We start from the raw sequence: 72089 nt of genomic DNA on the forward strand, positions 1-72089 counted from the left end.
GGAAGGGGAGGGGCCTTGCCTTGGGGCTCAAGGAGCCCCAAGGGGTTCGGCCGAAGGGGGGGAGGAGGAGTCCTCCTCCAATCCTAGTCCAACTAGGATTGGAAGGTGGAGTCCTTCTCTCTTTTCCCACTTCCCTTTTTTTCTCTTTGATTTTCTCTTATCCTGCGCAGGAGCCTTCTTGGGCTTGCCCACGAGCCCACTAAGGGCTCGTGCGGCACCCCTAAGGCCTACGGGCTTCACCGGGGTGGGCTCCCCCCGGTGAACATCCGGAACCCATTCGTCACTCCCGGTACATTTCCGGTAATGCCGAAAACTTTTCGGTAATCAAATGAGGTCATCCTATATATCAATCTTCGTCTTCGGACCATTCCGGAAACCCTCGTGACGTCCGTGATCTCATCCGGGACTCCGAACAACATTCGGCAACCAACCATATAACTCAAATATGCATAAAACAACGCCGAACCTTAAGTGTGCAGACCCTGCGGGTTCGAGAACTATGTAGACATGACCCGAGGGACTCCTCGGTCAATATCCAATAGCGGGACCTGGATGCCCATATTGGAACCTACATATTCTACGAAGATCTTATCGTTTGAACCTCAGTGCCAAGGATTCATATAATCTCGTATGTCATTCCCTTTGTCCTTCGGTATGTTACTTGCCCGAGATTCGATCGTCAGTATCCGCATACCTATTTCAATCTCATTTACCGGCAAGTCTCTTTTCTCGTTCCGTAATACAAGATCCCATGACTTACAATAAGTCACATTGCTTGCAAGGCTTGTGTGTGATGTTGTATTACCGAGTGGGCCCCGAGATACCTCTCCGTCACACGGAGTGACAAATCCCAGTCTTGATCCATACTAACTCAATGGACACCTTCGAAGATACCTGTAGAGCATCTTTATAGTCATCCAGTTACGCTGCGACGTTTGATACACAAAAAGCATTCCTCCGGTGTCAGTGAGTTATATGATCTCATGGTCATAGGAATAAATACTTGACACGCAGAAAACAGTAGCAAAAAAATGACACGATCAACATGCTACGTCTATTAGTTTGGGTCTAGTCCATCACATGATTCACCTAATGATGTGATCCAGTTATCAAGCAACAACACCTTGTACATAGTCAGAAGACCCTGACTATCCTTGATCAACTGGCTAGCCAACTAGAGGCTTGCTAGGGATAGTGTTTTGTCTATGTATCCACACATGTATCTAAGTCTTCATTCAATACAATTATAGCATGGATAATAAACGATTATCTTGATACAGGAATTATAATAATAACTTATTTATCGTTGCCTCTAGGGCATAATTCCAACATTATCAACATGGAAAACGCCAAGTCCACTTCCACTCCACTTGCTACGTCCGACAGTCTCTCATGTGATAGTGGTGCACTACTGGGTACTAATGACTCTTTCAGGTATCGCAGTGTGGTTGGAGCACTTCAGTATTTGACACTCACTCATCCTGATATCTCCTTTGCGGTGAACAAAGTGTGTCAGTTCCTGTCACAGCCTACGGGGGTACATTGGGAGGCAGTTAAACGTATTTTGAGGTATGTCAAAGGTACGCTAGACACGGGGCTACGAATTCGTAAGTCCAGATTTAGTGGTGTTAGTATATTCACCTACGCAGGCTGGGCAGGCTCTGTTGATGATAGACGTTCTACTGGTGGCTTTGCTGTATTTGTTTGACCTAATCTTATATCCTGGAGTTTAAAGAAGCAACCCACACTCTCGAGATCTAGCACCGAGACAGAGTATAAGGCATTGGCCAATGGCGTGGCTGAAGCCATATGGATAGACTCAGTTCTCATAGAACTTGGAGTTACACAGCAGCGCACGCCTATATTATGGTGTGATAATTTAGGGGCAACTTACCTGACGGCGAATCCAGTGTTTCATGCTCGGACCAAACACATTGAGATAGATTTCCATTTTGTGAGGGAACGAGTATCATCAACAGGTGCATTGGAAGTCAGGTTCATTTCAACAGATGATCAGTTGGCGGATGTATTTACTAAACCCGCCACTCGACAGATGCTAGACCGCTTTCGAACCAATCTGAATCTTGTATGTAGTTCAGACTGAGGGGGCATGTAAAGTAGGGTCTAGTCTATATTGTAATTGTACACGTATACGAATAAGTACGTACCTGTAATCTGTTCATTTATATATAAAGAAGTGATGTGGATGTTAACCCCACGCAAAACCCTAAACCCTAATTCCCAACTAATATAACATACTCGATCCCATTGAATGCCTCGAACTCCATCTCAGAGCAATATAGTATTGAACACGTATGAAGGCAAGAGACCGGAAGTTAACTTTACCAAGTTCTTTGTTCTGAACACAAAGGTGCTCAAGATAATGAAATTTGGTGCCCATGGTACCTGCAACGATAAATGGGTGGCTAATCAACGCAGGCGGCTACAACTGGATAACAGGGCTTCTAGAGATGCAAGATTTGTTTTCAAAAGCGATTTTGATATTCCCAGCTTTTGCAATAACTATCACTTAAATGGTATGCGGACAGTTGATCCCTTTGGTATCCCATAGTGCAAATGTTGTTGCCTACTATGTGGAGTCTCTTGCAAAAAACAGTAGCCCGAAGTACTTAGAGGGTGTTTGAATTCAAGAGACTAAAACTAGTCTGACTAAAATTAGTCTCTTTAAGAGGCTAAAGTTCCAAGCACCCCTGACTAAAGAGAGGCTAAAAATAGTCTTGAGGCTAAAATCTTTTAGTCAGGGGTACCCCTACTAAAATGTGCATTAGTCCTCTCTCTCCTCATTTAACTCCTCATGCAAGTTCTGGATTGGAGGGTTTGGAAGATAATAAATGCTCATCAACTTGATTTTAGTCTTTTTAGTATTTGGATCCAAGCATGGGTGAGGCTAGCAAGTTTTAGTCTCATTACTTTTAGTCATGGGACTAAAACGTATCCAAGCTCCCTCTTGGATTTAGAAGTTTGCAGAGCCAGGGGATATATGTGCCTATGCTCTTTCCATACTGAAATAATATGTTTCTTTCTCTGAAGTATACTGGAATTCAGAAGTCTGCAGAACCAGAATTCAGAAGTCGGCAGTGGATTAAGTAAGCCCAAGCTCCTGCCTCAACCGGTGGAAGGGAAGGGCAGGGGGCAGTACTCTGGTCTCTGAAAGTGTATGCAAAAGAGTTTGTAACTTTGTATTGTATGCAGAACTGTCTTGCAAAATCTGGGTCAATTTAAGTGTTGTGCAAACTATGATATTCTTCGATTATATGATGAATTAGTGCAGTCTGTTGCAAAAGCAGGACAGGCTGAAAATGGACAAGTATGTTTTCCGATAAAGAATGGACTAGTAATTATTTAGTACTGTATACAAAAAGAATGGCGTGTCTACTTACAAACTTTGTATGAACACTTTACAAATGGAATCTACAGGAATTCTCCGTGCCCCCCTACAAAATTGAACTGTAAAGTTCATGGTTGCCTGCTTCAGGAGAGGATGGACATGAAGACGGTGGACCATGTGGTGAGCGCGACCGCGGCGACGAGGTACGTCCACAGGAAGATCACCGAGCACTCCTCCTGCCCGACGTCGAACAGCTGCGCCATGGTCCCGATGTTCATGGCGGGCGGCAGCGCAAACTGCAACATCAGCACGTACCGGTAGAGAGGATCATGGGGAAGGAACCCGACCCCGTGTGCCGCGCGCACGACGGCGATGCCGATCACCGGCATAGCCACGTAGCGGATGCACACGATCGCCACGATCACCGAACGCTTCAGCACCGACTTCCGCAGCCCTGCAGAAGAAAATTTTCAGAGCGACTTCAGAGAATTGTTTTCGGGGACGACACTATGCGGTTTAACTGCCACCGAATGATCTTGATGATCGGGGCACTGATGTTTCAGATCCCTACCTTGTGTCAGGTTTCCTCCCAGGATGAGGGTGATGCAGGGTATAGTGCCATTACTGCAGAGGCAAGTACTTAGTCATTGGAGTGAGACTGAATGAACGCTGAATTAAGTTCAGAGCTTCCAAATGAAAGCAGGGATTTTTTATTATTATTATCATCTGCAGGTAGACAGGCAGGGATGTAGACTCGTACCCCATCAACTCCAAAGAATCCTGGATAACCCTGAGAGGGGCGCCGTCGCCGATGATCAGCGACTTCAGCCATGGAACTAGCCCAACAACGAATCCAATTATCTGTCAGGATTCAATTAACACCAATTTCAGTCAAAACCCCTTTTCCCCTTGAAATGATAAATGTTCCAGCTTGTTAGGCAGAGACGTACCGCGGATATGGTCGGCGGCGCCATGAGCTCCTCGACGAGCTGGTGCACGGCCTCCTTCAGGTTCGTCCAGAACCCTTTGTTGTTGGCGACATCGCTCTCGCACGACAGGAGTGGAGCCTCCTGCATTTCTGTCCGAGTCAGTTTGTCTGAACTCTGGAGATGCCACCAAGAACCAACCAACCAACATGGACGTTTCTGAACTTACAATCCGGCTCCCCTCATCGTGTTCTTCAGGGCTAGCGGACGGCGGGAGAGCCGCTTCCTCGTCGCCGGCTTTGAACCCCTGGAGATGCTCCTCGTCACTGTCGGCCGGGCACTGGACGCTCTTGGACTGCATCTTGTGGTACAGCTTGCCGGACTTCTGCATCAGGCTGTATGTGTACGTCCATATGAACAGGCCACCGAGCTGCAGACATCCTCAGAGTGAGTTAACAGCCTGATCTCTCGGCGGCGTAAGAGGGACGAGCAACGTGTATTGGTGGCGAATTCTGCTTACAGCCATGGACAGCGACGAGTAGGAGAGGCCGCGCGATCGGCACTGGCTCCGATCGTTCCCAAACGGGTTGCCATCTTCGTCGCAGACGGCCGGGACGACGATCAGCAGCAGGTTGCCGAGGTTTCCTGCATTTTTGGTCGATGTCGGACACTGTTAGCATCATGAATTCATGATACGGAAACCAACATCATCATGACAACTCAAAGTCTGAAATTGTGTGTGTGTACCTGCTGAGCAGAAGGCCATGATAAGGCCACGAAAATGCTGCGGCGGTTTCAGGATCTTGCACGCTAGCCAGCCTAGAGCACTGCCAACCAGGAATGTGATTGCTATGTTCACCGGCATGAACCACCTGTATGATGTAAAGCTTGCTCGTGTCAGTCCATTTGAGTTGGATGTTTATGCAGGCATGTTTACTGAATGTTCTGTCCCTTGGGAAAACAAATGCATGCCTCTTCTTTGACATTCAGAGAACTTGTTAAATGGAAGCACGGAATTGCAGCAGCTATTCAAGGACTGGCTTCTTGGAAGCTATGAGACCTGATGAAAGCAGTGACTCACCAGGAGATGACGTCGGACAGCGTGACCGTCTTGGCGAGGTTGGCGAAGATGAGCGATGGGGTGAAGACTGTAAAAACAACCTGCCCAAAATAATGGGTTCAGGCAATTACAAAGGCAGTATTAGGCCAAGGATGAAACAGAATTTAATTTAATGTGCCAATGGAAGCTGGATCACCTTGTTCATGTCCCTGCGGGCGCTGGCGGTGAAAACCTTGCTGTAACCAGAGGCGAGGAAGGCTCCGATGACGCCGATGAGCAGGACCTGGACGATGGGCATGGATGCCACCACGAGCAGCGACAAGAAGCCCATCTTCCCGGCCCTGATGCAGGATCACGTCTCTTCCTCAGACCCCTGCTGATCTTCTTAGCTTCTGTCCTATGATGTCAATGATGGTTTTCACACACGCCTTCTGAGGCCCGATCGCCTGACAGATTCAGATAAGAGAGACACAAGAAAATCAGAATGGCTGAATGATCGGACTAGACTAGACTGGAGCTGGGCGTCAAGATCAGACTAGTATGTAGGCCGGGTGTGCAAGATGTGCAGCAGGAACAGATCGAGCAGCAGATGTACGGGTGAAGGCCGACGATGCCAACGTTGGAGCAGGGTAGCGACGTTGGCTAAGCTCCCTGCATGATGTCGGCAAGGGCGACGGCAGCGGCGTCTAGCAAGAGCCAAGAGGCGACGGCGGCGGCGAAGAAACCTAGCAGACGTGCGAAGCAATGATGCGTCGAGATAGATGGGCGCCTCGGGTTATGTGACTTATGTCTTTCGCGGGTGGCATTTATTTTGTAATAACTACCAACGTCAAGGGCACAGATATATACCCGTTCGATTTTTAATGGGCTGCGCTCGGGAAGTTGCTCCCGAGTAGCTTCTCCCAAACGTGAAGGGCCTGGCCCCGGGGAACCATTGGTGGCCACAGCATGTCTGGATGGCATTGTTCCATCTCCACGGAGCTAAGACTGGTTGTAACGGGAAGTATATATACAGGACCATGCATATGATAATAATGTATGATACTATATCCGTAATGCATAGTATCATGTACTAGTATCATAAAACAGTTCATTTATTGCCATGCATGACACATACTAACACAACATTTAATATGATACAGTATCATAATATGATACTCAATCATCTCTTTTTTCATTTAATTCTATGTCACCTCATCAAATATGCCTATGTGGCATGCATGATACTACTTATGATACTTCAATTACAACCAGCCTAAGGGCAACTCCAACGGGTTGACCCAAACGAACGACGGTTTTGTTCGTCGTTTGCCCGTTTTGATCGGCCGAGCAGACATGAATGTCCGTTTCGACGTTTGGGTCGACGCATGCGCACAACGCTGACTCGATTCATTTTTACCGACATGTAAAAAAAATATAAAGTATTTGAGAATATAATAAGCACGCATAATTGAACATTAAAAGCCGGTCACGAAGGCCGACGAGAGTCCACGCGTTACATTATAAATTGAAAAAAACAGGCGTCCTTGGCGGCGGCGGCGAGGTCGGGCTATGCCAGAGCAGGGGGCGGGTTGTGCCGGCGCGGGTAGTGCTGGTGTCGACGATGGCGCAGCATGGGCGTGCTTGTTCGCCAGGTGCAGCGTCATCTTATCATGAAGGTAGGCGGCCTCCTCGAGGAGCAGCACGGGGGTAGACGACGAGGATGTTCTGGGCGAAGCCGGGCGTAGCACGGGCGCGCTCGTGCACCTGGTGCATTGCCCTCTTGGCCTGCAAGTAGGCGACCTCCTCTGAAAGCATCGCACGGGCATAAACGACGAGGTTGTCGCCGTTGTCCATGACTGTTGGGTCGTCGACGAGGAAACAAAGGGGTGGCGAGATGGGGACGTGGGAGGGTTTTGGAAGCAAATGGCCGAACCCTACCACACGCTCGGATTAAAAAGGCGGACCACGGCCGTGACGCGTGGGCCCGAGGAGGGCGGCTGTCATAAATTATGTTGACCGCGGTGGTTGGGGTGGACACTGAGAGGGCGCGCGCGCGTCCGCTTTGCGTCCGCGCCGACGCATTTCAGTTCCAAATTTATACCAAAAATGGATCGGCGCGGACGTGGAGCGGACATGTTTTAAAAATGAGTCGACGCGTTGGGCCACCTTTTGTGTCCGCACCGATCCAAATCGATAACAACAAATAAAATGGATCGCACCGTTAAAGTTGCTCTAAGCTTTCATTAATTTACGTAATCCATTTAGCTGCTGCTACCTTCTAGCATATGCTAGTTGTACTGTGATCCGAAAGAGAATGGTCCTCATGGCAGCACGTTGCGAGAGGTAAGCTATCACCAAAAGGAAAAAAAAATTCATGTGGTTTCGATGAAATGAAATCGTGGAGCCGCTCTGTTTTTCAAAAGAGAATTCTCCAAAAAAATCCAAAACAGAAAGGAGAGGTGTGCCTTGTCAGCGACGGTGGTAGGTGAAGGCGTAAATCACTTGTGCGTTTAGACAGGCAGCGCATGCTTTGAGGAAAGGAGAACGAGCTCGCCGGCGTCCGGAGACGACACAAACGAACGGGCTGGGACACGGAAATTCTCCAAGACTCACTGAACTTGCTATACTATTCACCAAGATTGAAGAAGAAAAGACATGGAACGCGGCAGCAGGTAGGAGATGGAGCTCGAGAAGAAGAGGAAGCAAATAAAGACGGCGGGGTCGATCGCGGACGCAGAGGCGAGGTAATTTAAGCGTAGTTACCTGAAGAATGCGCGGCGGGGCAGAGGAGCAAGGAGGATGGAGGTGTCCACCACCGGAGACGGGAGAGAAGGAGGAGCTGCACGTACGGTAGCCGGCACTGGATGGACGCAGCCGGGAAAGGCATACGTTTAAATAGGACAGCCATCGAGGCACGTACGCTGGCAGACGCCGGGCCGGAGAAGAGATGGCGCCTACACCGCATCCACCTATAATCCTCCTTCCCGGCCCCTTGCCCGCCAGCCGCCGCCAACACAGACGTCCGTCTGTCGCTAGCTAGCTAATACGCACATGGTTGTGTGGCTATCCGTCTGCCGGAGCCCATCGCGTCTCCATCTCTTTGACCGCGCGCGCGCATCCCCTTGTTTACGCAAAGAGCGAGAGCAAGTTGGACTCCCCTTGTTCAGTGATTAAAACAGCTCAGCTCAGCCTCGTGCTCTCTTTTGGTACTCCCTCTGTTCACTTTTATAAGAGCATCTTCTACGGCCGAGCCAAAAGACATGCGTGCGCGGTAAACCCACCTTTTAGCGCGTGCAAAACGTTTTACCGCGCTCCAGCGGTGGCGGAAAACTCGCGCGCGGGAACAGTTTTCGCGCGCGTGCGAAAAGACGGCAGCTCGCGCGTCATTTTTGCCGCACCGTTTCCGACGCGTCTATAAAATACGGCGCTCGCCACGCGCCTTTTCCACGACTCCTCTTCCTCTGCCACGCGCACCTCCACCGCTCCAGCGCCCCTCCACCGACGCGCCACCATGCCGCCGCGCCGCCGAGGAGCGTCGGGCTACCGCGGGTACTAGTCCGAGATACGCTCCAGCGATCTCCAGCTCAGCCTCGGCACCTACGAGACGGCGCACAAGGCCGCCCGTGCGTTCGACGCGGCGGTGTGGCGCCTAGGCAGACCGCGCGGGCAGATGAATTTCCAGGACGTCTACACGCTCCAGTAGGCGCTCGACGTCGCCCCGCCGCCTCGTCTTAACACAGCACAAGACCGTGCGAAGCATGCTGCGCGGCAGCGCCGCCTCCTCGTCGTCCAGGAGGACGAGCGGGTCATGGCGGAGTGGCGCCGGCGCCACCCGGAGGACGTCGCCTACGAGCAAGTCTACTGGACAAGGCGCCACGAGGAGGACACACGAAGGCGCCGCGAGGAGCGGTTGGACACGCGTCGGCCGAAGGCATTGGCGAATGCGCAGGCGGATATCGTTGCAGCAGGCGGGAGGTCGTTCTTCACGGAAAACGATGATCGTTGGTTGGACATATGGCTCTCAACCTCGGACAACACCGACGAGGATGATGATGGTGATGATGGTAGCGACTAGGAGTAGTTTCTATCTAGTTGCACCGTAGTTTTATCTATGCTTTCGAACTATCTATCTAGTTACACCGATGTAAAATACCTTTGTATCTTTTTAATTTATGCAATCTATCTAGTTTTTATTTATCTATACTTCTGATTTATTTAAAATAAAAAAGTGTTGTGAGCGCGCGCTGCTGGAGCGGCGCGCGCTGCATTTTAGCGCTGCGCGCCGCGCCAATTCAGGCGATGGGCGCGCGACAAACCAGTTGTTTGCGCGCTGCGCGTTCGGCGCCTGTTGGAGATGCTCTAAGGTGTAAATACGTGCAAATTAGCTTAATTTATTGACAAAGGAAATATTCGACAATAGATGCTACGGTGAAAACAACACATTCACGCACAAAAAATGACAGAAAAAGTACAAAAGAGATAAATGTCGACAATGACGCACTCCAGGAAGGTCCAGCGGCACCCACGGATGCCACCGTGTCGGTGTCAACCATGCCGACACGGGTTTCCCCTATCCCAACCAGCACCTCGGACGCTGCGGATTCTGCCACCAAACCAACCATCACTCTGTGCCAACATGGTCTTGAAGCCCCCACGTCGTCTCACGACGGCACCGTGAAATAAGGACTGCACAACCACGATTAGGGGCCGAGACTTGGGCCAGCAACACCGTTCGCACACGGGAGGGCCCAACCTCCACGGTGAATGACGGTAGCCGAGCGAATGCAATAGCAGGAGCACACCAGGCCATGGGCCCACATGCCCGTTCGGGCCCTTATAGACCCATAAATCTCCCGCCATCACGCTGCTACACGCACGTCGTCGGAGTTTCCACACCCCGTCCGAGCTGCTCCTCCTCCTCACCACGTAGCAGACATCGAAGCCGCGCTGGGGGATCGGCCCGCTAGGACCCAGGTGGGCCCCGCAGTGCCCAGATATGGGTCGGGGGCGCGTCGCTGACCACCCCGCGTCACCACGCTGCCCCGCCGCCAAGGAGCAATGCCGCCACCTCGCCCGCCGTGCGGGTCGTTGGGCCGCCGCCGATCCGAGCACCACCGCCGCCGCCCTGCCCCGCGAAGGGGAGACGCACATGCGGGAACGGGATGGCCCGCCGCCGCCGACACCGCCCGGGCCAGGGCCGAGGGCGTTCACCCACGACGACGGGGAGAGGGGGAGGAGGGGGCGACGAGGACTAGGGGCGGGCCGCCCCAACCACCACTAGGGGAGGTGACGCACGTTCGAAAAAAAAAGAGGGAGGGGGTGCCGGGTGAGCGCGGTGTTGGGGAACGTTGCAGAGGAAACAATTTTTTTCCTACGTGCAAACAAACCTATCCATGGTGATGACCATCTACAAATGGAGAGATTGCATCTACATACCTTTGTAGATTGCTAAGCGGAAGCGTTCAAGGACGCAGTTGATGTAGTGGTACGTCTTCGCGATCCAATCATGAATCGTCCCGCGATTTTTGGATCAAGTGCCGAACGGACGACACCTCCGCGTTCAACATACGTACAGCTTGGTAACGCCTTCACCTCCTTGATCCAGCGAGCGATGGTGAAGTAGCAGCCTTGGTCCTCCGGCAACACGACAGCGTAATGAGGTGTTGGTGGTGACAACCCGGCAAGGCTTCGCCGAGGGGTTATGGAGGAGAGAAACTGCGAGGGAGAGGAGGGGCAGCGCCGCGACAAGATTGTCGTGTGGCTGCCCCCTCTCTACCTCTATCTATATAGGAGGAAGGGAGAGGGGAGGCGACGACTAGAGTTAGGGTGGCCCCCCACTAGGGTGCCTTGCCACCCAAGTTTGGCTGGATGCGCCCCAAGGAGCCCCCCCTTCGGCCTAAATAGGATGGGGAGAAGGGCTGCGCCAGCCCCCTGGTGGGCTGCGATGCCCCCTTTCCTTGGCCCATGAGGCCTCCAACAATTGTCGGGGCCTCCAGAAACTCCTTTAGGCACTCCGTGATTCCCTCGGTACACCTTGGAACAATTCTGGATTCCGATGACCTTCATCCAATATATCAAGCTTCACCTCCGGACTATTCCGGAGTTCCTCTTCACATCCGAGATCTCATCCGGGACTCCGAATAACCTTCGGTCACCAACACTATGACTCAATTATGCTTATATCGTCACCGAACCTTAAGTGTGTAGACTGTGCGGGCTCGAGAACTATGTAGACATGACCGAGACACTCTCCGATCAATAACAAATAGCGGGACCTCGATGTCCATATTAGTTCGTACATATTCTATGAAGATCTTACATCAGTTGAACCTCAATGTAAAGGATTCAAACAATCCCGTATGTTGCTCCCTTTGTCCTTCGGTATGTTACTTGCCCGAGATCCGATCGTCGGTATCTCCATATCTAGCTCAATCTCGTTATCGGCAAGTCTTTTTACTCGTTCCGTAATACAAGATCTCGTGACCAACTCCTTAGTCGCATTGCTTACAAGCTCATTGTGATGTTGTATTACCGAGTGGGCCGAGAGATACCTTTTTGTCACAATAAGTGACAAATCTCAGTCTTGATCCACGCCAACCCAACATACACCCTCGGAGATACGTGTACAACACCTTTATAGTTACCCAGTTATGTTGTGACGTTTGATACACACAAAGCATTTCTCCGGTGTCCGGGAGTTGCATGATCTCATGGTGATAGGAACAAATATTTTGACATGCAGAATATATCAGCAGTAAACTGACACGATCATATGCTATGTTTATAGTTTGGGTCTTGTCTATCACATCATTCTACTAGTGATGTAATCACGTCATCAAATGACAACTCGCGTCTATGGCCGGGAAACCTTGACCATCTTTGATCAACGAGCTAGTCCATTAGAGGCTTACAAGGAACCGTGTGTTGTCTATGTATCCACACATGTATTTTGGTTTATGGTCAATACAATTCTAACGGTTATCTTGAACAAGCAAATATAAAAATAACTATTTTATTATTGCCTCTAGGGCATATTTCTAACACACGGTCGACGACTGTGGGAGGGCGACTAGCGGCGGTAGCTGGGGAGAGGGGGAGGAACCCTAGCATGAGGGGTCGAGGTCGGGACGAGGGGAAGAAGATTTTTCTCTGTTGTGTTTTGAATCGCCTTCCCTTAGCTTAATTGTAGTTGTTCAAAACGGCTTACAGAAGTGAACGGAGGGAGTGGCTGTTTGTGCTTGCCTGTGATGTAACCATCGAGAGATGCTAGCTTTGATACTCATCCAGATGACTCTAATTCTTAAACCAGGTACGTATTTATTCTAAATGATGGACCAGTCAGCTGGTGTAACTCCAAGCAAAGCATGGTACCAGCATCTACATGTGTGGTGGAATATATAGCTGCTTTGAAAGCATCACATGAAGGGGTCTCGATGAAGCAGTTAATGACGGATCTAGGTGTTGGATAACGCAGCATAAATTCAAATTTTTCCTACGCATATTCAGATCTTCCTATGGAGAGACCAGCAACGAGAGAGGGGTAAGAGCATCTTCATACCTTTGAAGATCGCTAAGCGGAAGCGTTGCTAGAACGCAGTTGATGGAGTCGTACTTGCAGCGATTCCGATCTAGTGCCGAACTACGGCACCTCCGCGTTCAACACACGTGCAGCCCGGTGACGTCTCCCGCACCTTGATCCAGCAAGGAGGAGGGAGAGGTTGGGGAAGAACTCCAGCAGCACGACGGCGTGGTGTCGATGGAGAGACGAGGTCTTCCGGCAGGGCTTCGCCAAGCACCGGCAGAGAGGAGGAGGAAGAGGGGCAGGGCTGCGCCGAGAGAGAGAGAAAACCGTGTATCTCAATGGCCAAAACCCCTCTCTATTTATAGGAGGAGGGGAGGGGGTGCACCACCCCTAGGGTTTCCCCCTAGGTGGTGAGGCAGCCACCAGATGGGAGGGGGGCGGCGGCCAGGGCAAGGAAAGGGGGGGCGCACCCTAGGTGGGCCTTGGGCCTCACCTGCGCCTAGGGTTTCCCCCCTCCCCCCTTCTCTGGTGCGCATGGGCTGGGTGGGGGGCGCACCAGCCACCTAGGGGCTGGTTCCCTTCCCCACTTAGCCCATCTAGCCTCCCAGGGTCGTTGCCCCCCTTCGGTTGTCCCCCGGGGCCACCTCCGGTGGTCCCGTTGGTCCCGGTACGTTACCGGTGATGCCCGAAACACTTCCGGTATCCGAAACCATCCGTCCTATATATCAATCTTTACCTCCGGACCATTCCGGAGCTCCTCATGACGTCCGGGATCTCATCCGGGACTTCGAACAACTTTCGGTAACCTCGTATAACAATTCCCTATAACCCTAGCGTCACCGAACCTTAAGTGTGTAGACCCTACGGGTTCGGGAGACAGGCAGACATGACCGAGACACCTCTCTGGCCAATAACCATCAGCGGGGTCTGGATACCCATGGTGGCTCCCACTTGCTCCACGATGATATCATCGGATGAACCACGATGTCAATGATTCAATCAATCCCGTATACGATTCCCTTTGTCTGTCGGTATAGAACTTGCCCGAGATTCGATCGTCGGTATACCTATACCTTGTTCAATCTCGTTACCGGTAAGTCTCTTTACTCGTTCCGTAGCACGTCATCGTGTGACTAACTCCTTAGTCACATTGAGCTCATGATGATGTTCTACCGAGTGGGCCCATAGATACCTCTCCGTCACACGGAGTGACAAATCCCGATCTCGATTCGTACCAACCCAACAGACACTTTCGGAGGTACCCGTAGTGCACCTTTATAGTCACCCAGTTACGTTGTGACGTTTGATACACCCAAAACACTCATACGGTATCCGGGAGTTGCACAATCTCACGGTCGAAGGAAAAGATACTTGACATTAGAAAAGCTTTAGCATACGAACAATACAATCTAGTGATATGCTTAGGATTGGGTCTTGTCCATCACATCATTTTCCTAATGATGTGATCCCGTTATCAATGACATCTAAGGCCCATGATCAGGAAACCATGATCATCTATTGACTAACGAGCTAGCCAACTAGAGGCTTGCTAGGGACACATTGTGATCTATTTATTCACACATGTATTACTGTTTCCTGTTAATACAATTATAGCATGAACAATAGACGATTATCATGAACAAGGAAATATGATAATAACCATTTTATTATTGCCTCTAGGGCATATTTCCAACACTAGGAGTTGTGCCCAGTGCACTGGTTCTGATGACTCTCCTTTGTGACAACTGTGATGCCATTGCCATTGCAAAGGAGCCCAGGTTTCATCAGAAGACCAATCATATAAAACGACGCTTCAATTCCATCCGTGGTTACATCAATGAGGAGGACATAAACATTTGCAAAGTAAATACATATATGAACGTTACAGGCCCGTTGACTAAACCTCTCTCACGAGCAAAACATGATCAACACAGAACTCTATGGGTGTTAGATACATTACAATGTAAGTTGTATTACAAAGTACATACAGTTACGAAGTGACGTTTAATAGAAAACAATGCATTCCTCCGGTGTGAGGGAGTTGCATGATCTCATAGTCTTAGTAACAAATATTTGACATGAAGAAAGCAGTAGCAACAAACTAAGTAACACGATAAAATGATATGCTTACGGTTAGGTCTCGTCCATCATATCATTCCTCTAATGATGTGATCCTGTTACCAAATGATAACTCATGTTTATTATAGGAAATCTTAACCATCTTTGATCGACGAGCTATAGTCTAATAGAGGCTCACTCGGGACACAGTGTTGTTTATATATTCACACATTTATATAAGTTTTCAGTCAATATAAATCTTGCATGGATAATAAATGATTATCATGAACAAAAAAAATATAAAAATAACTATTTGATTATTGCATCTAGGATATATTTTTAACACTATAATATGTAAGTGCCTTGTAGCACATTCTCTATAGTTAAAACGTGATAGTGGGAGCTCGTCCTCATCTGTGGGGTGGCATCAACATAATGTGACCAGCATGTACCTCACGTGCATACGAGGTGATGATCGAGGGTGCATCTAGGCAGCGGCGATGAGAAAGGAAATCTGACAAGTCCCTGTATGATGCAAACGCAATTAGGACACGGTTGATAAGATAAGTTTATCTTAAGACTTGCATGTAAATTAAAGATAATATCTATAATAAATTATTTTTTAGAATTATCTATAATAACCAATAGTTTTTAAAAATTTGATGAGACATATTATGTTAAGAGCATTTTCAAGAGACACGTAAAAACATTAAGCGCTAAAATAATTTTACAACGCCATTATAGCATTTTTAGCGCGCCGCAACAAACATTGGTTTTCCATATGACCACAAACGTGCGTCCAAAAAACATGCAATGCAAATTAGGAAGCACGGTCCGGAGCCCAAAATTTGCAGCGTGCGACGTATGTAATAAAAAAAACTACACACACATTTTACAGTATCTGCTGGAGCCTCTCACGCGTTCAAAAAGGATATTTTTTAATGCATGGAGCAGTCTTTAGGTGCTTATTGAACATGCCTTAAAAGATTATCTCTTAATAAATAAATAAAAGACAAGACTTCTTTTATGAATTCTTTTCCCTTTGCTCAACATTTATCCTGCAAGTCATCTTCAAGATAATACCATTATACATGCCTTTTAAAAAATCGCGAAAGCAGGGCAAGACAGGGCAGGAAATATACGCGCACGTACCGCAACGGTCATGAGTTATCCAGTCGAAAGAATATGATATACCGTCTCAGTCTTTTGGATGTGTTCGTAGGAATAAATTGTGCATATATGCTGCGGACCTGCGGTGCGGAGAGAGATTGACCGACGTACGGAAGCGCGGGGAGGCGTAGTGGTACGACGAAGCAGACACGGCGTGGTTTTCGTACCGGCGCAACACGTCTCAGACGCGGGCGTGCCACAAAAGGAAAATCAAACCGGATGAGTCTCTACTTACTTGTCTGATTACGGGTGCTTAAGCCACGAGGTGCACGCACGAGCAAGTAAATTAGAACATCTACAGCTACGCTTTTGCAATTCCGAACCTTCAAATGTCCACAAACATGTTCGGACGTGTTTGCCGGTGCTAACTGACTAGTCCTTAAATTTGTTCATATACATCCAACTCTCTTATACCTCATCCCATATGTTCATATAAAGTCATCTTGCAAATGAAAATCCTATATCTATATCTATACCTATAATAAATCGGCTATTGCTTCCGTCGGAAAACCCACCGCGGTATTTTTATAAAAAAGACCCTGTAATTTTGTTATTCAACCCGCGCTCCATCATTTATCTGCAACGCATAAGGAAAAAACGATTCGCTGCAAAAATTATATCCGTACGCATCGCCTCCTGCCGTCGACCCTGGGCCACCCTGGCCTGTGCCCAGGCCGCCGCCACACCACTCGCCGCCACGGCCGACCTCAACCGCCATCGGTGTTGATCTCAACCCACGTCGGAGCGAAGTACTTGTAGGTGGAGGCGGGCCTCCATGCCTAACACGGGGAACTCCGAGGTTATGGCGCGACAACGACAACTCCTTATGACCAGATAGAGGCGTCTAACCCTTGCTCCCCTCGTCGTATCCCCTCCTCCGGCAGTAACTCATCATCTGGTGAGATCCCTTTCCCATGCCTCCAACCGTGTGCCAAGCACCGGCAAGAATTTTTGTTTTGTGGGGATTTGTTTGCTGATGAATGAATGTATTGAATGTAAGATTGTATTGTTGTAGAGACAGAGAATGGAACATCACCTTCAGTTTGTCATCTGATCCCACATTCTCTACCCCATGAGTGAAAATAGGGTAACAGTCCATTGATCAATTCACGTAGCCTCTTTGTTTTGCTTTGCTTGTCCCGCTCAATTTCTCATCATGGTGAAATTAACAATGGATGGGTTGACTTCTCAACAAAGATTAAAAGTGTGTGGTATTTTTTTTCTCCCGTTGCAACGCACGGGCCCTTTTGCTACTAATAATAAAGAGGCTATTGCTTCCGTCGGAAAACCCACCACGTCATTTTTATGAAAAAGCCCCTGTAATTTTTGTTATTCAACCCGCGCTTCATAATTTATCTGCAAAGCAAAAGAAAAAAACGATTCGTTGTAAAAATTATACCTGTACGCATCGCCTCCTCCCGTCGACCCTGGGCCACCCTGGCCTGTGCCCAGGCCGCCGCCACACCACTCGCCGCCGCGACCAACCTCAACCGCCACCGCTGTCGATCTCAACCCACCCGCCTCCACGGTCGTACCTCTCCCCGCTCACTACCCCCGTTGCGGCGCTCGAGCGCATCGCGTCGACCCTGGTCCACCCTGGCCTGTGCCCAGGCCGCTGCCACATCACTCGCCGCCGCGACCGACCTCAACCACAACTGTTGTCGATCTCAACCCACCCGCCTCCGTGCCGTACCTCTGCCCGCTTACTGCCTCCGTTTCAGCGCTCGAGCACGGCTTCTGGATCAAATCAACGCGACAACTACAGTGACTGGGGATGATGCGTCTGTTCGATGCACAACGGCGGCGGAGGGAAGTACTTGCAGGTGGAGGCGGGCCTCCATGGCTCACACTTAGAAATCCGAGGTTATGGCGCGGCAACGGCGACTTTTTATGGCCAGATAGAGGCGCCTAACCCTTGCTTCCCTCATCGTATCCCCTCCTCCGGCAGGAACTCATCATCTGGTGAGATCCCCTTCCCATGCCTCTAACCGTGTGTCAAGCACCGACAAGAAATTTTGTATTGTGGGAATTTGTTTGCTGATGAATGAATGTATTGACTGTAAGATTGTATTGTTGTAGAGAGAGAGAATGGAACACCACCTTCAGTTTGTCATCTGATCCCACTTTCTCTACCCCATGAGTGAAATAAGATAATAGTATATTGATCAATTCACGTAGCCTCTTTGTTTTGCTTTGCTTGTCCCGCTCAATTTCTCATCATGGTGGAATTAACAATGGACGGGTTGATTTCTCAACAAAATAGGATATGACTGACTACATTAGTTAGTTAGCTTATTATTTTAATAAATCAAAATGATTATAATAAGATTAAAAGCGTGTGGTATTTTTTTCCGTTGCAACGCACGGACCCTTTTTGCTAGTACTACATACTTTCATATTCTACGTCGTTATCGAAGATGGCCCCTGGTTCATCCTTGTCCGCCGTAGCTTGAGCCGCCTCCGCCTCCGCCCGCGTCGCCTTCATCTGCTGCCGATAAAGATGCCTACCCTCCGCAGTCGACTCCGAGCAGATGGAGTTGAGGATGGCCTGTTTTGCTCCGCTTGCAGATCCACGTCCTTCTCCATCGGGGGCGCCTCCCCCCCCCCCCAATATCCAACGACGACGCCTCTATCAACAACTCCTACTCCTACTCCGTCGCCTCATGCTCCTCGTCATCATCCTTCTCCACCTCCACCTCGTCCTTGAAATCCTCCTCCGGATCCAGAGGTAGTGGCGCGGCCCTCCGGATCCGGACTTGCTCAAGCAGTCAGAGCCGGTGCTGGATCGTGTAGTGGGGACAGTGCGGGGGCATGGCTGGCCGATGCGGTGGACGGGAGGAGGAAATTATGGAGGGTAGGGTTTTGTTGCCGTCGATCAGCTTAAATAGTTGGGCCAGGATTACACGGCCCGTCGGTGTAGCGCTACCGGCGTTCACAATGCGGTGACGGAGAATGCGCGTCGGACCGCCGGGTTTTATGGACGATTCCGCTTGGGTCCACGTCAACGGTGTGGCGGGAGTGCCCGGACACGTCCGGGCTCCCCCATATTCAACCCATATTTAGATTGAATATAGGGCGTGTCGATCGATAAGGACGTTTGAGATCAATTTAAAAGGTTAGGTTGGGACGAAATTTTATGACTGATCGATGACCGGACGATATGCCCGGATGTTTGAAAGGATACAAGAGGTCCGTCTGTAGATGGGGTTAAAAATTGCTTCTTAGAGCAGTCAGGCAGCTGTCTCATGTACATCGCCGGTACACGTACGTGTCAGGCAGATCAAAATCCCCATCGGGGGCGGCGCACCCATCCGTCGGCATGGGCATGGGCATGCGCTAGTAGACAGCAACTTGGCTGTGGCTGCTCCGGCCGTGCTGGACAGGAGCCGTGTGCCCGTGCCTGTCTGTTTCAGCTGGCCGGCCGGTGTGGTACGTGTGAGTCAGCCATGACGTATCCTACGTACGCCTTTCTCTCTCGGCCTGGCCTTGCGTTGCGTTGCTGGCTCCTGGACTGTGGGATACAATCAGCATGCCCGCCACCTTGGCTTGACTTGACTCGACTTGCCGCCAGGAAAACGGACGGAAGGTCGCCGAGATCTCATCATCACAATTAACGCGTGATTGGCTGTGCTAGCTCCATCTCCCGCAGCCTCAAGGTCTCAGGCGCTCGACTGTCAAATCAGGCTGATATGCACCCATGCCCTAGCCACTCCATCCTGTGTGGCGGCCGGCTTTCGTCGTCACTGCAATAACAATGCACATGCCAGTGATGCCATGCGTCTTCTGCACATGCATAACAATATACTCTCCGTTTTTAAATATAATTTTTTTTTAAAGATTTTACAAAAAAATATATACAAAACAAAATAAATGAATCTATATTTAAAGTATGGTTATATACATCCGTATGTAGTCTTCTACCGAAAGAAAGTAAATTTTTGGAATCTGGGTATATATACACCCTATCAAAAAATAGCAATTCAACAAAAGGCAAAAAAAAATCTGAAAATATTTTTGAAATAAACTTGACCTTTTACTGTACTTGTAAGAAAAATTCCATATAGAGAAAATTATACTTTGACTTCTTTTTTAAAAAAGACAAATTTTTGGTTAAAATAATATGAATAGTGACCTATAATAGCAAAAACATTGTCTCTTTTGACCAGAAGTCAATGTTAACTCTTTTTTTGAAAATTTATATACTAGTGCAAAACAAAGTCGAGTTTAATCTAAAAATACTTGGAAACTATTTTAACCTTTTTAATTAGGGGACTGCTACGCATCTACCAGTGGATATTTATTAAATATCCACCACCTGAACAGCCATTCGATCTCGCGCGTGTAGCCGTCCGATCCTCTGCGTCTGATCCGCTCTGGACGCAATTCCTGAAACGATGCTCGAGTTGCAGAAACTTTCGCTTTGTTGCAAAAAATAAACTTTGGATCCGTTAATTCCTGAAACAACGGTCGAGTTTCAGAAACAATTTGCTTGTTGCAGAAGCACTACCCCAGCCGGGATCCGGTCTGGCGCGGGGAGGCAGGGCCGACGCGAGTCGGCCGGCGGCAGGAACGCGACGGCGATGGCTGGGGGCTCCGGTGCCGGTGGTTGGGGCTTCGGTGGCGGCAGGATCGGCCGGCGGCGACGCACCACGGCGGGGCGTGCGGGACCGGTGGCGGAGGGGGTGGCAGGGCCGCAGCAGGCCGGCAGCAGAGGGGGCGGCGGGGCTGCAGCAGCCGACGACGGAGGGGCGGCGAGCCACAGCAGGCCGGCAACGCGAGGTCGTCGGGGCGGAGCACGGACTAGACAGTTTCTTTGAAACAACTGCCCAGTTTCATAAACTGTGTCCCGGTTTCAGAAATCGATTGATGCGCGGGACGAGGAAGCGGTGGACAGTTTATTTGAATCCATCGGTGGAAGGTAAGAGTTTCCCTTTTAATTAACTACTAAAAAATTCCTCATATACGATGCATATATAACCAGAAACCAAAGTGTATTTTCCTCTAGTGGACCTTTAAAAAAAACTTATATTGAAAAACGAAAAGAGTAATAATAAGTGATTATCTTTCTTAAGTAAAGTAGCTAACAAAGGGGAAAAGGCCAATAGACTAGACTATTTGGTGCATGTGCATCGACCTGTCGTCGGTAAATTACAACATTTGCTTTTGAGAACTGTTGGTAAACTCCAACCAAGCGACTTTGTTCGTAGCGCCTGCTAATCTGGGCCGTGCCTCCCGGAACAAACAAACAACCCACCACTTTGTTCCCTACCGGCCAGTCGGCCCGTGTGTCTCGGGTCATCCAAAGGAGGAGACAATTTGGTCCACCTAGCCTGCAGCCACAACGTGATCCATGTACAATAGGCCACAGTCCTTGGGCCTACCGGTCTTAGGATATTCCCATCTAGTCCGAATTCGCAGATATTTGCCGTGACCCACATGGAAATACATGGACGAACCAAGAAACATATGAAGCCACCTCTCAAAATACATTTTTAGATGCAAGAAAAATCTGAAAAAAGTACCAACCCTATATTTTCATGTTTAATGCGTGCATAGAAAGTTTCATCGAATAAAAACCTTTTTTGGCCTGTGCAAAAATGACAAAAAAATGTGTCAAGAAATGTTATTTATAAGCACGGAACTTGTCTTATTTTCGCGGTGGCCAAATGAAAAGACATTATTTCACCAAAAACTGTGCCATGCACATATTTTACAAGCATGTACGTGTGGATTTTTTTTCTGCATTTTTTACATTTAAAACACGTTTAAAATGCATTTTTCCAAAATCGAATCCATATGTATCTAGGCTTTGGTAGTGCCTACTCGTGTTGATCTCTACTACACTTGTAAAAGAACAGAAATTATCTTCTCTAAATGCACAATACTAAACTAAATCTAGCTGCTCACGTAAAAAGAACTCAAACTAACAACTAGCACTAAACTAATCTATTTTCTATGTGAACTTAGTAATTTATATTGACTCCCCATACTACAACACAAAGGAAAATAAAACCATGCCCCACCGCATCCCGCCGCACCCACATACCAGATGCATACAGGGATGTTGTCACTCCCTCCACCTTCAACTAAATTTTACTCACCTCATCAAGATCGTATGTTTTCTTCTCGATTTCTATTAAGAAGATTCTTTCTCGTTGCTGACACGTTAGCTCAACTCGCTGCTATTGGGATAGTAGAATGAATCCTCTCGAGACTCATGTCTTTAAGCCCAGTGCTTGTTTTTGTAGTTTTGTTTATTCTCTTTCCATTTTTGAGTCAATGTTGGAAGGTTGAGTACGTGGGAAAATGTATCTAGTCAATAGAAAATGTTCTTTCACTACAAGAAACATGTTATCTTGTAATCCTTCATATTGGTCCCTTAATGGTAGTTGTTTTTTTATTTCTGATGTTTTTGTGACCAAAAACATTTGGTCAAAATCTGAGCATCGTTAATGAAACTTAACGACTTTTTTATGAAATGGTCGTAGACGGTTATGACCAAACTAAAAGGTGTTGATTCTACGGCTAACTGTTTTTCTCACTAACGGTCTGCCCAGAACATGTCAGATCGAACGTGGCAGTGCTCGCGTGGCAAAATTGTGACCAAATAAATTAGTCTTAGATAAGAATCAACTCGATCTAGTTTGAGGACTTTACATGGGCCAAGGCCAAGAATTCAGCCCATTTCTAATATATTTTCCTTGGCAATTTTGGTTAACTACATGGCCCGAGCCCCAATGTCTTTTCAATCATTGGGCCCTCAACTTTTTACAATATTTTAAACCATTTTTTTAGTTTTGGATCTCGTCCCAGTAGTCAGATGGGTCCCACTTGTCACAATCTCATGCATTGGTCCCACATGTTATAAATTTCAAAATTGCTCAAATTAATTTTGTAAGTGGGTACCACTAGAGAGGTTTCCAATTCACACATTTCCAAATCACATATATAATCAATGTTTCAAAAAGAACAAAAAAATGTAGTTCATTAAATAACATGAATTTGGTCTATTACAACCCGATTATGACTATATTTACAATATTACAATATATACAGTCATGCAGAACAAACAATTCTTTGTTGAATAGGGATACACAGCTTCAAACTTAAAAAAAGGCACGAAGCTCCTATAAAAGAGTGAACACAAAGGCTACTAGCATCACAGTAGCTATTATTTCTGGAGTACATTTGCAAAACCTCCAAGTTTAGTGTATAGACTATTGGAATATTGTATATTTAAAAAATCACAGACATGCATATTTATGGACCAAATATATGATAAGATTGCAAATGTGACATGCAACAAGTTTAGACATTTGCACCCACTCCTTGTCAAACCATGGCCGTTCATCTAATATACCATATTTAATGTATAATTAACAAATTGGTTGGGTGTCAAAAGTTTTTAATCCACCTCTCGTCAAAAAGACAAAAATTCCCGGATTCAACACAAAGTGTGTCAAATTTAAACTATAACCACCTCATAGTTTGCTATTTATTCTTTTGTAAAAATCATTTGTAGGTATACAAGTAGTAATTTCATCACATATCCAAGACTTTCATGAGATTCAACCCCTAACTACGAACGATCATGACCGATGTTTTTACCGCGTTTCGAAAGCGACACAAGAAGTTTAAAAAATATCAAATAAATTAAAAACCTTCGCACTGTGTCATTATATGTCACATAGTTTCCAGAAAAAACAACACACTTCAACTACGACAAATATCTTTAAAATAAGTCCTCAGAAATGAGCTATCATGTATAAAGATTATTGGATTTGAAGACAAATGATTAATGTTATGGCCAAATTGATGGCATAGTTTTTTCATATCACATTATATTTCGCACAAGTATGCATCTTTGAATGGCAAACAATGTTGCCAAAGAGAGTTTTCATTTTTTTAAAAATCATTTTTCATTTTTCTAGTGTGCAAAATGATTTTTCTATGAAAAACCTAGCAAATATTTGTTGAAGCGGACTATATCAATTTTAGAAAATATTACATCATATTTATGTACAACTGACAAATTTGTTGGGTGTCAAAAATCTTTTGTTCCATATCTCATCAAAAAGACAAAAAAATGCCAATTCAACACGAAAGTTGGTCAAATTTGAACTATAACTGCCTCATAGTTTTCTCTTTATTTTTTCTAAAAATAATTTTTAGGTATGCAAGTAGTCATTTCATCAGAGATCCACCAAGACTTTGAGATTCAACCCTAGCTACGAACGGTCATAATCGTCGTTTTGAGCTCATCTTCAAAGCGACATAAAAATTGAAACAAATTCAAATAGTTTCATGTTATATGATCTAGTTTCCAGGAAAATGACAAACTTGGACTACATCACATATCTTTAAACTGTGTTCTGAGAAATGATCTATCATGTACGAAAATTATTTGATTTCAAGACAAATGACCAATGTTATGTCCAAATTCACGGCATAGTTTGTTCAAATTACCTTAGATCTTGCACAATCCTGCATCTTGGAATGAAAATCAATGTTACCAAAGAGAGTATTTGTTTTCTTTGCAAGAAAAAATAATTTATCATTTTTCGAGTGTGTAAAATGAGTTTATTTGTGATGTAGGTAGAATTAATTGTTGCAAAATTAGACTGTATCAAATTTAAAAAATATTAGATTATATTTAATGTGCAATTGACCAATTGGTTGGGAGTCAAAATCTTTTGATCCACCTCTTGTGCAAAATACAAATTTTCACCGATTCAGGAGGAAAGCGGGTCAAATTTGAATTATAGCTACCTCATAGTTTACTTTTTATTTTTTTCCAAAAATTATTTTGAGGTACACAAGTAGTCATGTCATCGGAGCTCTACCATGACTTTCACGAGATTCAACCCTAACCGTGAACTGTCATGCCTGCCGTTTCAAGCGCATTTTGAAACCGGCATCGTTTTTCAAAAATATTAAACCATATTTAATCTACAAATAACCAAATGGTTGGTTTGTGAAAAGCTTTCCATCCATCTCCCTGTCAATCTGCACCGTCGAGTGGTCGGCACATTGCATGAGCGCGCGGACACGCAGATCACAGGAGACAGGAGGCATCGCGACCGAACGGTGACGCGCCTCCAGACCCAATGCCGGCAGGACAGCACCAAAGCCGCCGTGCGCCCGTGCCGTCACCGTCGACCCCACGTCCACGCACGAATAATGGCCATTTGAGTACCATTTGACCGCCCAGCCATGCAAGCGCAACGCCAAACGGGGCGCCAACTTTCCCCAGGAATCGGTTCGAGCCAGCGGTTCCTTGACCTCTCGCGCCCCGTACCCCGAAGTACTATTTCTACTCCGGCCCCCGGCAACCGGCGGCAGCACCGATCACGATCAGTCCACGTCGGCCGGTGAGCTAAAGAGCAAGCTTTCCCGGCTAACCAGTAACCAGTCAGCAGGAACGAATTACGCTGATCATGCGGGCGTTTGACCGTGGAAGGGCCAGAGAGATATACAATCTTATCCTGCGCCCTGGGTGTGGGTGGTGTGGTGCTCGATCGACTAGGCAATTCCTCTTTTTACGCTTTGCTTTGCCAATTGGCATGCATGACTTTCGACCCCGTTGGTCAGTTCTAACCACACATGATTGCCGATTGACATCTGCAGATAACCAATGGGGGGAAAGGAGGTTAAAAGAAAACGTGATCGGCGATCCAGTTAATTAAAAGCCAAAGGGCAAAGGTGGCAGCTGGGGGAAGGGTGTCCCAGCTCGCGCGTAGTGGCCATCCCCAACTCCAGCGGCCGGCGGCCGTCCGCCCGTCCATGCATGGCGTTGGGATGGGGCCGCCACTAGCTAGGGCAAGACCACTTGTCTCATCGCATCGAGCCTGTGAGTGACGGTTTTAGGCCAGCGCCTGATCGCATCGGAGCGGAGCACGTGTTGCCGGCCAATTTGCGCCGTGCCGTGTGCGACGTACGCCGGCCGGCCAATCCTCCCCGTCAAGCGCTCTTTGTTTAGTTTCCAGTGGCCATGGCTCTGTGTTCACCAATGAACTACTCCTAGCAAAGAAGCATGCATGCACGCATGCATTGAACCAAGACGGTTTCTCTATGTGAACACCGTGGACTATAGAAGGAGCTAAGTATAACTTGGTGACCAACCGTACCTTGGTCCTTGGGATTGATCCCAAGCTACTCCTGGCAGGCAGGGAGGCAGGCAGGCATGTGCATGAGTACGGCGCCTATGTTTATCCGGATCTCTGGGTTTTGGTTTGACACAGGTACCTGACGTGGCGGACCACCCTACACATGGGTCTGGTGACTCTGGTCGGTCTCACTCTCACTCTCACCCTCACCTCATCACGTTGCTCCTACTCTATGCTACGTGGGCGCCACGCGCAAGGCAACTTTACTTCCTCTCAACTTGTTCCCCTTTGATCATATTCATGAGCGTTTTGTTTGTTTTCTGCTCCTGCTTTTGGCCGTGGAATCTCTCTCGTGCCCCCCTCTTTCACACGACAGCATATGATCATTTCCACGTACGATAGATCGGTTCACTACGCTTAAGATGCATGGCTGCATCATGGACTGTGACTACGAGCAATAGTAAAACTAAAAATTGTACTGTCTGCATGCATCTCCACTGGAAGTTGCAGCATTATTGAGTCTACCAATGATAATAAGAAAAGAAAGACCAGAAGTGGCACAGGTTAATTAGTCCAGACCGGTCGCACCTAATGTGGAAGGTGACATGTGCCCAGTTGTAGCAAAAAAAGAGGGCATCAAGAGACAGCGAGAATGTGGCTTGCAATGAAAACATGCCATGCCATGCCATGCCACCAGAATTATTTTCAAGGTTGGAGAATGGCTCATTTGATAGTGATACTCCCACTTAGCACGAGCTTCGTTTTGAATCATGTCTCTACCTAATTAAGCCACTTGAAGACTTGGAGTCTGAGCCAATCCCAGACCCTATAAAAACGCAGCACCCAGCACCCAACTCTTCCCTCCTCCTCCCTCCCCAGCTCCCACTCTGCTCTCATCTCATCCTCTTCCACAGAGAACCGACGAGGAAAATGCCGCGCCACCTGCTGCAGCAGTCCGTCGACCGCCTCGCCGCGCTGGCCGCGCCTCCGGCGGCCGCCATGGCTGGCGGCGGGACGAGCGTGCACACGGACACGCTGCTCATCCTGGCGTCGGTACTCTGCTTCCTGCTCTGCGTGGTCGGGCTGGCCATGGTGGCCCGCTGCTCCCGGCTGTGCAACCCCTCCGCCTTCTCCGTCGACGCGCCGGGGGCAGCCGCGGCGCCGTGCAAGGGGATCAAGAAGAAGGCGCTGCAGTCGCTGCCCACCGTGTCGTGGCGGCCGGAGCAGAGGAAGGAGGTGGACGAGGAGGAGGGGGAGCGGCCGGAGTGCGCCATCTGCCTGGCGGAGTTTGCGCCCGGCGACGAGGTGCGCGTGCTCCCGACCTGCGGCCACGGCTTCCACGCCGCCTGCGTCGACGTGTGGCTACTGTCCAACTCCACCTGCCCCTCCTGCCGCCGCGCCCTTGTCGTCGCGGCAGCCCAATCGCCAGCGGCCACCGAGTCCCCCCCACCTCAAACCTGCTGCGAGCGCGCCGTGGCCGTCGCGGCTGCGCAGGCCTCGGTCGCGGGCCGCTGTCGTTCGTCGGCGCAGTAGCCGGTCCACCTCTGCCCTTTGTTAGTACCATATATGGTATGCTCGCAACGTACATATACGGCATACGCATGTATAAATACGAAGGTCGCTCACGTACGTACATACGTACAAAATGCAACGTGTACAGCGTGCGATGATGCATGACTTGGTTACCGTGTGTAACGTTTTCGTCCATGTGTAAATACTTGTACATCACCTTCAGTTAACTAACTATGAGGGGTTTTACGGTCTCTAACCAATGCCGGTCAAAGGAAACATGAGCACGCAGATGTGTGCGCTGGTACGGGAGCTACGCAAGCATATAGAGCACACGTACGGCAGCTACGCTTTAGCTAAAAATATCATCGTTGTCGTCACCAAGATGCATGCATGTCGATGGATCGCTTTGCCGCAAGGGGGGTGGGTAAAGCAAAGGCAAAGCGTGGTCAAGTGGAGTGGAGTGGAGTAGATGGAGGGGTCGATCACGGCGGCGGCGCGGCGGTCGTGCTCACTCCCGTCGCGTCGCGTGGTGGCCGGCATCCGGCAAAGGTGGTGGCGCCGGGCGCGCGCGATATTTTTAGGTCGCGATGTGATGTGACGCGATGCGTACAGTGCGTACGCCGTGCTGCACGGACGCGTGTGCGTACGGACGGAGGACCATCGCCATGAACGATCGCATCCAGCGAGGGCTCTCGTGCCGTTCATGGACATCTGTCGACGCTCGGGCCCACAGACGGACGATGGCCGACCCATGCAAGCAAATGCGACGACGGGTGGACGTAGTAGTACGGGCCACCAACTCTCGAGCCATTTTGCCCATAGATCGCGTTCCTTAAAGCATCTCCGACACGCGCGACCCGAAAAAAAAACATTTTACAACGTCTTCAGCGATCGTTCAAAAAAATGCGCGCGCGTTGCTCAAGCGTTACAAATAAAGAGCTGATGATGAGCATAGATAGTCTAGATGGATAGAAACCATCCGTTCCAGAACAAGGAACAAGCTGCAGCGACACATTCGATGAGCGTCGTCTTGTGCATGGCCAGAAAGCTCTTCGAAATGGCCCAGTGGGCCATCACATCCTCCACGGTTTCGACATGACAGATGGCACAATCCGTGCCGACGCTTCGATGGATGGGGTGCGGGCAGCCCGACATGCCGGGGAAGACATCTCGTCTACGATGCCCGCACCTACCTGCACTGCCAACTCTGCCTCCCTCTCTCGTGGCCGATGACGGCGCATCTTACGAGTGACGTGCTCCGGCTTGCACGACTAAGCGGAGGAATGGACGCCGATGAACCAGGTGGATTGTGTCTTCGTCGCGACGATTGGGGACGGGCTGGAAGACATCACGGTGGCGGATCGGGACATGTGGTGAGGATGGAGAGCAAGGGTGTCAGGCGGCGAGGGGGTCGGGCGCGGGAAATGATTTAGGGTGGCGGGAGGAGAAGGAAGGTTTTGAAGAATTTGAGGATAATTTACAGTGGGATCGGATTGTCGGGTCCGACGTGACGGGCGTGCCCGGACTCCTTTATATCCTCCATATATTTGGGTTGAATATGAGAGTTGCCAATCGGTCCGGACGTTTGAGGCTCATTTTAAAACCCGCCTGGACTGAATTTTTGTGACCGAACGGGTTGCTCGGGCATTTGAGTCGGGTAGGAGCAGGGCCAGAGCCACTAGGGGGGCGAGCAGGGGCAGACCCCCCCTATGGATCGGCCACCCCCATGGATTTTTTTTTGGGGGGGGGGGGGGCTAATACTAATCTTGTGTAATTGTTACTTAGTACCGGCCATTAGCAAAGATATATAGTCCTCTATTCTGTGCGTTCAAATATTGTTGGTTGACCCAAGCCCAAAACAGTAGTTTTTGTAGGTAATTTGACGCATCAATCGAATCACTAATCAATCAAAGACCATCTAAAATACATGCATATGTACAACCGTTCGTTTTCTTTCCATGTCGCTTAACCTAATAATCAAGCTTCAGGTCATCTCTTGGCGGCACCACCGACACCAGGATAGGGCTAAATCAAAGGTCGTGGTGCAATCTGTCAAGAAGCGCGAACCCTCCCGTGCTTCATCAAGCAACATGGACCACCGATGTTTGCCGCATGCGTGCGGTCTGCGGACACAACATCATCTATTATGAGCAAATCTGACGAGCTGGTATTGGATTTGGTACTCTATGTATTGTTACGACATCTGTAACTTTTTCCTAATACAAGTACACCACATATTGATTATATATATGCTTAACTATGTTTGTGTTGGTAGATAACTAGATATCAAGTAAAAGCAAGTCGAAAGCAGCAAGCAGTGATTTATTTTTCATTCAAAAATATATGAATGCAAGCTTAATCCTGCTATTTAGTTATACAATAATTGGTCATATATATGACAATATTCCGCAAGAGGATAGTTCAAGCCGTTTTTTGGAGCGTAGTTGGATTACCAACTTCATCTAGGGAGTTGTTCAACACTATAAGGGCATCTCCAACAGTTTGTTGGTTAGCTTGTTGGTAAAATATGCCATGTCATCAGCCAACACCTTAACATACAACTACTCCAATGGGTTGTATCTAGTTTGCCCAATAAGATGTGAGGTAATAAATAAGGTGCTCTCTCATTCTACATTGGAGCTTGTGCAAGGGTGTTGGTTAATTTACATACAACCTTGTTCTCTTTCCTCATTTATTGCAATGACACATCATCAAAAATTCTATGTGTCAAAATTACCAACAACTATCTTACAACCATTGGAGATGCCCTAAGCTATAGCTAGACCTGTCTAGACTGCTTCGTAGCATATATGAATATAAAACTCTTATATATATAGTTTTTGAGGCATTTGTTTTGGTCTTCAATGCCGTCTCCCCCCTATGCCTAAATCCTCCCTCCGCTGTAGATGGTCTTATAGAAGTGTAATTTTCTGTGATGCGTCTAGTAGGCAGTGCGCTTTACAAATCGGCTTATCGTCCCCTTTTCACGTACGCATTGCTTTGTAGTAGTATTGTTTGTTCTCTTTTCGATACCATTAGTTCTAGGCATCATGATTGCCATCTGGATAACAAGTGGTGTAAAAGAAACGTGACCCAATTAGACCCAAAGCGCAAAGGCAGAGGGGAGGTGGAGACTCGGGCAGGGGGCATGTGATGTGAGTGTCCCAGCTCATCGGAGTGGGCCGCCGGCCGGCCGGCCGGCGTCCATTCATGGCTTGCTGGGGTCGCCTCGTCATTAGACCAACAAACTAGATCCACCTGACCACTTGGGTCGTCGCTGACGGTTTTAGGTCACACGCCAATCTTGACGACTTTATTGTTTGTAGCTTTTGGTTATGGAATCTCGCAGCTTTCGTTCACATCACAACGAACTGAACTGAACGTATGCATGCCCATTCATTTCCACGTATATCATCGGCAGAAATCCGGTTCCTACGTATTGAAGACTCTACGTACTACTTCTACTACTCCCTCCGTTCTTAAATATAAGTCTTTTAACTGATTTCACTAAGAGTCTACATACGAAGCAAAATGAATAAATCTATACTTTAAAGTATGTGTATATACATTCATATATAAAATTAAAACTGGCCGATTCTGAAGTAGCATAGCATATGTGAAGCAGCCCACCCCAGATCAATCGCACCTAATTTGGAGGGCGACATGCATGTACCCACTTGTAGCAAAAACAGCGAAGAAAAGGCTGAGAGATTGGAATTTAGTAGCAATGAAAATATTCCATAAGAGTGGTTCGAAAGTGACACTCCCGCTTAGCATGATCTTCGTTTCGAATCATAAATATCCCTCTACCTAAGCTAATCCTGACATTATAAAAACCGGAGCTCAAACACAAAAACTCTCCCCTGCTTCGCAATCCCCACCACTGACGACCTAATTAAAACTGGCCCCTCCATCCCTCCTGCCACAGTGCTCTCAAGTCTCAAGTCTCAAGTCTCATCTCATCCTGCCCCACCGAGAAACGGAGAACGAACGAGAATGCCGCGCCACCTGCTGCAGCATTCCGTCGACCGCCTGGCCGCGATGGCCGCGCCGCCGGGCGTGGTGGCCGGTGGTGGGACGAGCGTGCACACGGACACGATCCTCATCCTTGCCGCGGTGCTCTGCTTCCTGCTCTGCGTGGCCGGGCTGGCCATGGTCGCGCGCTGCTCCAGGCTCTGCAACCCCTCCGCCTTCTCCGTCCACGCAATGGGCAAAGCCCCGTGCCAGGGGCTCAAGAGGAAGGCGCTGGAGTCGCTGCCTACCGTGTCCTGGAGGCCGGAACAGGAGAAGGAGGAGCGGCCGGAGTGCGCCATCTGCCTGGCGGAGTTCGCGCGCGGCGACGAGGTGCGCGCGCTCCCGCACTGCGGCCACGGCTTCCACGCCGCCTGCGTCGACGTGTGGCTCCTCTCCAACTCCACCTGCCCCTCCTGCCGCCGCGCCCTCGTCGTCGCGGCCGCCCACTCTCCTCGGCCGCCGGGCGCCGGCACAGTAGCCGACGAGACCGGACGGGGGGCGTCCGTGTCTGACGTTTCTTTTGTCAGCTAGCTCTTTTGGTTGGCACTTGTGCAGCTGATACGTACAATATGCAACTGTAGAGCGTGCGATCGTGCATCACTAGTTAATTTCTGTATGTAACACATTTCAGCTGTAAATACTTGTAGGTCGATCGCCTTCAGTTGATTGATTACCACAGTAACAAATTCTGTCTGGCTACGGTGTCAAAAAAGTAAGGAAGAAGAAGATATAGACGTGTGTGCTGTACGTTGCATCTGGAGTACTATAAAGGAGACGTACGGTCCGGCACGGCGGCACCTACGCTTTCGGTAAGGATTATCCTCGTCACCGAGATGTACATGTTCATGTCGACCGATGGTTTCAGTGTGGTCAAGTGTCAATCATGGCGGCGGTCGTGCTCACTCCCGTTCCGTCTCGTCGGCGAGGTGGTGGCGCTGGCCGGGATGGCGGGATATTTTAGGCCGCCGTGATGTGATACATACGTACGCTCGCTTGCACGGACAGACACCGGCCCATCGCCATGAATGATCGAGGAAGGTCTCTCTCGCTCGCTCGCTCGCTCGTGCGTGTCATGGCGATACGTCGACCTCATGTACACAAACGATGCCCATTTCGACCACCTAACACACGCACGCAAATGCACCAACCAGTCGATACGCCACCAACTTTGCAGCTAATTTTTCCATCGACTCGATTTCAGGGTCGTTGCTTGGCCTCTTGCGCTCCGTACCCAGAAGTGCTATTTTTCCTTTTGGCGCGCGTCTATCTCTTACCTTTTGCCACGGGATAACAAAATGTATGTATCAAGGAAAATATAATGTAAGAGAGAATAGACTATGCACATATGATATCTCATGGTTCTAAAATGGTAGATAAATACATCTCATCGTCATCCTCTCCCCTCCCTCTTCTCGAGAGGAAACCTTCAATCCCTGTGTCTCGCGAGAGATTAAAATTTACAATGATATCTAATTTGATTGTATAGTATCAAATTTCAAGAATTTTTTTTATAGCTTCTATAAAGATTGTCACACGGGCAAAAAGGCCCGTGCATTGCAACGAGAGAGAAAAAAAATGCCTACACCCTCCCGCAAGGCTTGAGAATGAGACTCTGCCTTTCCCAATGGAAGACTCATTCGTTGTGAATGGAAAAGTATTTTCCGAGGTGGATGCACGATTATAATCACAAAAATTAATTTATTCTAGATTAATTTTGTGGTTTTTGAATTAGATATATACAAATACATCAATGCACCTGTAAATATGTGAATACATATCACTATATCACATTCGAGAAAACAAAATATAGTTTCTCCTTTTGGGTAGGGACTGCACGAAGATGATGCTTAATGGCCTAAAATTGCTCAAATCACATCCATGCGCTAGATGGGCAGGTATGTGTAGGGCCTTGCATTGGATTTTGCCCTCTGGTCCTCTAATTATAAATCGACAATGTAGTACTGATTGAGAGTTAGATCTCTTAAGAGGGTGAGTCCAATTGGTAAACATAGAGAATGACAATTCCCGATTGTACAAATACTATTGCATCCTTTAGCATTCACTATACACAGGGAGCCCAGTATAACTTTTGCATCCTTCCAGAAAACTAATAAAATACTATTTAGACGGCATAAATCCCATAGAAAAAAAACTGCAAGGACAAAACAACAACTTTTAGCATAGGAACACTCTGATTAGGGAACAGTGAATGCATGGTATGGACTGCAACAATTCTCAAGCAGTAAGAATAGACGAGAAAAATAATGAAGAGAGCTTTTCAGAAAATAAAAGGACTGACATTTGTTTTCATGAACTCTCCTTTCCAAATATCTTCTAGGAAATTCCATATTTCTAGTAATCAGATCTTCTAAAAGGTTATTGTGGTACTAATCATAAAATAAGAGATTCCTCGTGAGTAGGTAGTACAATTACATGTCCAAGAGGCTGCAACTATTTTTACGCAAAAATATTCAGTTTCATTCGTGTATGTAGCGTACCAACAAATCTCAAGTGAGCCCTCGAGGAGGCCTTTGGTTTGCGCCTTTCGTCACTGCACAAGTCACGTAGGGTGGTGCTCTGGTATTGTAGACGCTGCCTTGCTGGAGACATGGTCGGAGTCATGGCAGGGCTTCATTACATGTAACGATCTAGTTTACCCTGCAGCTGGAGGCTTGGCATCCATCAGAACAGGGAGATCAATCCAAGACAAGACAACACAGTTGGAGACTTACAAGCACCCATATTCTCTGTCTTCACTAAAAAAATAGCACAGAAGTAGAACATGTATTAACAAGTGAACAGGTAATAGAAGAAGAGGTAGTAGCAAGCTAAAAATTTAGTACGTTAGAACAGGTAGTACCAACAGGATAAGCAAATGATTTGATGATTACTCGACTGAAATTTAAGTACTTTCTAAACATAGATGAACTTGCGGTTCTCTAGTTGAGCAGCCAAGCAAATGCAATAGATGGGAATCACGTTATATATGCAGATCCTGGATCTAGAGAAGTAGACTGAATCTAGAGAAGTAGACAGTAGACGTGTCATTTGGAACTTTAGACTTCACGGTCAATCAACAAAAAGAAGCAAAAAAACAGGGCCAAGAAGCGACTCAGGCATACGCGTACCAGATTTTGAAAATCGGAAATCTGTCCAGAACGGCAAATTTGCACCACACCATACACATCAGTTGTCCTCTGGAAAAGATTGGACTCACTGCATCATACCCCCGTCCTCCTTGGTCGTACGTCGCCGCCGGAGCACAACCCCATAACATGGAAGAAAACCTGAACAGGATGAGAAGCCCGCCGAGTGCTGAGGACCTCAAAAGGTGGCTAGCAATCTTGTCGAGCTCGGGGATGTAGGACTCTGGAGGCGGCTGGAACCTAGCACCGCCACCCAGCTCTCCATTGGGATCATCCAGATCCAAGCTCGCAACCGCCCGCTTCGGAAGAGCCAAGATTCGATCCCGAGGAACCAGCACGCACCGAGCCCCGCCGCCTCAACAGGAGCTCGCCGCCTTGCCCGCTCATTGGTCAACGGAGGCACCGCCGCCAACGACTGCCTCGCCGCCACATCTTTCTCTGTGGGCGATTAGTTCTAGTAGCGCCGTTGCGCTCCTCCCTCTCTCCTAGCTCTCCCTCTTTCTCGACGGGCGGAAGACATGGGACAGTGAGCGATCTTTCAGAACCTATACGTACATGGAGTAACAGGATGAGAAATCAATTGAATAAAATGATATTTCTAAAATGCTGAGAGAAGAAAGCAAGTTTATCATAATTAAGAAGGGATAACTACAGATGACAAATTCTTGACCTTTATCTATGTGTCTTATTAGATGGAGTAGCGAGTCGGTGAACGGATTGTTTACAAACTAAGAGGGATACAACCTACATATTCACTTGTCCTTTGAAGCGATTAGCAATGCAATTTTACCAGTCGAATAATACAGGGTAAGCAATCTAAGAACTAAACATTGATAAAATGTATTAAGTGGACGTGGCGATCAGTTCTGACTCATCATGCAAAGAATATTTATGTTGTATTCCACTTGACCGTGATTAACAAGCTGAAAATTCATACCTCTCACACTCCATGTCTAGGACTAGGTGCTACCTCTAATTACCCCGGTGAACCATCACATTTCCAAAGTCTTTCACAGGTACTGCTTGACCTAACAACACAAATAATACATCAGAAAAGATGCCAAGTGCGATGGTCACAGACTCAAAGTTATTCAAATCTGGGCAAAGATGCATAGATCAAGTGTAAGCAACTCAAATTTTGTAAATCTTCTCATTAAAGCAGTGCTACTGCCTTCATCCGAAAAAACGTGCAAGTACACCTGCAGATCATGAGGGCATTGGCTGACGGGTAATGGGTTAACCTTGACCACCAAAAGTCCCTTGTGCTGATAACAAAACCATGTTTCCAGCCTTGAAGCGTAAGAAAGAATATGTATGCTCAGTACTTCCAGCGATAAATTTGTTGATCCCAACTTTTTACTGATGCCCATGTGAAAAATTGGATCTGAAAAAGTATAAAAAAGAGCACATACCTTGGTGGCAGCTATTGCCACAAGATAATAAACTTACAATGAGAGATTGATAAAAAGGAATCAAATATAATTCCATGCATATATGTTTCCAGAACAGAGTTGTGGGTACTATAGATGTATTTCTTGCAATCAATTCAAAACCAATCAAACATATTCCCCTTCCATGTTGTTTTTTGGGAAGTTAATTAATTGCATGCTAGAGTATTAGAAGACTCTCACACAGTACATATTGGACACAAAAGCACATAAAGTTTTCCGGCAAAGCACCTATGTCTTTTCTCTTACTCTTTTCTCTCGTCTCAAATGACACAATGCAACGGCATGGGCTTAAGTAGCCAGAGATACACGACCATCAGGTAGCCACTCACCCACTAACTCCACACACATACAAATGGTCAAGGAACTAACTACTTAACCCACTAAACTCTCCACTAACCAGCTGGATGCATGTACAACTTGAGTGACAACCAAGTCTGCAGAACCTTTGGATGCCCATGTTGAGGACCAAGTCACAACTAATGGCTCCCGATTCTTGCTCCATACTGATCTGTCAACGCGACTCGGCTGCTCCAGCTCTGCATTATATGGACGCATGCATCTGCCGACTAACACATATCCATCCATGCGGTAGACTACTTCCTAATTCAATGGCACACACACACATTCAAGACGTCATGCGCACACACAACTTGGCATGACTAAACCTATGGTGATCTAAGCTGCATGCATGACTCTAAAAACAAGAAATAATCTGAACCTAACACTAACAACAAGATTATTTAGTTCCAACAGGAAGTAGATAGTTGGCTAAAGAGTAAAATGTGGAACCGAGCTAACTTGATGATACGCATGCTCATAGTTTCATTGGTCAGAGTGTTGCTCCTCTAGTTATTGAACATCCGATCTTGTTGCCAGCCTCTCGATAGGCAGAGTCAATTACAAAAGCTAGTAGTGTCTAAATTCAGGAGGAATTGTACATTCGTACTTCGGCTGGTGTAGTAGCAGTACATAGCAAGCATGCTTTCCAATCATATGTAGGCACGCCATAATGCTTGCTATGTTTTATGGTAGTCCATTCTGCAAGGCTATTTCACTGGCAAATCGTCAATATGGGTGCATTTGGTGGCATTGGTATTATTACCTACAAGAAAAACTGATTCTTACGTATTATCTCATCCTGAAACAAATGATGTGGCAAACAACTAAAAAGGAACGAAACAACAATAGCGCATCCCACTTTAAAATAGCTGAACCACATTTGTTCATGATTCATAAGATAAGGGCATTTATAAAATTATAAAATACACATTTATATGACAAGAGTCAAATAAAATAAGCCCATTTTTTACATTGCGGCGACAGACCTGACATTACACATCAATTTTCAATTACTCTGATCCGAAAGGCTGGTTCCAAACTGATCAAAGAAATAAATAAAAGGAAAGCTCATCGCTGAAACAAACAAATGAAGTATGATTTAAACTTCATTATGCAGTTACTGTCTTCCACACCAAGGATGTTGAGAATTATACAAAATATGGTTATTGTTTATATATATCACCAAGGCCACAAAAAGACCCCTCACTTGAGAGTACCACAAAAGTCCAAAACAATTGTTCTTGTTGGGTTCTCCATGTGGTGAATTAATTATTATTTTCCGCTTGCACTACACAATAAATAAAAATTGCACCATAGTTTCATTTTAGATGACACAACAATCTTAGTATTATCTAATTTTGGTACCATCATTTTTGTTAGGCAAGTTAAGGAGAGGTTATATATATGGTGCAGAAATAGTCAAATTCTGTTAAAAAAACTGTTAACTAACACCTTAGGGGGCATTTTGAAGCAGGGAAAATAACATGACAACTTGATTAACATGATGCTTGTCGTACTCTTTTCAAGCATTACCTCCTGCATGAAGCCTCTTATATATACGACATAGCAAGGTAGCCTATATGAAATAAATAACAACTGGGACAATAAAAATAATTACTACTCAAGCTGACTGACAACTGGGACAGATTGTAAGAGTTGAGCAACGATTCATGTCCAAGTAGTATAGAAATCATAAATCTACTTAGCCAGGTGATACATGTAGCTCCTAGGTTGTACAGTATCATCGTGAGTTGAAAAAGTATATAAGCAAATACTTTAGATGCCGGTGTATAGAAATCCTAAATCTACTTAGTCAGGTGATACATGTAGCTCCTAGGTTGTACAGTATCATCTTGAGTTGAAAAGGTATATAAGCAAATGCTTTAGATGCCAGTGTTTGTGCGCGTGTTGCTAGTTAGTCGATCAATAAATTAGTCGATCAATAAAATCCACCATCTAGTCGATCAATCAATCCACCGATCTGATCTATCTACAGAGAAAGCTAGCTAGCTGCGTTGTTAACTTGTTATAGCTAATTTCTTGGATCATATATTAATTCTTTAAAGAATGCCTGCTGCTCTTGCTGTCCGATGCTTGAAGTTCCATCCACAAAGAAGCCCGTCGGGTCGCAGCATGCGATATACCCCTGCAGCCGCCAGTGTCTATTCAAATTTGGTTATAGTAGTTAAGATATGCACAGAATGATAACATTCTATGCATACATGAACGGATAGAGAGCAACTGGTTGTCGATCATGCAAGTATCAAAGGTAAGACCTTACCATGACCTATGTGAATCTGCATCATGAGTCATTAGATCACATTTAGATCACATTTGTTAAAGTAATCAGATCCACCGTCATTCCATCCCTATGTTCCAATGCTTCATATATTCTTAAACTGAACTATCCAATTGAAACGCTCGAATATGAAGCTCAACTGAAACGCTCGAATATGAAGATTGGTGGCCTTTACATGTTTTACTCCTCACCCACTAAACAAAAGGCCACCGACTGCATGTTTATTTGCCAAACCTTTTTGTGTGAACCAGAAGCCAATAATAATAAACGATCTGTTCAATTGTTTGAAGAAGTACCACAATATAAAGGGGGAGAATGAAGTTTGAACCTGAAAATGGAATCCATGACACGGAACCTCACCTTGCAGCCGACCGTCAGTATCTCGATACAAGATTGAGCACGACACCACAATTCTTCTCTTCCTCTCCAAGCCATCACTGTGAGCCACCATGAAAAGTTTCTTGCAACGTGGATATACAATGTTGGAGCTGCAGTATCAACATTTGTCTCACTCATCTTCGTACAAAGATAACACCACGATGTAAAAAACACTAAGCAAGAGAATACTCGAGTTGCAAATGTTTGAAGTGTATAGAACTGAAGATATTATAACCCTTGTCAAGTACCAATTAAGCATCAGAACAAGCTGAACCTAGTTTGTTCATCTACACAAGCGACAGGGAAATCATCTCAAGATACATAATGAACATATACCTGGCCAGGATAATCTCCTCGTTCCAAGCTGAGCCCTACATCCGGGCCCTCTCCTCGTATCTGCATCACATACACAAGACCGAACGGCCGATGCTGAGTCAAGATAAGAACCCTCAATCCGAACCAACTCAAATCATATCTATCTAGCCCTCACTCAGTTCGGAAAAAAATCTAATCTAATCTAACCTAAACAAACGGACCCGAACGAGATCTCTCCGAGGAAAAGGAAGATAACACCAAAATGAAGGAGGGGATCAAGACGCGGGCGTACCCTAGCCCGAGCGGACGATGATGTTGTTGATGGGGATGAAGATGAGGTTGACGAAGAAGCCGACAAACCCCATGACGACGAACCCGACCGTCGTCCGCGCGGCCACCTTGGTGAACTCTGCGCACCGAATCAGGGTCAGATCTGGCGAGAGAGGAAAACAAACCAGATCGGAAAACAAGGGGAGCGCGCGAGCGCGCGGGTCCTTACCCTTGCGGTCGGGCTTGTGGCAGCGCTTGACGAGGCGGACGATGTCCTTGGCAAACTGGAGGAGGGGGTCCACGACGGAGTCGACGGCGTCCATGGCTGGCTGGCAGGCGAGATCTCGGAGCCGCCGCCGACGTTCAATTTTCTAAGGATAACGAAGGTTGTGAGGGACGGGGAGGAGGGGATCGTGGGGGTGACGTTTTTTCGCGTGAAATCTTGCCGCTTGCGCAAGGTCGCACTATCACGAGGAAGGTGGGGATCGGTTTTTTCTGTCAACCGGTTTTTTCTCTATTTAACTGATTGGTTTATGGAGGGATGGAAAAAATCGGTGGAACTGCTAAGGGAGCTAACGAGAGGTCGAACCATCCCGCTAGTTGAACCATCACGACGTTCGATCCCCCTTTAATAGTAGAGATTTTTGTTGGGTGACGTAGCATAAATTCAAAAAATTTCCTACGCATATTCAGATCTTCCTATGGAGAGACCAGCAACGAGAGAGGGATGAGTGCAACTTCATACCTTTGAAGATTGCTAAGCGGATGCGTTACTAGAACGCGGTTGATGGAGTCGTACTCGCCGCGATTCAGATCGCGGTGTGATTCCGATCGCGGTGTGATTCCGATCTAGTGCCGAACTACGGCACCTCCGCGTTCATCACGACGTCTCCCGCACCTTGATCCAGCAAGGAGGAGGGAGAGGTTGGGGAAGAACTCCAGCAGCACGACGGCGTGGTGTCGATGGAGAGACGAGGTCTCCCGGCAGGGCTTCGCCAAGCACCGACAGAGAGGAGGAGAAAGTAGGGCAGGGCTGCGCCGAGGGAGAGGGAAAAGTGTCCCCCAATGGCCAAAAGTGCCCACTATATATAGGGGGAGGGGAGAGGGGTTGCGACCCCTAGAGAGTAGTCATCACTCCGCGTTTGCCAGACGTTCAGAATGTCATGGGCTGCTGCGGGAGCGGGAGGGTCACCTAGCGGCGCATCAAGGACATAAGCCTTTTTAGCTGCTTCAAGGATGAGCTTCAAGTTGCGAACCTAGTCCGCATAGTTGCTACCATCATCTTTGAGCTTGTTTTTCTCTAGAAATGCGTTGACATTGAGGTTGACGTTGGCCATCTACAATATTTATAAAGACAACTTTTAGACCAAGTTCATAACAATTAAGTTCATTTAATCAAATTAAGTATGAACTCCCACTTAAATCGATATCCCTCTAGTCATCTAAGTGATACATGATCCATGTTGACTAACCCGTGTCCGATCATCACGTGAGACGGACTAGTCACCATGGTGAGCAACTTCATGCTGATCGTATTCAACCATACGACTCATGTTCGACCTTTCGGTCTCTTGTATTCGAGGTCATGTCTGTACATGCTAAGCTCGTCGAGTCACACTAGGTGTTTCGCGTGTGTAAATCTGGCTTACACCCGTTGTATGCGAACGTTAGAATCTATCACACCCGATCATCACGTGGTGCTTCGAGACAACGATCCTTCGCAACGGTGCACACTTAGGGGAATACGTTCTCGAAATTTTAAGAGGGGTCATCTTATTATGCTACCTTCGTTCTTAGCAATAAGATGAAAAACATGATAAACATCACAATGCAATCATATAGTGACATGATATGGCCATTATCATCTTTGCTCTTTCGATCTCCATCTTCAGGCATCGCATGATCATCATCGTCACCGTCGTGACACCATGATCTCCATCATCATGATCTCCATCATCGTGTCTCCGTGAAGTCGTCACGCCAACTACTACTATCACTACTACTATAGCTAACCGTTAGCAATGAAGTAAAAGTATAAGCACATGGCGTTGCATCTCATACAATAAATTAAGAAAACTCCTATGGCTCCTGTCGGTTGTCATACTCATCGACATGCAAGTCGTGAAACCTATTACAATAACATGATCATTTCATACATCATACATGCAACATCACAACTTTGGCCATATCACATAACAGGTCAAACCCTGCAAAAACAAGTTAGACGTCCTCTAATTGTTGCAAGTTTTACGTGGCTGATTTGGGTTTCTAGCAAGAACACTTTCTTACCTACGTGATAGCCACAACGATGATATGCCAAAGCTATTTACCCTTCATAAGGACCCTTTTATTCAAATCCAATCCGACTAGAGTAGGAGAGACAGACACCCGCTAGCCACCTTTATGCATGGTGTGCATGTCTGTCGGTGGAACCAGTCTCACGTAAGCGTACGTGTAAAGTCGGTTTGGGCCGCTTCATCCCACAATACCGCCGGAAAAGAATAAGACTATTAGCGGCAAGCAATTGACAAATCATCGCCCACAACCTTTTGTGTTCTACTCGTGCATAGAATCTACGCATAGAAAACCTGGCTCTGATACCACTGTTGGGTAACGTAGCATAAATTCAAAAAAATTCCTACGCATATTCAGATCTTCCTATGGAGAGACCATAAAGGAGAGAGGGGTGAGTGCATATTCATACCTTTTAAGATCGCTAAGTAGAAGCGTTACTAGAACGCGGTTGATAGAGTCGTACTCGCAGCGATTCAGATCGCGGTGTGAGTCCGATCTAGTGCCGAACTACGACACCTCCGCGTTCAACACACGTGCAGCCTGGTGACGTCTCCCGCACCTTGATCCAGCAAGGAGGAGGGAGAGGTTGGGGAAGAACTCCAGCATCACGACGGCGTGGTGCCGAGGGAGAGACTGTTGGGGAACGTCGCATGGGAAACAAAAATTTCCTACGCGCACGAAGACCTATCATGGTGATGTCCATCTACGAGAGGGGATGAGTGATCTACGTACCCTTGTAGATCGTACAGCAGAAGCGTTAGAGAACGCGGTTGATGTAGTGGAACGTCCTCATGTCCCTCGATCCGCCCCGCGAACAATCCCGCGATCAGTCCCACGATCTAGTACCGAACGGACGGCACCTCCGCGTTCAGCACACGTACAGCTCGACAATGATCTCGACCTTCTTGATCCAGCAAGAGAGACGGAGAGGTAGAAGAGTTCTCCGACAGCGTGACGGCGCTCCGGAGGTTGATGATGACCTTGTCTCAGCAGGGCTCCGCCCGAGCTCTGCAGAAACGCGATCTAGAGGAAAAACCGTGGAGGTATGTGGTCGGGCTGCCGTGGAAAAGTCGTCTCAAATCAGCCCTAAAACCTCCGTATATATAGGTGGGAGGGAGGGGAGGAGGCAGCCTCAAAACCTAAAGGTTTGGCCGAAATTGGAGGTGGAGGAGTCCTACTCCAATCCTACTTGGAGTAGGATTCCACCTTCCCACTTGGAAACTCTTTCCACCTTGTGTTTTTTCCTTCTCAAACCTTATGGGCCTAAGTGGGAACTTATTCCAGCCCACTAGGGGCTGGTTTATCTCTTCCCATAGCCCATGAGACCCCTTGGGGCGTGACACCCCTCCCGATGGTCCCCGGCACCCCTCCCGGCACTCCCGGTACACTACCGATGAGCCCGAAACTTTTCCGGTAATGCACGAAAACCTTCCGGTATATATCAATCTTCGTTTCCGAACCATTCCGGAAACCCTCGTGACGTCCGTGATCTCATCCGGGACTCCGAACAACATTCGGTAACCAACCATATAACTCAAATACGCATAAAACAACGTCGAACCTTAAGTGTGCAGACCCTGCGGGTTCGAGAACTATGTAGACATGACCCGAGAGACTCCTCGGTCAATATCCAATAGCGGGACCTGGATGCCCATATTGGATCCTACATATTCTACGAAGATCTTATCGTTTGAACCTTAGTGCCAAGGATTCATATAATCCCGTATGTCATTCCCTTTGTCCTTCGGTATGTTACTTGCCCGAGATTCGATCGTCAGTATCTGTATACCTATTTCAATCTCGTTTACCGGCAAGTCTCTTTACTCGTTCCGTAATACAAGATCCCGCAACTTACACTAAGTGACATTGCTTGCAAGGCTTGTGTGTGATGTTGTATTACCGAGTGGGCCCCGAGATACCTCTCCGTCACACGGAGTGACAAATCCCAGTCTCGATCTATACTAACTCAACGAACACCTTCGGAGATACCTGTAGAGCATCTTTATAGTCACCCAGTTACGTTGCGACGTTTGATACACACAAAGCATTCCTCCGGTGTCCGTGAGTTATATGATCTCATGGTCATAGGAACAAATACTTGACACGCAGAAAACAGTAGCAACAAAATGACACGATCAACATGCTACGTCTATTAGTTTGGGTCTAGTCCATCACATGATTCTCCTAATGATGTGATCCCGTTACCAAGTGACAACATTTGCCTATGGCCAGGAAACCTTGACCATCTTTGATCAACGAGCTAGTCAACTAGAGGCTTACTAGGGACAGTGTTTTGTCTATGTATCCACACAAGTATTGTGTTTCCAATCAATACAATTATAGCATGGATAATAAACGATTATCATGAACTAAGAAATATAATAATAAATAATTTATTATTGCCTCTAGGGCATATTTCCAACAGTCTCCCACTTGCACTAGAGTCAATAATCTAGTTCACATCACCATGTGATTCCAACGAATCCAACACCCATATAGTTATGGGGTCTGATCACGTCTTGCTCGTGAGAGAGGTTTTAGTCAACGGTTCTGAAACTTTCAGATTCGTGCGTTCTTTACAAATCTTTATGTCATCTTATAGATGCTGCTACTACGTGCTATTCGGAAATGCTCCAAATATCTACTCTACTATACGAATCCGTTTCACTACTCATAGTTATCCGGATTAGTGTCAAAGCTTGCATTGACGTAACCCTTTACGACAAACTCTTTAACCACCTCCATAATCGAGAAAAATTCCTTAGTCCATTAGTTACTAAGGATAAATTTCGACCGCTGCTAGTGATTCAATCATGGATCACTCTCTGTACCTCTCAACATACTTTGAGTCAAGGCACACTTCAGGTGCGGTACACAGCATGGCATACTTTAGATTCTACGGCTAAGGCATAGAAGACGACCTTCGTCTATTCTCTTTATTCTGCCGTGGTCGGGTTTTGAGTCTTACTCAAATTCACACCTCACAACGCAACCAAGAACTCCTTCTTTGCTGGTCTATTTTGAACTCTTTCAAAAACTTGTCAAGGCATGCATCTTGTTGAAACTTCTATTAAGCGCTTTCGATCTATCTCCATAGATCTTTGATGCTCAACGTTCAAGTAGCGTAATCCAGGTACTCCTTTGAAAACTTCTTTCAAACAACCTTGTATGCTTTACAGAAATTCTACATTACTTCTGATCCACAATATGTCAACCACATATACCTATCAGAAATTCTATAGTGCTCCCACTCACTTCTTTGGAAATACAAGTTTCTCATAAACCTTGTACAAACCCAAAATCTTCGATCATCTCATCAAAGTGTATATTCCAACTCCGAGATGCTTGCACCAGTCCATTGAAGGATCACTAGAGCTTGCATACTTGCTAGTATCTTTAGGATCGACAAAACCTTCTGGTTGTATCACATACAATGTTTGCTCAAGGAAACCGTCGAGAAAACAATGTTTTGACATCCTACGTGCAATATTTCATAAATAATGCATCAACAACTAACATAATTCTAACAGACTTTTAGCATCGCTATGAGTGAGAGAGTCTCATCATAGTCAACTGTTTGATCTTGTCGAAAACATCTTTGCGACAAGTCGAGTTTTTCTTAATAGTGACTTGTCACCATCATTGTCTGTCTTCCTTTCAAAGATCCATCTTTACTCAATAGTCTTATGACCATCAAGTAGTTCTTCCAAAGTCTACACTTTGTTTTCATACATGGATCCTCTCTCGGATTTCATGGCTTCCAGCCATTTGTCGGAATCCAGGCCCACCATCGCTTTCTCCATAACTCGTAGGTTCACTGTTGCTCAACAACATGACCTCCAAGACAGGGTTACCGTACTACTCTGCAGCAGTACGCGACCTTGTCGACCTACGAGGTTTGTAGTAACTTGATTCGAAGCTTAATGATCATCATCATCAGCTTCCACTTCAATTGGTGTAGGCGCCAAATGAACAACTTCCTGCACCCTGCTACACACTGGTTGAAGTGATGGTTCAATAACCTCATCAAGTTCTATTACCCTCCCACTCAATTCTTTCGAGAGAAACCTTTCCACGAGAAAGGATCCGTTTCTAGAAACAAACACTTTGCTTTTGGATATGAGATAGGAGATGTACCCAACTGTTTTGGATATCCTATGAAGATGCATTTATCCGCTTTGGGTTCGAGCTTATCAGACTGAAACTTTTTCACATAAGTGTCGAAGCCCCAAACTTTCAAGAAACGACAGTTTAGATTTCTCTAAACCTCAGTCTATACTGTGTCATCTCAACGGAAATACGCGGTGCCCTATTTAAAGTGAGTGCGGTTGTCTCTAATGCATAACCCATAAACGATAGTGGTAATTCGATAAGAGACATCATAGTATGCACCATACCAAATAGTGCGTGGCTATGATGTTCAGACACATCATCACACTATGATGTTCCAGGTGGCATGAACTGCGAAACAACTTCCACATTGTCTTAACTGCGTACCAAAACTCGTAACTCAGATATTCATTTCTATGATCATATCGTAGACAGTTTATCCTCTTGTTACGACGAACTTCACTCCGAAACAGAATTGAACTTTTCAATATTTCAGACTTGTGATTCATTAAGTAAATACTCTAGTATCTACTCAAATCGTGAGTGAAGTAAGAACATAATGATATCCACTGCGTGCCTCAGCACCCATTGGACTGCATACATCAAAATGTATCACTTCCAACAAGTTACTATCTTATTTCATCTCAATGAAAACAAGGCCTTGCTCATGTGGTATGATTTGCATGTCACTAGTGATTCGAAATCAGGTGAGTACAAAGATCCATCAGCATGGAGCCTCTTCATGCAATTTATACTAACATGACTCAAGCGGCAATGCCACAAGTAAGTGGTACTATCATCATCAACTCGTATCTTTTGGCACCAATATCATGAACATGTGTAACACTACGATCGAGATTCAATAAACCATTGAAGGTGATTATTCAAGAAAATAGAGTAACCATTATTCTCTTTAAATGAATAATCGTATTGCAATAAACACGATCCAATCATGTTCATGCTTAACGCAAGCACCAAATAACAATTATTTAGGTTTAATACCAATCCCGATGGTAGAGGGAGCGTGCGACGTTTGATCATATCAACCTTGGAAACACTTCCAACACGTATCGTCACCTCGCCTTTAGCTAGTCTCCGTTTATGTCGTAGCTTTCATTTCGTGTTACTAATCACTTAGCAACCGAACCGGTATCCAATACCCTCATGCTACTAGGAGTACTAGTAAAGTACACATCAACATCATGTATATCAAATACACTTCTTTCGACTTTTGCCAGCCTTCTTATCTACCAAGTATCTAGAGTTGCTCCGCCTCAGTGACTGTTCCCCTCATTACAGAAGCACTTAGTCTCGGGTTTGGGTTTAATCTTGGGTCTCTTCATTAGTGCAGCAACTGTTTTGCCGTTTCACGAAGTATCCCTTCTAGCCCTTGCCTTTCTTGGAACTTAGTGGTTTTACAAACCATCAACTATTGATGCTCCTTCTTGATCTCTACTTTCGCAGTGTCAAACATCGGGAATCGCTCAAGGATCATTGTATCTATCCTTGATATGTTATAGTTCATCACGAAGCTCTCACAGCTTGGTGGCAGTGACTTTGGAGAACCATCACCATCTCATCTGGAAGATTAATTCCCACTTGATTCAAGTGATTGTCGTACTCAGACAATCTGAGCACACGCTCAACGATTGAGCTTTTCTCCTTTACTTTGTGGACAAAGAATCTTGTTGGAGGTCTCGTACCTCTTAACAAGGGCACAAGCATGAAATCACAATTTCATCTCTTTAGAACATCACTTATGTTCCGTGACGTTTTACAACGTTTTCGGCGCCTTGCTTCTAAGCCATTAAGTATTTTGTACTGAACTATCGTGTAGTTATCAGAAAAGTGTATGTCTGATGTTCATAGCATCCACAGACGACGCTCGAGGTGCAGCACACCGAGTGGTGCATTAAGGACATAATCCTTCTCTGCAGCAACGAGGACAATCCTCGGTTTTACAGACTCAGTCTGCAAAGTTTTGCTACTATCAATTTTCAACTAAATTTTCTCTAGGAACATATAAAAACAGTAGAGCTATAGCGCAAGCTACATCGTAATTCGCAAAGACCATTAGACTATGTTCATGACAATTAGTTCAATTAATCATATTACTTAAGAACTCCCACTCAAAAAGTACATCTCTCTAGTCATTTGAGTGGTACATGATCCAAATCCACTATCTCAAGTCCGATCATCACGTGAGTCGAGAATAGTTTCAGTGGTAAGCATCTCTATGCTAATCATATCAACTATACGATTCATGCTCGACCTTTCGGTCTCATGTGTTCCGAGGCCATGTCTGCACATGCTAGGCTCGTCAAGCTTAACCCGAGTGTTCCGCGTGCGCAACTGTCTTGCACCCATTGTATGTGAACGTTGAGTCTATCACACCCGATCATCACGTGGTGTCTCGAAACGACGAACTGTAGCAACGGTGCACAGTCAGGGAGAACACAATTTCGTCTTGAAATTTTAGTGAGAGATCACCTCATAATGCTACCGTCGTTCTAAGCAAAATAAGGTGCATAAAAGGATTAACATCACATGCAATTCATAAGTGACATGATATGGCCATCATCACGTGCTTCTTGATCTCCATCACCAAAGCACCGGCACGATCTTCTTGTCACCGGCGCCACACCATGATCATCCATCAACGTGTTGCCATCGGGGTTGTCGTGCTACTTATGCTATTACTACTAAAGCTACATCCTAGCAAAATAGTAAACGCATCTGCAAGCACAAACGTTAGTATAAAGACAACCCTATGGCTCCTGCCGGTTGCCGTACCATCGACGTGCAAGTCGATATTTGTATTACAACATGATCATCTCATACATCCAATATATCACATCACATAATTGGCCATATCACATCACAATCATACCCTGCAAAAACAAGTTAGACGTCCTCTAATTTTGTTGTTGCATGTTTTACGTGGTGACCATGGGTATCTAGTAGGATCGCATCTTACTTACGCAAACACCACAACGGAGATATATGAGTTGCTATTTAACCTCATCCAAGGACCTCCTCGGTCAAATCCGATTCAACTAAAGTTGGAGAAACCGACACTTGCCAGTCATCTTTGAGCAAAGGGGGTTACTCGTAACGATGAAACCAGTCTCTCGTAAGCGTACGAGTAATGTCGGTCCAAGCCGCTTCAATCCAACAATACCGCGGAATCAAGAAAAGACTAAGGAGGGCAGCAAAACGCACATCACCGCCCACAAAAACTTTTGTGTTCTACTCGAGAAGACATCTACGCATGAACCTAGCTCATGATGCCACTGTTGGGGAACGTCGCATGGGAAACAAAAATTTCCTACGCGCACGAAGACCTATCATGGTGATGTCCATCTACGAGAGGGGATGAGTGATCTACGTACCCTTGTAGATCGTACAACAGAAGCGTTAGAGAACGCGGTTGATGTAGTGGAACGTCCTCATGTCCCTCGATCCGCCCCGCGAACAATCCCGCGATCAGTCCCACGATCTAGTACCGAACGGACGGCACCTCCGCGTTCAGCACACGTACAGCTCGACAATGATCTCGACCTTCTTGATCCAGCAAGAGAGACGGAGAGGTAGAAGAGTTCTCCGACAGCGTGACGGCGCTCCGGAGGTTGATGATGACCTTGTCTCAGCAGGGCTCCGCCCGAGCTCTGCAGAAACGCGATCTAGAGGAAAAACCGTGGAGGTATGTGGTCGGGCTGCCGTGGAAAAGTCGTCTCAAATCAGCCCTAAAACCTCCGTATATATAGGTGGGAGGGAGGGGAGGAGGCAGCCTCAAAACCTAAAGGTTTGGCCGAAATTGGAGGTGGAGGAGTCCTACTCCAATCCTACTTGGAGTAGGATTCCACCTTCCCACTTGGAAACTCTTTCCACCTTGTATTTTTTCCTTCTCAAACCTTATGGGCCTAAGTGGGAACTTATTCCAGCCCACTAGGGGCTGGTTTATCTCTTCCCATAGCCCATGAGACCCCTTGGGGCGTGACACCCCTCCCGATGGTCCCCGGCACCCCTCCCGGCACTCCCGGTACACTACCGATGAGCCCGAAACTTTTCCGGTAATGCACGAAAACCTTCCGGTATATATCAATCTTCGTTTCCGAACCATTCCGGAAACCCTCGTGACGTCCGTGATCTCATCCGGGACTCCGAACAACATTCGGTAACCAACCATATAACTCAAATACGCATAAAACAACGTCGAACCTTAAGTGTGCAGACCCTGCGGGTTCGAGAACTATGTAGACATGACCCGAGAGACTCCTCGGTCAATATCCAATAGCGGGACCTGGATGCCCATATTGGATCCTACATATTCTACGAAGATCTTATCGTTTGAACCTTAGTGCCAAGGATTCATATAATCCCGTATGTCATTCCCTTTGTCCTTCGGTATGTTACTTGCCCGAGATTCGATCGTCAGTATCTGTATACCTATTTCAATCTCGTTTACCGGCAAGTCTCTTTACTCGTTCCGTAATACAAGATCCCGCAACTTACACTAAGTTACATTGCTTGCAAGGCTTGTGTGTGATGTTGTATTACCGAGTGGGCCCCGAGATACCTCTCCGTCACACGGAGTGACAAATCCCAGTCTCGATCTATACTAACTCAACGAACACCTTCGGAGATACCTGTAGAGCATCTTTATAGTCACGCAGTTACGTTGCGACGTTTGATACACACAAAGCATTCCTCCGGTGTCCGTGAGTTATATGATCTCATGGTCATAGGAACAAATACTTGACACGCAGAAAACAGTAGCAACAAAATGACACGATCAACATGCTACGTCTATTAGTTTGGGTCTAGTCCATCACATGATTCTCCTAATGATGTGATCCCGTTACCAAGTGACAACACTTGCCTATGGCCAGGAAACCTTGACCATCTTTGATCAACGAGCTAGTCAACTAGAGGCTTACTAGGGACAGTGTTTTGTCTATGTATCCACACAAGTATTGTGTTTCCAATCAATACAATTATAGCATGGATAATAAACGATTATCATGAACTAAGAAATATAATAATAAATAATTTATTATTGCCTCTAGGGCATATTTCCAACAGAGACGAGGTCTCCCGGCAGGGCTTCGCCAAGCACCGACACGGAGGAGGAGAAAGAAGGGCAGGGCTGCGCCGAGGGAGAGGGAAAAGTGTCTCCCCAATGGCCAAAAGTGCCCACTATATATAGGGGGAGGGGAGAGGGGGTGCCACCGCTAGGGTTCCCACCCTAGGTGGTGCGGCAGCCCCCCCAGATGGGAGGTGCGGCGGCGAGGGCAGGGAGGAGGGGTGGCGCACCCCTCTGGTGGGTCTTAGGCCCACTTGCGCTAGGGTTCCCCCCTCCCCTCTTCCTGCGCCATGGGCTGAGTGGGGGGGGGGGGGCGCACCAGCTCACCTAGGGGCTGGTTCCCTTCCCCACTTGGCCCATCTAGCCTCTCGGGGTCGTTGCCCTCTTTCGGTGGACCCCCCGGGCCACCTCCGGTGGTCCCGGTGGTCCCGGTACGTTACCGGTGACGCCCGAAACACTTCCAGTGTCCGAAACCATCCGTCCTATATATCAATCTTTACCTCCGGACCATTCCGGAGCTCCTCGTAACGTGCGGGATCTCATCCGGGATTCCGAACAACTTTCGATAACCTTGTATAACAATTCCCTATAACCCTAGCGTCATCGAACCTTAAGTGTGTAGACCCTACGAGTTCGGGAGAGAGGCAGACATGACCGAGACACCTCTCCGGCCAATAACCATCAGCGGGGTCTAGATACCCATGGTGGATCCCACTTGCTCCACGATGATCTCATCGGATGAACCACGATGTCAAGGATTCAATCAATCCTGTATACAATTCCCTTTGTTTGTCGGTATAGAACTTGCCCGAGATTCGATCGTCGGTATACCTATACCTTGTTCAATCTGGTTACCGGTAAGTCTCTTTACTCGTTCCGTAGCACGTCATCGTGTGACTAACTCCTTAGTCACATTGAGCTCATGATGATGTTCTACCAAGTGGGCCAGAGATACCTCTCCGTCACACGGAGTGACAAATCCCGATCTCGATTCGTACCAACCCAACAGACACTTTCAGAGATACCCGTAGTGCACCTTTATAGTCACCCAGTTACGTTGTGACGTTTGATACACCCAAAGCACTCCTACGGTATCCGGGAGTTGCACAATCTCACGGTCGAAGGAAAAGACACTTGACATTAGAAAAGCTTTAGCATACGAACAATACAATCTAGTGCTATGCTTAGGATTGGGTCTTGTCCATCACATCATTCTCCCAATGATGTGATCCCATTATCAATGACATCTAATGCCCATGACCAGGAAACCATGATCATCTATTGACTAACGAGCTAGCCAACTAGAGGCTTGCTAGGGATACATTGTGATCTATTTATTCACACATGTATTACTGTTTCCTGTTAATACAATTATAGCATGAACAACATACGATTATCATGAACAAGGAAATATGATAATAACCATTTTATTATGCCTCTAGGGCATATTTCCAACAGTCTCCCACTTTCACTAGAGTCAATAATCTAGTTACATTGTGATGTATCGAACACCCATAGCATTATGGTGTTGATCATGTTTTGCTCGTGGAAGAGGTTTAGTCAACGGGTCTGCAATATTCATATCCGTGTGTACTTTACAAATATCTATCACTCCACTCTCGACATGGTCCTGGATGGAGTTGTAGCGGCGTTTGATGTGCTTCGTCTTCTGGTGAAACCTGAGCTCCTTGGCTATGGCAATGGCCCTAGTGTTATCACAGAAGAGTGTCATTGGACCCGATGCGCTTGGAACCACTCCAAGGTCGGTGATGAGCTCCTTCATCCAAATTCCTTCATGAGCCGCTTCTGAAGAAGCTATGTACTCCGCTTCACATGTAGATGCTACCACGACTTCTTGTTTGCTGCTGCACTAGCTCACTGCCCCACCATTCAAAACATATACGTATCCGGTCTGTGACTTAGAGTCATCCGGATCTGTGTCGAAGCTGGCGTCGGCGTAACCCTTTACGACGAGCTCTTCGTCACCTCCATAAACGAGAAACATTTCCTTAGTCCTTTTCAGGTACTTAAGGATATTCTTGACCGCTGTCCAGTGTTCCATACCGGGATCACTTTGGTACCTCCATACCAAACTTATGGCAAGGTTTATATCAGGTCTGGTACACATCATGGCATACATAAGAGAGCCTACGGCTGAAGCGTAGGGGACATAACTCATCTTCTCTCTATCTGCTGCCGTGGTCGGCGACTGAGTCTTACTCAAACTCATACCTTGCAAAACTGGCAAGAACCCTTTCTTTGAGTTTTCCATATTGAACTTCTTCAATATCTTGTCAAGGTATGTACTTTGTGGAAGACCTATGAGGCGTCTATAGATCTTGATGCCTAATATGTATGCAACTTCTCCAAGGTCCTTCATTGAAAAACTCTTGTTCAAATATGCCTTTATGCTCTCCAACATTTCTGTATTGTTCCCCATCAATAATATGTCATCCACATACAGTATGAGGAAAGCTACAGAGCTCCCACTCACTTTCTTGTACAGATAGGCTTCTTCGTAAACCTGTATGAATCCAAACGCTTTAATCACCTCATTAAAGCGAATGTTCCACCTCCGAGATGCTTGCACCAGCCCATAGCTGGAGCGCTAGAGCTTGCACACTTTGTTAGCACCCTTAGGGTCGACAAAACCTTCTGGTTGCATCATATACAACTCTTCCTTAAGGTTCCCGTTAAGGAACGCTGTTTTGACGTCCATTTGCCAAATTTCATAATCATAAAAGGCGGCGATCGCTAACATGATTCGGACTGATTTCAGCTTCGCTACGGGAGAGAAAGTCTCTTCATAGTCAACTCCTTGAATTTGTCGAAAACCCTTTGCGACAAGTCGAGCTTTATAAACGGTTACATTACCGTCTGCATTAGTCTTCTTCTTGAAGTTCCATTTATTTTCTTTGGCTCGCCGGTCATCGAGCAAGTCCACCAAAGTCCATATTTTGTTCTCATACATGGATCCTATCTTGGATTTCATAGCTTCAAGCCATTTGTTGGAATCCGGGCCCGCCATCGCTTCTTCATAGTTCGAAGGTTCACCGTTGTCTAACAACATGATTTCCATCACAGGGTTGCCGTACCACTCTGGTGCGGAGCGTGCCCTCGTGGACCTTCGCGGTTCAATAGTAACTTGATTCGAAGCTTCATGATCATTATCATTAACTTCCTCTTCAGTTGGTGCAGGCGCCACAGGAACAACTTCCCGTGCTGCGCTACTATCCTGTTCGAGAGGGGATGTAATTACTGTTGGAATTATGCCCTAGAGGCAATAATAAATATAGTTATTATTATAATTCTTGTATCAAGATAATCGTTTATTATCCATGCTATAATTGTATTGAATGAAGACTCATTTACATGTGTGGATACATAGACAAAACACTGTCCCTAGCAAGCCTCTAGTTGGCTAGCTAGTTGATCAAAGATAGTCAGTGTCTTGTGATTATGAACAAGGTGTTGTTGCTTGATAACTGGATCACGTCATTAGGAGAATCATGTGATGGACTAGACCCAAACTAATAGACGTAGCATGTTGATCGTGTCATTTTGTTGCTACTGTTTTTCTGCGTGTCAAGTATTTGTTCCTATGACCATGAGATCATATAACTCACTAACACCGGAGGAATACTTTGTGTGTATCAAACGTCGCAACGTAACTGGGTGACTATAAAGATGCTCTACAGGTATCTCCGAAGGTGTTCGTTGAGTTAGTATGGATCAAGACTGGGATTTGTCACTCCGTGTGACGGAGAGGTATCTCGGGGCCCACTCGGTAATACAACATCACACACAAGCCTTGCAAGCAATGTGACTTAGTGTAAGTTGCGGGATCTTGTATTACGGAACGAGTAAAGAGACTTGCCGGTAAACGAGATTGAAATAGGTATGCGGATACTGACGATCGAATCTCGGGCAAGTAACATACCGAAGGACAAAGGGAATGACATACGGGATTATATGAATCCTTGGCACTGAGGTTCAAACGATAAGATCTTCGTAGAATATGTAGGATCCAATATGGGCATCCAGGTCCCGCTATTGGATATTGACCGAGGAGTCTCTCGGGTCATGTCTACATAGTTCTCGAACCCGCAGGGTCTGCACACTTAAGGTTCGACGTTGTTTTATGCGTATTTGAGTTATATGGTTGGTTACCGAATGTTGTTCGGAGTCCCGGATGAGATCACGGACGTCACGAGGGTTTCCGGAATGGTCTGGAAACGAAGATTGATATATAGGATGACCTCATTTGATTACCGGAAGGTTTTCAGAGTTACCGGGAATGTACCGGGAATGACGAATGGGTTCCGGGAGTTCACCGGGGGTGGCAACCCACCCCGGGGAAGCCCATAGGCCTTGGGGGTGGCACACCAGCCCTTAGTGGGCTGGTGGGACAGCCCAAGAAGGCCCTATGCGCCATAGGAAGAAAATGAAAGAGAAAAGAAAAAAAAGAGGAGGTGGGAAAGGGAAGAAGGACTCCACCTTCCAAACCAAGTTGGATTCGGTTTGGAAGGGGAGACCTTCCCCCCTTGGCTCGGCCGAAGCCCTTAGGGGTCCTTGGACCCCAAGGCAAGGCTCCCCCTCTTCCCCCTATATATACGGAGGTTTTAGGGCTGATTTGAGACGACTTTTTCACGGCAGCCTGGCCACATACCTCCACGGTTTTTCCCCTAGATCGCGTTTCTGCGGAGCTCGGGCGGAGCCCTGCTGAGACAAGATCATCACCAACCTCCGGAGCGTCGTCGCGCTGCCGGAGAACTCTTCTACATCTCCGTCTCTCTTGCTGGATCAAGAAGGCCGAGATCATCGTCGAGCTGTACGTGTGGTGAACGCGGAGGTGCCGTCCGTTCGGCACTAGATCATGGGACTGATCGCGGGACGGTTCGCGGGGCGGATCGAGGGACGTGAGGACGTTCCACTACATCAACCGCGTTCACTAACGCTTCTGCTGTACGGTCTACAAGGGTACGTAGATCACACATCCCCTCTCGTAGATGGACATCACCATGATAGGTCTTCGTGCGCGTAGGAAAATTTTTGTTTCCCATGCGACGTTCCCCAACAATTACCTCATCAAGTTCTACCTTCCTCCCACTTACTTCTTTCGAGAGAAACTCTTTCTCTAGAAAGGATCCGTTCTTGGAAACAAAGGTTTGACCTTCAGATCTAAGATAGAAGGTATACCCAATAGTTTCCTTAGGGTATCCTATGAATACGCATTTCTCCGCTTTGGGTTCGAGCTTTTCTGGTTGAAGTTTCTTCACATAAGCATCGCAGCCCCAAACTTTAAGAAACAACAACTTAGGTTTCTTGCCAAACCATAGTTCATACGGTGTCGTCTCAACGGATTTAGACGGTGCCCTATTTAATGTGAATGCTGCAGTTTCTAATGCGTATCCCCAAAATGATAGCGGTAAGTCGGTAAGAGACATCATAGATCGTACCATATCTAATAAAGTGCGATTACGATGTTCACACACTCCGTTGCGTTGCGGTGTGCCACGCGGCGTCAGTTGTGAAACGATTCCACACTTCCTTAGGTGTGTGCCAAACTCGTGACTCAAATATTCTCCTCCACGATTAGATCGTAGACACTTAATTTTTCTGTCACGTTGATTCTCGACCTCACTCTGAAATTCCTTGAACTTTTCAAATGTCTCATATTTGTGCTTCATCAAGTAGATATACCCATACCTACTCAAATAATCGGTGAGAGTGAGAACATAACGATAGCCACCGCGAGCTTCAACGTTCATTGGACCACACACATCAGTATGTATTATTTCCAATAAGTCGGTTGCTCTCTCCATTATTCTTGAAAATGGAGTCTTAGTCATCTTGCACTACAAGAGAACAGAGCTTTGGTAACACAATCATGTAACACATATTAAAATATGTTACAATCAAAAATCCAGTAACACATGATTTGTGTTGCAAAGACGGAGTGTAACACATACAATATAAGCTCGAAAAATGTGTTACGACGATATCGTCTAAGTAACACGTAATTATGTGTTGCACGTAGTGTGTTAGACAAATGTTGCTACAGTAACATATTAATATATGTTAGTGGGAGTGTGTTACAGATTGTAGAGAAAGTAACACATAATCATGTGTTGATGCATGGTTTGGTTTTGATAACTATCGAACTATTTCGAGATGGTTTTGGTAAATACCATATTAACCAAATAAGGCCCTAATTTTAGGATGACTCAACGACCATACATGCACACCTTAAATTGATCATATAGAATTAAGCTATTGACGTTAATACATGTACTCATGAAGATTATAGTATTCCAACTAAAAGCATCAATGAAGCACTAAGAGTGACTTCAATGGAGCGACCCATTTCGTCCGTCGTTGTTCGTTTGGGTCGGCACGGATAAAAACTTTGCCCAACTAGGCGACTGAAATGGACAACAAGTCCTTCTGGTGTCCGTTCCCGACCCAAACTGAACCATATATGGGTCACAAATGGGTCCGCGGCGGACAAAAGCGGGCGCTCCCGTCGTCTCCTCCCGTCCGCTCGTGTCTGCCCTGGTCCCACCCATCAGTGACTAGCACTCGTCCTCCTCACCACCGCCGCCCCGCCGGCCCTGTAGCTGGAGCCAGGTCTGGGGACGAGGGATGTGGCGACGACCTTGGTCTCTATCTCCGGGTCGGAGACGGTGATGTAGGAGTACTCGAACATGGTGGCGCGTGCGGATCTCGGGGAGGCGGAGGCGAAGCGCGGGGAGGAGGCGGCGACATCGGCATAGGACGGAGGGTCGACGAAGGATGACGAGATGCGAGAGAGGGGGAAGGCGGCGGGGGTGGGAGGGGAGCGGGCAAGGAGGAGGAGAAGAGGAGCTCGAAGGTGGATGGCACGTACTACTATTTCAGAAGAAAAACAACTGGAGGGATTTTTTAATGATTCCCGCTAATATTTACTTTACCCTCCAATACAAAAAGTAGATCCTATAATTAAACAGCGGTAAATAATCCCCCGTGATTATCTCATCTGGACAAACAAGAAAAACAAATACTCATCTACCCACCACCGCGCCGCCGCCCCCGATCGCATCGCCCCACTGCTGCACCGGCCCTTACCACCAAGCCGCCACCGGCATACTCTGACCACCGTGCCGTCGCCCCCGACCGCGTCGCCCCACCACCGCGCCGCCGCCCCCGACCGCGTCGCCCCACCACTACGCCCCCGCACCAAGCCGCCACTGGCATACTCCGTCCACCGCGCCGCCGCCCCCCGACCGGGTCGCCCCACCACCAAGACGCCACCGGCGTACTCCGACGACCGTGTCGCCCCACCACTACGCCGGGCCCCACCACCAAGCCGGCACCGGCGTACTCCAACCACCGCGCCGCCCTCCACCTCCCGTTGCCTCTCGATTCTCCTACCGCTCGTCGTTGCTCCAGGATGCCGCGCCCCATCGCCAGATCCTGCGCTGCTCGCGGCTTCCCGCCAACCAGCAGCTCCCGGCATTGCCTCTACACTGGTGGGATCCCGCCACCGGCCATGCCCTTGATCATGTTTCCCTGATGATGGATTTATTCCCCGACATGCCTCCCCTCACCATTAGCCAAAATCTAGACGTATAATTGATCCTTTGCCGGACCTTGTTCCCATTGTGAGGTTTGATTTTGAGGTCCGATTTTTCAGAATTTGATTTGGTTCGTTGATCTCATTCCCTAGGTTTGCATTTGCCACCTTAATTTCTTTTCACACAGTTTAATAAGACCTTCACATGAGTTTATTTTTCAGGAGGAGGCCAGCATCCAGCAGCATATGGTGCCACAAAATCAACGTGTAGGTCATCCAGCTAATCAGATATGTGTGCTACAGTACCCTTGGTCGTTCTTATCTTCGTCCTCTGTTGCGAACCTGCGTTTGTTAATCTCTTGATTTTGTTATTAAGTTGTGATAGAATTTTTTGAAGCATTAATAATTCTGATAAATTAGTGTACACTTTACTGATCCAATCAAGATGACCGAGGAATCCAATGCCATTGTTCTAAATAAAATCGACCTAGAATGCATTTTCTTGGGTTTTGAGTCCTCCAATGGAACTCCGTCCGGGTCTCATCTGAAGGGAGGCATGCCCTCGTTAAACGAATCCACCCTTCCCGAAGCCTTTATTTTTAAGTTTATATCTAGAATGTATTTGTAATCAAGGGATAACCTGTGTGTAGAGCTCTCGAAACCTGTGATGAAGCTGTTTGCTTAAGTGGTCAACTCCATTGGGTCTTTTTCAGTGAGAAATTGTTATTTGCTAGGAGACTTGATTAAAAATTAGTTAATATATGATAGACCTAAATACATTCTTAGTCTATAGTTAATTAGTATAACCATCACACTGTAGTTAATTAGTATAACCATCACACTGTCTGACTTGCTCATAAATATATTGCTATATTTTACTTTTGACCCATCCATTAGTCCTATGTTTCTCCACTAGTGCACTCACTTTTTAGGACTGCATTTTTCCTATCATTCTAATAATTGTTCTGGATGATGACTTCAGATATGTGCTTCCTTTGCTTACTACATAAGACATCATCCTATATTTATCTGAATCTTCTTTCACCAAACGTGTCTTGTGAATATCTATCTTAATTTGTACTATGTCTATATGGCTATATATGTCGTCTATGCTAGATTTGACATTTGTGGTCTGTGTGATCCAAAACTCTTAGTTGATTCAACCACTTTTGATATATTTACAGGTTTGGAAATTTTAATGTAGGTAAGCATATTTTTTAGTAAGTGACTACAAGTATGTGTAATCAGTTTTCTATCAGTTTTTTTGTACTTGCATCACTTATCAAGAGGGGCCAAAAGATATCTATGTTCACCAACAGTCCATGGTCCTAGGGTGCGTGTGAAGAAATCCCTTACGAAGAAGAGTAGAAAAGCTTATGCAGCTTCTTTTTAGTATGTAGCTTGTCTTTTATCATTATATATTTGCAAATGAGTTTTTCACAGCACGGTGCACAAGATTGATGATTGAGTACTCATGATGGTTATGAGCATTTCCTATACAAGGTATATTGCAGGTCAAACCTGTAGCTGTTATTGCTGAACTCTACTTGTGATACTCCTGTGATCGTCGATTTCACTTATATGCACATACTTCTAGATCCTTGAATTAATTTTAGACTGCATGTTATTACCTTAGTACTTGTTGTAGGATAAATAATAAGGAGGACGACATCAAGGTTATAATACGACCATACTGTATGACTCACGCCCCAGCAACATGGGTATGTCTTTTATCTGCAGTTCTCCGAAAGTGCTCTTGTGAGCTCGAGCTCATATGCTCTCGGGTGAACAGTAAAATCCGAAAAAATAGTAAAACAACTAAAAAAATCTAAAATTTTGTGACAAGAAATATTGATGCTTTTCGTGCATGCATGCAAAAATTCATAACGGAATCACATTTCTGGAGGCGTAGACAAAAAACCAAATTGATTCTCCAAAATGCTTCCAAAAACACTATTTTTGAATCATTGATTTTGGGTTTTTTCCCACACCTCCACAAATGTGATTTCACCATGAAATTTTGCACACATATAGAAAAAACATCAATGTTTCATGCCCACAAATTTCAGATTTTTTCGAATTGTTTACTATATGTACTAATTTTACTGTTCATGCGGGAGTATATGACCTACTATTTCCAATGGTAAAAGTTATCTTTTTCCATTTCTTGATTTACTTATACAATATTTCGGTTGCAACGATGAAGTTGGTTGTTTCTTTCCTTTGTTCTTTTCAGAATATAAAGATGAAGTAATGGTAGAACTCCTCCGGTTGGATCCTATCCTCATGCTCATGATGAATTCAACAAGCATTTTCTCCATTGAAGATAGAAGCAAGAAGTATAGTTTATGTCGATGGATGTAAAAATGTAATATTTTCCAAATGAGTGTTTCTTAATCATTTGAAATGTTAGGAATACTATTGAAAGATGTGAAGATACTTACATTAATTTTAATGCAATGTAATTACACTATGATCGGTACAATCCTAAACTTTTGTATATTTGTAATAAATATCTTGAAATTTTCAATTTGTGTATGTGTTGTGCTTCAGTTTCTCTATCATTTTAATAATGACAAGAATCATAATAAAACAATTAATTATTTGAGAAAGTGTGGTAATTTTATTGAATAAATTTTTATTCAATAAAATATATACTCAATTTTGTGTTTAATAAAATAAATAAATATATTAATTATGTTGCGATGCTAATATACTAGTGTTACTTATGGAGTTACTAGAGTTACAAACTTTGTTACTAGGGTATTGACAACTATAACTTATAGTGTTACAATATTTGGATATTATGTTACTAGTTTAGTTTCGAAGCTAAAAAATGTGTTATGAATTGTGTTACTATAGTTACAAAAATATGTTACCATCAATATTCTTGGTCTAGGTAGGTATGTTACTGTAGGTGTTACTGTGGCTACAATAAGATGTTACCATATTGTTGAGTAACACATAATATGCATGTTGCTACAACATAACAGTAACACAATATTTAACATGTGGTAACAACTATTATGTGTGATAGTGCACACCTGTTAGTAACACGGTCTAATGGAACATATTCCAAAATGTGTTACTACATGGCGTAGTAACACGTTTTTGGGCCTGTAGTAACATAACACGGTGTTACAAAAGCTCTGTCATGCTGTAGTGTTGCCCATGAGGCACGGTTCGCATGTGTCAAATGATTCAAAGTCAAGAGACTCTAATAGTCCATCAGTATGGAGCTTCTTCATGCGCTTAACGCTGATATGACCAAGGCGGCAGTGCCAAAAGTATGTGGGACTATCATTATCAACTTTACATCTTTTGGTACTCACACTATGGATATGTGTAACATCACGATCGAGATTCATCAAGAATAAACCATTCACCAGCGGAGCATGACCATAAAACATATCACTCACATAAATAGAACAACCATTATTCTCTGACTTAAATGAGTAGTCGTCTCGCATTAAGCAAGACCCTGATACAATGTTCATGCTTAAAGCTGGTACTAAATAACAATTATGAAGGTTTAAAACTAATCCCGACGGTAGATGTAGAGGTAGCGTGCCGACGGCGATCACATCGACCTTTGAACCATTCCCGCCGCGCATCGTCACCTCGTCCTTGGCCACTCTCCGCTTATTCCGTAATTTCTGCTTTGAGTTGCAAATGTGAGCAACAACACCGGTATCAAATACCCAGGAGCTACTACGAGCGCTGGTAAGGTACACATCAATAACATATATATCACATATACCTTTAATGTTGCTGACCTTCTTGTCCGCTAAGTATTTGGGGCAGTTCCGCTTCGAGTGACCCTTTCCCTTGCAATAGAAGCACTCAGTCTCAGGCTTGGGTCCATTCTTTTTCTTCTTTCCGGCATCTGGCTTACCGGGCGCGGCAACGGCTTTGCCATCTTTCTTGAAGTTCTTCTTACCCTTGCCCTTCTTGAAACTAGTGGTCTTGTTGACCATCAACACTTAATGGTCTTTCTTGATTTCTACTTCTACGGACTTGAGCATCGAGTACAACTCGGGAATGGTCTTCACCATCCCTTGCATGTTGTAGTTAAGCACAAAGACTTTGTAGCTTGGTGGGAGAGACTGGAGGATTCTGTCAATTATAACATCATCCGGAAGTTCGACTCCAAGTGAAGTCAGACGACCGTGTAACCCAGACATTTTGAGTATGTGCTCGCTGATAGAACTGTTCTCCTCCATCTTACAGCTAAAGAACTTGTCGAAGACTTCATATCTCTCGACACGGGCATGAGCTTGAAAAACTAGCTTCAGCTCTTGGAACATCTCATATGCACCGTGTTGCTCAAAACGCCTTTGGAGCCCCGTTTCTAAACTGTATAACATGCCACACCTAACCAGAGAGTAGTCATCACTCCGCGTTTGCCAGACGTTCAGAATGTCCTGGGCTGCTGCGGGAGCGGGAGGGTCACCTAGCGGCGCATAAAGGACATAAGCCTTTTTAGCTGCTTCAAGGATGAGCTTCAAGTTGCGAACCGAGTCCGCATAGTTGCTACCATCATCTTTCAGCTTGTTTTTCTCTAGGAATGCGTTGAAATTGAGGTTGACGTTGGCCATCTACAATATTTATAAAGACAACTTTTAGACTAAGTTCATGACAATTAAGTTCATTTAATCAAATTAAGTATGAACTCTCACTTAAATCGACATCCCTCTAGTCATCTAAGTGATACATGATCCATGTTGACTAACCCGTGTCCGATCATGACGTGAGACGGACTAGTCACCATGATGAGCAACTTCATGCTGATCGTATTCAACCATACGACTCATGTTCGACCTTTCGGTCTCTTGTATTCGAGGTCATGTCTGTACATGCTAAGCTCGTCGAGTCAACCTAGCTGTTTCGCGTGTGTAAATCTGGCTTACACCCGTTGTATGCGAACGTTAGAATCTATCACACCCGATCATCACGTGGTGCTTCGAGACAACGATCCTTCGCAACGGTGCACACTTAGGGGAATACGTTCTCGAAATTTTAAGAGGGATCATCTTATTATGCTACCGTCGTTCTAAGCAATAAGATAAAAAACATGATAAACATCACAATGCAATCATATAGTGACATGATATGGCCATTATCATCTTTGCTCTTTCGATCTCCATCTTCAGGCATCGCATGATCATCATCGTCACCGGCGTGACACCATGATCTCCATCATAATGATCTCCATCATCGTGTCTCCGCGAAGTCGTCACGCCAACTACTACTATCACTACTACTATAGCTAACCGTTAGCAATGAAGTAAAAGTAGTAAGCACATGGCATTGTATCTCATACAATAAATTAAGACAACTCCTATGGCTCCTGCCGGTTGTCATACTCATCGACATGCAAGTCGTGAAACCTATTACAATAACATGATCATCTCATAAATCATACATGCAACATCACAACTTTGGCCATATCACATCACAGGTCAAACCCTGCAAAAACAAGTTAGACGTCCTCTAATTGTTGTTGCAAGTTTTACGTGGCTGATTTGGGTTTCTAGCAAGAACGCTTTCTTACCTACGTGACAGCCACAACGATGATATGCCCAAGCTATTTACCCTTCATAAGGACCCTTTTCATCAAATCCAATCCGACTAGAGTAGGAGAGACAGCCACCCGCTAGCCACCTTTATGCACGGTGTGCATGTCTGTCGGTGGACCAGTCTCACGTAAGCGTACGTGTAAAGTCGGTCTGGGTCGCTTCATCCCACAATACCGCCGGAAAAGAATAAGACTAGTAGCGGTAAGCAATTGACAAATCATCGCCCACAACCTTTTGTGTTCTACTCGTGCATAGAATCTACGCATAGAAAATCTGGCTCTCATACCATTGTTGGGTAACGTAGCATAAATTCAAAAAATTTCCTACGCATATTCAGATCTTTCTATGGAGAGACCAGCAACGAGAGAGGGGTGAGTGCATCTTCATACCTTTGAAGATCGCTAAGCGGAAGCGTTACTAGAACGCGGTTGATGGAGTCGAACTCGCGGCGATTCAGATCGCGGTGTGATTCCGATCTAGTGCCGAACTACGGCACCTCCGCGTTCAACACACGTGCAGACCGGTGACGTCTCCCGCACCTTGATCCAGCAAGGAGGAGGGGGAGGTTGGGGAAGAACTCCAGCAGCACGACGGCGTGGTGTTGATGGAGAGACGAGGTCTCCCGGCATGGCTTCAATCGTCGGTATACCTATACCTTGTTCAATCTCGTTACCGGTAAGTCTCTTTACTCGTTCCGTAGCACGTCATCGTGTGACTAACTCCTTAGTCACATTGAGCTCATGATGATGTTCTACCGAGAGGGCCCAGAGATACCTCTCCGTCACACGGAGTGACAAATCCCGATCTCGATTCATACCAACCCAACAGACACTTTCAGAGATACCCGTAGTGCACCTTTATAGTCACCCAGTTACGTTGTCACATTTGATACACCCAAAGCACTCCTACGGTATCCGGGAGTTGCACAATCTCACGGTCGAAGGAAAAGACACTTGACATTAGAAAAGCTTTAGCATACGAACAATACGATCTAGTTCTATGCTTAGGATTGGGTCTTGTCCATCACATCATTCTCCCAATGATGTGATCCCGTTATCAATGACATCTAATGCCCATGACGAGGAAACCATGATCATCTATTGACTAACGAGCTAGCCAACTAGAGGCTTGCTAGGGACACATTGTGATCTATTTATTCACACATGTATTACTGTTTCCTGTTAATATAATTATAGCATGAAGAATAGACGATTATCATGAACAAGGAAATATGATAATAACCATTTTATTATTGCCTCTAGGGCATATTTGCAATAATTTTGTCACTATGCTCTCGACGTACTACTAGCCGACTCTTTCTTTTTGTCGCTCAGTACTTGATGCGTCCGCACGCGTCCCAAACTATGACAGCCCGATGCCGACGTTCCAGAAGATTTCCCCTCCTTTCCATTTTCGGCGTGTGGTTATTTTCTTTTGTTGCATCATCATCGCATCATTCACATCATCTGCATTGCATCGGCATCTCCGTGCCGCCAGTTTTCAAACTTGAATCCGTTGTTAGTTGCCGGTTCGCGTCGTTGTCCGTTCTGAACCCGACCGCACACGCACGCACCCGCGGCATCGTCAAACCCTGTTTTAAAAGTGCGTTTAAAACTTTCTCTGATCGGGGTGAAACTTGGCATGCGGTCGTAATTAGTTATAGCCAGGCCGCCTGTCGAATTTTGTCGCGATCGGAGTTCGTCTGGTACCCGAACGGTCGACCGTAGCGGCACCGTATTCGGTCTACCGTCGGACGTATGTCGGTGTTTTGAAATCGTTGCCGCGCCGCACCACTCCCCTCTCATCTTAGCCAACGCCACTGTACACACCTAACCCTAACCCGCCTCTCCGATCGGACCGCACGATCGCGATCGGAGGGTCGAAAAACCCCCAGATACCCTCTAACCTAGCCCCTTCCTATAAATAGATGCTCCCCCTCCATTTTAGGCAAAACCCTAGCCTACCTCGGGATCCGTGCCCGCAGCTCTCTCCCACCTACCACCCAGCCGCCTCAGCCTCTCCCAGCACGCTCCAGGCCCGTCCGGGCCCGGATCAGGCCCTCTCGGGCCCATCTGGCCGCCGACGTGGCCCGAGCACCCCGTGCTCCCGTCGAGGCCGCACCCGCCCGAGCTGCCGTAGTCCCGCGCCACCCCGCCGCCTGGATCCCGTGCCAGCATCGAGCCCCGCCGTCGCCGGTGCTCGTCCCCTGCCACCCGGTCGCCGGAACGAGCCACTGCCGCTCCCCCGAGCTGCCGCCCGAGCCGCGCCCCGCAGCTCGCCCTTGCCGCGCCGCCGCAAGCCGCCTGTTCCTCAGCCCCGGCCGCTTGCAGCAACCGCGAGCGCTCGCCGAGGGGGCCAGCTCCGCCTCCCGTGCCCAGATCCAATCAGGAGCTGGGTTTGGCTCGCCCCCCCCCCCGGGTTGACCCACGCATGGGCCTGGTCGTCCAGCCAGCGCAGCCTCGGCCCAGCTCGGCGCAGAGCCCCACGGCACATCTCCAGGAGCTGCCCCGACCCATCTCCACCAACCTCCGCTGGCCCAAGTGGCCGAGGTGAGGTCCTCCTCCCGCCATGCGCGTTTAATATTAACCTGCGCCATGCCCTCTATGCCCATGTGTAGTTTCGGCCCATTAGATAAATAGGAATTTTCGGAATTATTTAATAATTCTAGTAAATAGACGAATATTAAAACGCGCGTATCTTTTAATCCGTAAGTCGGATCGCGATGAATTAGATATGTCTTTCGTGTAGTTTTGCACGTAGAATCCGTTTTTAAACTTGCATAATTGTTTGACGTTGTTTGACGTGTCGAATGCCTAGATCAACGTGCTGTTTCAATAGGATACGTCCCGTATTTAATTTTCGCGCAAGTCCGGATTGCTCGTATGCCGTATTAGAAATGTTCATGTTTTAGGGACCATTTTTCCATGTATTTAAGAGCGGTCATTTGTATTTTTACGTATAGGGATTTGCCGGTAGTTTATTTTCCCGTGTATAGGTTATTTTTCTCGCATTTTCGTGTGGCATTATATTGTTGTGCAACCCCACATATTTTATATGTTTTTGGGGTAGAAAAATCAATGGGATTTTTTTGTGCAATTAGTTTTTGCGTTAGAGCAAGTTAGTTCGCGCGATATTTTGCCGTGATGCCCTTTTGTTTATTTCGTAGGATTTATTCCGTGCTTCGTTTGACGGAGTTATCAACTAGGGAGTTTTTCTTGGGTGTTTAGACTAGCCCCTGGTATTTTTAGTTGCAATAGAAATGCATGTTTAGGTGTGGTTCGCTTGCTCTCAAGTTCCTAGAAATAGTGCTGTTTTGGAGATGCTGAAATATTTCTAAGTCTGGAATCTGACATATTTTGTTGTTGTCTTGTCTTGCTTGCATCTTTAGATCTGTAGCTCTTTTGAGGTTGGTCCAATGGAGTTAGTTGTAGCCTTGGTGTTTCTCTAGCATTCTGTTTATTTTCATGCCATTTGGAGGCATGTAGCTATAGGTTTTGCTTCTGTTCATATGGCTTCAGATCGAAAACTGCACTTCCATGAAGTGTTATTTTCACTAAGTCTGGAATTGTGTGTGATCCATGATGCCATGCTAGTTGTTGTTAGTTGTTTGGAGTAGTGCTTCTTTCCCTCTTTCTTTTCATGCCTTGCTTGAGTTTATCAGAGTTGTGTAGCCGTAGTTGTGGGGCGTAGAAAATGATATGTGGCTGATTTTGGCAGATTGTAGTGATTTCTTGTTTTGCTCGTAGTTTTTGAACCGTAGCTCCGATTTGATCGTGTCCTACATGAAACTTGCTTAGAATCTCGTGTAGTTTCATTTTCTCTTGCTGGTTGTATGCTTTGAAGTGCTCGTAGCCGTCGTTGCACACATATTGCATTCATGCCATCATATCTTGCGGTGCTTGTATCTTTTGACCCGTAGCTCCGTTGGAGATGTTCTCTATGTGTAAATTGCTTGAAATGACGTGTAGAATCACATGAACCTATTTGTTTTGATGTTTAACAATTAATTAAATGTGTTAGTTCAGATCTGGACAGAATTGTAAACTAACATGTGAGGTCGTCTCGGATGTGCTATATGTCATTTCCGACCTCATTTAAAATGACTAGATAGATAGTTTAATTACGCTTCACCTCTTGCCATGTTTAATCACATTTAATATTGTCATGTGCCTAATCGGGGTAGAACTAAATAAATAAGCGCGGAGTTTCGTCAATATGCAACTCGTTGCATATTGAACTTCACTTAAGGTGTAGTGTTTGTTTGTGTGAATTGTCATGCCGTGACTTGCGTGCATTCAGCTGCTCATGCATCATATGTGTTGTGCATCGTGTGGTGAATTTCGTGTGTTGATTTGTGTTTCCGGTTTGCTTCGTCTCGGTAGAGTTCCGCAACGTGCCGGATTTTGAGGACCCGTTCGACTACGTCAGTTCGTCTGGTTCACGGAGGCATTCTTCTTCCAAGCGGGATCTCAGGCAAGATGACCATTTCCCCAGATACCATTACTATCATTGCCATGCTAGTTTTACCGCTTCTATCGTTATGTCTCGTTGCCTACCACATGTTAAATGTCAGCCTCCCAACAATGCCATGATAACCTTCAACCTGTTCGACCTAGCAAACCACTGATTGGCTTTGTTACCGCTTGCTTAACCCTGTGTTAGTGTTGCTAGTTGCTGGTGCAGTTGCTTCCATGTGAAAACATGGGTTCCTTGTCATATCACCATATTAATGCTATTTAATTTAATGCACCTATATACTTGGTAAAAGGTGGAAGGCTCGGCCTTTCTAGCCTGATGTTTTGTTCCACCTTTGCCTCCTTAGTTTCAGCTACCGGTGTTATGTTCCATAATCGAGCGCTCCTAACACGATCGGGGTTGTTATGGGGACCCCCTTGATAATTTGTTTTAGATTAAAGCTGGTCTGGCAAGGCCCAACTTTGGTTCTACATTTGCCCAACATAATAATTTTGTTAACACTGAAATGCATAGGGAGTTAGCGCTACCCGAGGAGTAATTTTACATAAACAGGGGGGCCAGTGCTGACGGTGTTGGTCCCAAACGGTGTGCCTGCGGGGCCACCGCGAGGAAACTCGAGGTTTGGCACTCGTAGCTAGTTCCATTCGTCGTGTCCTGAGAACGAGATACGCGGCTCCTATCGGGTACGTCGACACGTCGGGCGGCCTTGCTGGATTAGTTTTTACCTTTGACGAGATATCTTGTGCATCGGGATTCCGGTGATGCTTTGGGTAATCTCAGAGTTGAGGTTTTCCACTAGGGAATCCGACGAGATCGCGAGGTTCGTGATTGAGGATTTCTATGCGGCTTGTGGTAATTTGTGATGGACTAGTTGGAGCACCCGTGCAGGGTTAAATCTTTTCGGAAAGCCGTGCCCGCGGTTATGTGGCAACGTGGAAAGTTTGTTTAACACTGGTTCTAGATAACTTGAAGTTAACTTAATTAAAATATGCCAACTGTGTGCGTAACCTTGACTGTCTCTTTCACGAGTTCTTACTCCGATCGACGACACGGTGGGGTTATGTCTGACGTAGGTAGGTGTTCAGGATCATTCATTTGATCATCAGTAGTTCACGTCCGTTATGCGTAGATCTTCCCCCCTCTTATTTCTTGTACTCGTAAGTTTAGCCACCAAATATATGCTTAGCTGCTGCTGCAACCTCACCACTTAACCATACCTCACCCATTAAGCTTTGCTAGTCTTGATACCTTTGGAAATGAGATTGCTGAGTCCCCTGTGGCTCACAGATTACTACAACACCAGTTGCAGGTACAGGTAAAGATTATTTGACACGAGCGCGTTGATTTTTTATTTGGAGTTGCTTCTTCTTCTTCTTCATCGATCTAGGATGGGTGCCAGGCCGGCAGCCTGGGATAGCAAGGATGGACGTCGTTCTTCTTTTCTCGTTTGTTTTCGTCCGTAGTCGGACCCTGCTCTTACTCTTGATGATTATGTAATGTACTGATGTGACTCTGATGTAGCTTGTGGTGAGTGTAAGCCAATTATTTAAATATATCTCTTCTTTTCAGTACATGTACTTGTAACGATATCCATTCTTGCGACACGACGAGATGCGCTTCTATCCCTGACGAGGCCTTCGTGCCAAATTGAGGATAGGGTCGCATCTTGGGCGTGACAAGTTGGTATCAGAGCAGTACCGACCTAGGAGCCCCCTTGATTGATCGAACTTGGCCGAGTCGAGTCTAGTGAAAAACTGCTTTGAGTCTAGTTATATATCGGAGAGTAGGATTCTTTTGTTCTCCTCTTCTATGCTCTGGTGAGGAATCTTGACGTAATAATTTATTCTACTCCTCTTCCCACTCAAAAAAAATTTAGTATCACGCGGATATTTTTGAGATCTATATGATGCCGGTGTGACGGAGTTCTGTCTTGGTGCCTCCTATCTGCTTTAAGTCTCAGGGGAGTTGAGCTCCAGGGGATTCTTGAGCACATCATTATCATTCAGATTTCTTAGTATCTCAGGACGAAGGATGTTTGTAATTGCTTCAATACTAGTAGTGGCGAGATAACCCCGATGTCCCGAGTACTGGTGTAGATTGTTCGGGAGTACTGCCATACTTTGTATCGTTGTGATCACGAGGGTCTGTTGTAGATGAAGGTCCGAGATTCTGGTCATGTGTTGACGGATGTGATACAGGTGACGGGTTAGTATAGGAGTTGTGTGATATTACTCCTTGTATCCGTGTACCAGATTGCATGACCAGAAATTTCGGGAATTCTTAGGTGGGAATTCAAGTAGTTACTTATAGGACATTCTTCCAACAAATGCATGATGTTAGGTTGGGGTTCGACATCTAGTGGATTCCTGTCCACGAAAATATCGGACGAAATCTTTCTCATGAGTTTGTTATGGCTTGTTTCATAAGCCTCACCCTTTGTTTTGTTGGACTATGGTAATTCGTGTTGCTTCGATGTCAAGTGGTGATTTCAGATCTTTCCTAAGAGGTGTTCTCATATTTTTATGTGAGAATGCAAATTATTTTGTTCATTCAATTGTCATGTCAATTCCTTTTCAATCGGAGTCATCGTATCAATTTTTTTCCAACCGGTGTGTTTCTCTCCAAGTGGATTCAATCCTCTCCAATTTTTTTGCAAGATTATTCTCTCATCTTATTCCGGAGTCCATCTCATCTAGCTCAAGTTGTCTTTGTTTTTTCCCCGCCCTCCCGCCCTTTTCTTGAGTGTTTGGATTTCATCCAAGTGCTTTTCCTTTCATCAATGCCTCCGCTCTCTTGTCTTTCATTTTGTTTCCGGTGATTCATTGTGAAGATTCTCAGAAGGTTCGTGTCATATTTGTTCATTCTTGTCATCCTTACTGGTTAATTTAATTCAGTTGTCTGTGTTCATCATATCCTTTTCGTGCTTGTAATTCTTTCCTATGTTGGAGATTCGTTTCAGCCTATCTTGTTTATTCAGTTATCTCTATTCCATTCGGAGCGTTGAAGATTTCTCAAAAGTTTCGTGTTTTCAATTCGTTAATTATTTCGGGGTGCTAACCTCATCTAGTTTTCTTATTCCGGCGCAATATCT

The 72089-nt window shown here is 46.2% G+C and overlaps 4 protein-coding genes across 4 annotated transcripts; 2 read left to right on the plus strand and 2 right to left on the minus strand.

The window, feature by feature from the left end:
- Nucleotides 1–3333: 3333 nt before the first annotated feature.
- Nucleotides 3334–8317, minus strand: LOC123451908 (protein PIN-LIKES 7). The gene is made up of 10 exons (XM_045128464.1): nucleotides 8081–8317; nucleotides 5532–5781; nucleotides 5357–5436; nucleotides 5023–5147; nucleotides 4796–4920; nucleotides 4505–4705; nucleotides 4300–4419; nucleotides 4110–4210; nucleotides 3921–3973; nucleotides 3334–3803 (listed from the first exon to the last, which is right to left on the minus strand). Exons 2-10 carry the CDS (start codon nucleotides 5664–5666, stop codon nucleotides 3493–3495), a joined length of 1251 nt encoding a protein of 416 aa, XP_044984399.1. The 5' UTR covers nucleotides 5667–5781; nucleotides 8081–8317; the 3' UTR covers nucleotides 3334–3492.
- Nucleotides 8318–26907: 18590 nt separating this feature from the next.
- LOC123451909 (probable E3 ubiquitin-protein ligase ATL44) lies at nucleotides 26908–27941 on the plus strand. The gene has a single exon (XM_045128465.1). The coding sequence runs from the start codon at nucleotides 27104–27106 to the stop codon at nucleotides 27704–27706; it is 603 nt and encodes a 200-aa protein (XP_044984400.1). The 5' UTR covers nucleotides 26908–27103; the 3' UTR covers nucleotides 27707–27941.
- A 3447-nt stretch (nucleotides 27942–31388) lies between these two features.
- On the plus strand, nucleotides 31389–32392 carry LOC123451910 (RING-H2 finger protein ATL80-like). The gene has a single exon (XM_045128466.1). The coding sequence runs from the start codon at nucleotides 31682–31684 to the stop codon at nucleotides 32228–32230; it is 549 nt and encodes a 182-aa protein (XP_044984401.1). The 5' UTR covers nucleotides 31389–31681; the 3' UTR covers nucleotides 32231–32392.
- Nucleotides 32393–39920: 7528 nt separating this feature from the next.
- LOC123451911 (protein transport protein Sec61 subunit gamma-like) lies at nucleotides 39921–40220 on the minus strand. Its single transcript, XM_045128467.1, has 2 exons — nucleotides 40127–40220; nucleotides 39921–40036 (listed from the first exon to the last, which is right to left on the minus strand). Exons 1-2 carry the CDS (start codon nucleotides 40218–40220, stop codon nucleotides 39921–39923), a joined length of 210 nt encoding a protein of 69 aa, XP_044984402.1.
- Nucleotides 40221–72089: the final 31869 nt, after the last annotated feature.

Source organism: Hordeum vulgare, chromosome 5H, assembly GCF_904849725.1.
Source record: "Hordeum vulgare subsp. vulgare chromosome 5H, MorexV3_pseudomolecules_assembly, whole genome shotgun sequence".
Lineage (NCBI taxonomy): Eukaryota > Viridiplantae > Streptophyta > Magnoliopsida > Poales > Poaceae > Hordeum > Hordeum vulgare.

Excerpts from the sequence above, each read along its gene's own strand:
- LOC123451910 (XM_045128466.1), top strand. The coding sequence starts at position 31,682 with ATGCCGCGCCACCTGCTGCAGCATTCCGTCGACCGCCTGGCCGCGATG.
- LOC123451909 (XM_045128465.1), top strand. The coding sequence starts at position 27,104 with ATGCCGCGCCACCTGCTGCAGCAGTCCGTCGACCGCCTCGCCGCGCTG.
- LOC123451908 (XM_045128464.1), bottom strand. The coding sequence starts at position 5,666 with ATGGGCTTCTTGTCGCTGCTCGTGGTGGCATCCATGCCCATCGTCCAG. Across the intron at positions 4,706-4,795 it reads ACTCGTCGCTGTCCATGGCT|CTCGGTGGCCTGTTCATATG; the intron begins GTAAGCAGAATT and ends GGATGTCTGCAG. Across the intron at positions 4,420-4,504 it reads ACGATGAGGGGAGCCGGATT|GAGGCTCCACTCCTGTCGTG; the intron begins GTAAGTTCAGAA and ends ACAGAAATGCAG.
- LOC123451911 (XM_045128467.1), bottom strand. The coding sequence starts at position 40,220 with ATGGACGCCGTCGACTCCGTCGTGGACCCCCTCCTCCAGTTTGCCAAG. Across the intron at positions 40,037-40,126 it reads CCACAAGCCCGACCGCAAGG|AGTTCACCAAGGTGGCCGCG; the intron begins GTAAGGACCCGC and ends TTCGGTGCGCAG.